The sequence below is a fragment of the Lonchura striata genome, chromosome 1 (genome assembly GCF_046129695.1).
Source record: "Lonchura striata isolate bLonStr1 chromosome 1, bLonStr1.mat, whole genome shotgun sequence".
In the NCBI taxonomy this organism is placed as follows: Eukaryota; Metazoa; Chordata; class Aves; order Passeriformes; family Estrildidae; genus Lonchura; species Lonchura striata.
Genome location: NC_134603.1, coordinates 28,551,122 through 28,623,210, shown reverse-complemented (window position 1 = coordinate 28,623,210; position 72,089 = coordinate 28,551,122). Strand labels below are relative to the sequence as shown.

The window sequence follows — 72,089 nt, the reverse complement described above, 5'->3', positions numbered from 1 at the left end:
TTCCCACTTAGAATGAGGAATGAAAAAAAATTGCATGGAACAAAACAAAAAACACTCAGAAATATCCTGTAAAGTACTCCTCCTACCCGCTGTGGTTATGAGTGGTAGAAAACAATCTCAATCCAAAATTTTTATGTCCTTTCCAAAACTTTTGATTGTTAATTTTAATATGAAAGTTATTCTAATGAGGATTGTTTTAAATATTTTTCCACATAATCATTAACATATAAACCAAGTTTGCACTAAAGCTCCATATATAATAATTTTTAATTAATGACCCAAAAGCACTTACATTTGATGAAACCACTTTCTGCAGCTGTGAGGTATCACAGATTCACTAGATAGGCATGGCTTAACCACTCTAATGTTGCCTTTTTCCCAACCTAGAAATGAAATTAGATAATTTTAGTAACGAGGTAATATAAAAGGGGATCTTTATTTGAAGGCCTTCAAGAACAGTTATGGAAAGACGCCCCACTACAGGGTAAGTACATATTTCTAGATTCTAGTAAATTAGCATAACTGATTAAAAGCACCAATTAGGAGGACAAGTGGAGATGCAATTCTCCCCCCAGGTCAAGCCCCTTCTCTGGAGTCTCCCCCTCATCACTGGCTGTACTTTGCCCATCCAAATGTATCTCAAAGAGTTGTTCTTGGCCTTGGTTCTCAGGAAGAACCAAGATAGCACTGGGGCCTTGTACCCCCCAGGGCTTGGAGCTCTGAAATTTGTTTTGGCTTTCTGCCTAGGGAAAGACCATGGAAAAGTACTGGGAAAATGAGTTAATAATACAAGAGGTGACAGACTTACAAATATATGTGTGAAGAATATAGAAAACATATAAAAAAAAAAAGGCAAAACCCAAACTGGCATCACCAGTCTAGAAAAGTATGGCATCAAGCAGCTGAGTAAAATGACAATGACTAGCTACAGATCTGCCATAACACTGGGAACAAAGGACAAAGCTATATCTATGCTGGAAAACAAGGACAGAGATGAACCTGAGCAACAGACATGTTTTGCTTGCCGCAACATTACTGGGATTCTTGCTTAAATTTTTGAAGCCCTTGGTAGGGAAATAATTCACCTCTTACATTATTATTTTATGTTTTTTTTTTTTTTTTTTTAATATTTTTATTTTACCTAGTTTTTGCCTTTAGGAAAATCATATCTACTAAGTCTAATGATTTTTCAAAGTCTCTATCTGCAGCAAATCAAGCTATAAATAGGTTTATATGCATTTCCAGTCTCAATGAAACCTTTAAGATGCAACGTTCCCCATTCTTCCCAGAAAGTGGATGTGAAATTTAAAGAATTAAAAGTTCAAAAAATTGTGTTCAGAAGGCTAAGATTAGAAAGGTTCTGCATATTTATCATGGTTGGTGAATTGTTCTCCTGAGATTTGATGTGCTATTTAAAGTGCTGAATTAATTAAAAAATGTGATTATATATCACACATTTATTTTAGTGATTGGGCTGAGAAGTAGTGAAGGCTAGTTAAAATTCTACTACACCTCACAGAGAAGAAATAACTTTGAGTATCCTCAAAGTACTCCCACCTCCTGCAATAAATGTATTAAAAGCATTGAGAAGCTGTAAATTAGTCACACTATCACTTGTTATTGCTAAATTACATTATTAATATCAGAAAAACAATTTTCAAGATAAAACACTGCAATCTCTGGTTTATCCTAATTTTGTATCAATAGTAAAAGGAAGCTAGTAGGTAATTTAGTAATAGCCACTGCTTAATTTGGAAAGAAGTTTCAACTCATGCCAAAGAGCTATCCTTCTGCAGATAAGTTAAAATAAAGAGCCATATATTTTGAACACATTCTTTAAGAAGATATGATATTCTTTTCAGTAACAAATCAGATGTTATTGTCTGAAAGCATTATAAATGTGCAATAATTTGCTGTAATTTGCTCTGTCCACTTTCAAGCTCACCTCTTGCACCATTCTGACAAACCTTAAAGTTGGCAGTCTTGTCAGTTTGGACTTAGCACAGTAAAAAAATAACTTTTTGTGATCATTATGTTCTGAAATATCAGAACTACATCCTTACAACTGGTTATAAAGTCAGTCTGTTTGATTTTCTTCCAGGTTCATGACTCTTGGTCAGTTTTTGTAAACTGGAAAATATAAAGTTACAATTCCTGTTCAGGCTGCTCTGTAGCCTTGGGGTTCTTTGTCTTACTCATAGAATGTTTAACAAAATCAATTGTGCAGAAGATGGATAATAGTAATCCTTTGATTTTGAAATGAAAATATCAGTGCCATCTTTTTGTGCTGTAAAGGAGCCTACAGCATGCTGAGAGCACAATCAACAGATAGCACTTGGCCTTTGAGCAGGGTTGAGCCTTCTCTCCTTTCTGCATACGAATCACTACAGTTTTTTATTTAGGGATTATTTAAAAATACTCAATGAATATCACTATTCTTTCAGATCTACTGAGATTTGGAGCCTCTATTATTCAGTAGCAGAAGTCAGGGAAGAAAGGCAGTGGGTGACTGAGTAGCATAAGGCCAACCATCTTGACCTAAGCAACATTTCAAATATTGAGAAGAATGTGTGGTGAGGAAAAGCTCAATGCATGTCATCTATTTCCTTCTCCTCAGGCCAAGTCCTTTCTTTATATTTCCAGAGTTAATGCAGCAGTAATTACTTGAGGGATGATGTTTGTATTGATGCAAATATCTTTAAGGCTCTTTCCTCCTCTGTTCTTTATATCAGTCCAAAAGCCTGAGAATGACTGAACTAATTCAGCTCAATCATGTTGGGATGGAAAGACTAATATTTGCTGACTACTGAATGCATGCTGTTAGCAAGAGTTCCATCCTTTAATATCTCAGTATCAAACATGTATGGCTTCAGCAAGAAGTACACTTGAGCTTGGTAGGTTTCAATGAACGAGCACTAAATGCCCTCTCTTTCCAACACTTTCACTCTCTTCATTCTTATGCATTTCTTCTCCCTTCCCTAATGTATATGTGCACATTCCTAACAACAGCCCAGCATTTTGACTGAAGCAGTTTTAAATTTATCTGGATCTGACAGCAATTTCAAATAAGAAAAATGGAGAGGAAAGTATGCATCAAGAAACACACTCCTGATCACACAAGGTTTCAAGAGATGGGAAAATGGACCAAAAAATGAAGCATGAAATTTGATGTTATTGAGTGGAAGGAAATATTTTGGTTTTATTGTCAGTTCCCCATGTACTTAGCAGAAGAGAAAGGGGTCTAAAAATAAACTGATGTATTAGAGCTGTAGAAAATGTGTAAGAAAGAATGACTTGCATCAAGCTCGTTGTAGAAAAATAAATAAATAAGGCCATTACACAAGATGGGTGCAGTCATCAGAAAACCTCTGACATTAACTTTTATGAAGCAGTTAAAATTCTCACTGCAGCTCCTGATTTGCATGTGAACTATGACCAATCATTCAGTCTGAAAACAATATGAGATAAATTTACAATTTAGTTTGGGTTCTGAACACAAATGAATCAAACAATATGCAATAAATTTCATGGACTGTTAAGTTTTAGCTCTGGTGATGTAAATCACAGGTGGGATTGTATCACAGAGAGAGTGCTGTTGGGTTGAGGGAGCAGTAAAGCAGAGAACCAGACCTTGTTTTGACTAGATAGGATCAGTACAGTGAAAAACACAGAGACATAAAGAATTGTGGAAAAAAGAAAAGCCTAAACTTAAACCTTAAAGAAACTTGCATAAATAACAGCCATGAAATCACCTGTTTAACCTAACTGGAGAGAGACTGCAGAGCTTTCTCAGTGAGCTCCATTTAAAGACCAAAAATGCTTTGAGGAAATTTCCACAGTAACAGTCCACAAACACAGCTATTACGATTTCTTTCAAGCTCAACTAGTTTTGTCAGCTGAAAACCAAACTATTTGTTTCTTTCGTCTTAAAACAGTAATGGATTTTGATTTCATGACAATATTTGTTCTGTGTTTTACTCATGATCAAAAGATCAGGCTTATTATGAAAAAAAAATAGTCTTAGATTTCCACTTTATGAAACTAACCTTTTATGATAAGGCTCCTGTTTGCTTATCTTGACACAAGATTCTGAATGCACATTCCATAGCAAATTTGGTATTTCCAATCAGCTACTGAGTCTGTGGATATCATTTGTGTGAATTCCATTATGACTTTTCTTCTTAACAATCCTTTCTATATGTGTGTGTATAAAGTATCCATCTTAATATCTTGGTTTGGATTTAGTTTTCTTTCCACTTTACATTTTTCTTCTAGAAAGTATGTAGTTTTAGAAGAGTCTACCCTTGACACATATATTTTTTTAGATACTGAAAATAAAGTAAATATCACTACCACAAGCACCATATAAAGAGGCTTTGCAAATAGCATCTTCTAAATATCCACTTCAGCCAAAGATTGTAAGGGATTTGATAATAATTTTGGGGTAGGTGAGGTGGTGGTTATGGTGGTTTGGGTTTATTTTCTGTTTTAAGGTCACCAGACCTTTATAATTCACCACTGAGCTAGAAAAATAAAGAAAACCTACCCTTGGGAGTTTTTTCAATAGGTTTGATTAGTGAAAATGTAAGCTTAAGTATTTCTGGTTTCAGTTTGGCATAACCTAGTAAAAAGGTTAGAGTGCAAAAATTTTACACTTTAAGTAAGTATAAGTGTAAAATGTTACACTTTACATGAATAATTTTGACTTGTAATGAAGAATATTTCTGTTCCAAAATCTTGGTGTGAGGGATATGTAATTTTTAATCTATTTAGGCTGCACTATAAGACTGGTTGTACAGAACTGAAAGATTAATGTTTTGTTTGATTAAGCTCTTTAGAGGGAGAGGACAAATGATTTATTTACATCTAATTAGTGACACAAGACTTGTGGAGACTGGTGGTAGGCTTCAAAAGCAAGAAGCTCACTCACCCACCAGCCCTTGTAAAGAAATGGTAGCGCTTAGAAGATGAAGATGGTTGTGAAATACCTTGACCAATAGTTTAAATTTTGGTCTTTTTCTGCTTATCTCTAAGGAAACTAACTTCCCTTCATCTGGAGGACTAATGACCCCATAAGCACATTAAAAAGCAAGCACAACAATAGAAAGAAGTGACTCAAAATAACTAAGTTTCAGAAAGATATCAAGCTCATTTCTGATTACACTGGACCATATGAAAAAAGTTCAAACATTTCAGAAAGAGTGAATAAAATTAATGTTAGGCAACCAAACTCTAGAAAAAGCATAAGAACAATGAAAGGAAAGAGGAGGGGAAAGGGCATAAAAATAAGTAAAAGGAGATAAAGACTGTATTTTAATATTTATACCCAAAGTCCTACAAAATCTCTTTCTTTTGTCACCCAGCAATAAATTCATTGACAACTATCTTTGTACAAAAACAAAACAGCAGCTGTGTCTCTCTGCCTATCATCAGAGACCTTTCTGATGTTCTCAGAAGCAACTCATTTATCCTGCCTTGAACAAATGTCTTATTAATAATCTTCTTTGTTTTTGTGGGTTGGTTCATCAAGTTCATGCATGCATAAAGTTGCTGTTGCTGCAGATAATGTGCAAAACATTTATAAATTTAGGCTTTTCAAACTCTTAAAACATTTATTAATTCAGGAAAATGTTACATGTTTCTAAAACCTTACTTCAACCGAGGCACTTAATTAGTCTTTTGTTTTTTCCTCTTTCACAACATGAGTATAGACTTTCCAAATTTTCTGTGTGAAATCAACTCTCTGCTGTGCAGACATCTTATCTAGCAAGTGTGTCTCTGTGCCCTTCCCCACTTATTTTTATTTGCACTATAATTTCTTGTGGATGGGAGCTAGGATACCAGGGTGCTGGGCATGGCTCTACAAGGCCCTTCTTCCTTTATCTGAACTGCATACATAAAATAGCTGTAAGTATATATCCAAAAATTTAAAATGCATTTTTATTTTCTGCACTGCTAAATGGAATAAAAATATTTTGTTTGATTTGAAAATGTTTAATCTGACAGAAAATAAAACACCAATTTTCCAAGCTGTGGGGACATCCGCGGAAACTTTCTTCAGTCCCTCCTACAGAGTCTGTCACAGTTCAGATAAATTGTTAGATATTTGCTAGTGCATTAGCTGGAATCCATCGACAAGGCAAATGGCCTAACTGTCAGGCTGGAATAATTTTTGCAGTCTAGGATAATGACTATTTAAGTATTTTCATACAAAGAGGAGACATATAAGCAAAGACTGTGAAAGATCTGCATCAGGATATCTAAATAGCAAGAAGCTAAGACATTCATGCAAAAAATAAAGGGTATAAGTTCAAATTATCAACCTGTGCACTTTTTTTCCATGTGAATTTCTATTCAACAAACTATCCCATTTCTAGAACTGGAATGTTTGCTATTTTTTCCATTGGCACCCTTAGAGAAAGTTGAATGAATATGTATATGCTCAGAGTGAGGCTGGAATTTTGTACAAGTCCAAGTAAATGGCCTATTGCTAAAGCACTGTATACAAGCAGTTGCCACCACTTCTTTGTTTCTTCTTTAAATGTAAGTTTTAAAATATTTCCCTTGGTAAAATTATTTATTGTACAAATTACACCTGAATTGAAAAAAAAAAAAAAATTCTGGTACAGAAAAGTAATTTTGAGCTATTTGGCAGCAGCTTTCTGGACACAGAGAACAACACACAGCTTTCCCAGGCATTATCCTGGGGAAGGCTGTGAGAAGATCAGAGAAAAGAATGGTAAACAATTCTTATCTTCACTTGCAGCACCTGTAGTTGTGAACATGTGGAATGAGTTACGGAGATTTTTTTGCCACAGGGCGATTTCTTAATTGGCCAATGGTGATGGTGTTTGGATTGAAGGACCAATTGGGTCCACCTGTATCATGTGTGTTGGTAAGGGCAATGAGTTTCTTAATAAGTATAGTATAAAAAAGATCAGCCTTTTGTAAATCATGGAGTAAATGCTAATTATTACCCTGCGGTGACAGGCCAGTCTTAGTGTCCAGGAAAAAAACAAATAAAAGTGAAATCTCAGATGTATTGGAACGAGGTGTTCAGAAAAAGGAAATAGGTATGTTGTTATGAGGCAAGACAAAAAAATGTATGAGGTAAAGAGAACATGAGGGAGACCAAATCTAGAAAGACCCTTCAAAATACACCTACAGCTATACTATATGGCACTTAGGAATTTTACCTGATTGGGTATGCATTTGAACAGAAAACAATTATTGTCAACTCAAACTCTTAGATAGATATGCTCTTTTAATATTAGCTAAACAAGAGATGGTTCATTTATTCCTGCCAAAAGAAATTTTTACTTCATTGTGTTCCTGGAAGATTATGTCTGAATTCTTCCTCAGCAACATATGAGAGGCACAGTAGCAACAATTTATCTCGCTCACACTGCCCAAAGAGCATCATAGCCCATTTTAAATCCCTATTTTGGACTGAAATAACTAAATATAACATTTGAAATATATGTAAATATACATAGCAGAGATTATCTTCAAACTCCACATTACTTTTATGTCTAAGCAATTCATCCCCTTGTCCCATTCCAAATAGGAATTTTACAGAGTTTCAAAGTTTTCCAAGTTATGCAAGGATTTAAGTTGCAGTACTACTGATTTTAGATGCAATGTCAACTCCTAAATCATGTGTGAGCTTGATAAAAAAGCAACCTTTTTCCTCATGTACTTGTGAGTTGTATTTTATTACAAAAGGAAACAGAAAATTAATGAGGCTTATAGTTTAAAATAAAAAAATAAATCCTTCAACACCTGAGAATTTGTAGGACAGCGCTGGATCTCATTATTTCAGCCATTCTTGCTATTTTTGCTTTTCAATCCTCATGTTCATTTAATGCAGTAAGAGTATGAGAAAAAAAAGAGTTGTGTTCTGATTTTCTAATTTACCAGTTCACCAGTGCAGACTTCATAGACTCACTGCCTTCAAAGTAGCAGAGTGGAATTCAATATATATTGTATCTTTTAGAAGGAATATAAATAGCATGAAAACTGTATTTTGCTGCTTTCTGATGCTTGAATTTCAAAATCCTGCACACTAGGATAGATGGCATCAGTCCACACAAGTAATGTAGTTCCTTATGTACTGTTTCAGAAGAAATATAAAGTGGAGGAAGACTCCCTCTGCATTTAAAACCAGGTAAAGTGGTTTTTGCAGAGAGTATGAAGGAATATTGATAGACAGAGCCTGTTGATAAGCAACTACAGGGAAGCCCCTTGCAACAGTCTTTGGGGTTCTACATAACTGTGTGGCCAGCCCAGCTGAGCTGGCTGTATCTTTGTGCAGGTTTGATTTTTTTGTTGTTTTTTTTTTTGGCCGGACTCATTGATCTTAAAGATCTTTCCCAACCTAAATGATTTTATGATTCTATAATAACAAAGGTATGTGCCATCTCCATTCTGTCTCAGGGGAGAAAAGAATCAGGCTTGGTTTATCTCTGCCTTGCAATATTTTTTTTTTTTTGGTTCTGTGATTCTGGAAACTAGATGAGCTGAGATAAGGTTGCAATCTGAGAAAGTTAAAGAAGTTTCTATAGAAATCTAAAGAAATCTATAGAAGTTTCTATAGAGATATTTCTGTCTTTCCCAGACTGCTTCATTATTTCCTAGGGTTCTAATACTGGGAAGTTCTTTCTTCCTGCACCTTTAGTTCATAGGAAAAAAATTGAACTTCCTAAAATAATGTTCTGTTTTTGAGATGGAATGAAAGATGATTACCAGATTGAAACATTTACTTTGAAGGAAAAGCAATCAAAATAAAAGCATGACACGATAAATTTTTCCATTCTTTTCCAGAAATTTGGTGGCAGTGCTGGATCTCATTATTTCAGCCATTTGGAACTTTGGCATCTGATTCACTAAAGATAATGGATGTTGGTAGTGGTGATCCTTTTCAAGTGATTGCTGTCTTCTGGAAAAGTTTTTAACTTTCTGAAATAATAAGGTATAGATACCTATTTAAATTTGTGATCAGAATACCTTGAAGGTACATACATTCCAGTACTGTGCTATGAAACTCTTCAAGAAGAAAATTGTTAAATGTATATTTGAAGCTTGTAATCATCTGCAGTGACCTTGGCAATAATCACAATTAATTGTAAATTTTACCTCAGTTTTACTTTTAATTAAAAGATAGTTGCAAGAACATGAATGATACAATTAGAATAAATATTTTCAGTATGACAACAGAATGCTAATAAGTGTATTCCCAAAAAGAGGAATACTATAGGAAACAAATGGATACTCATCATTACTAATGGAGACGAGTGAGGTCTAATACACTGCAACAAGTTTTACCTAATGGAACCTCCATTGCTTCAGTGGTTTCAAATCAGATTTATCAGAAGAAGCAAAGTTATACAAAATGTTAGGAAATGCCAGTTAATATTACAGAGATTATTATATCTCCACTGTCTTTTCTAATGAATAAGGAAAAAAAAAATTGCCATTATTTTCAAAATACAATTTAAAAAAATGGGGAAAGTGTGCATTTGCCTTTTTGTACCCCAGAAAAACTGAAGTGAGCAGTGCTTAGTTTATTTGCTTAGAAACTTGCTCTGACTTCAGGAAATGATACCATTCATTTTAGTACCTACTAATTGCAGCAGCTGTGCCTTGTTTTAACAGATCAGGATGATTTAGTACTGCTTATTGAAAACTTCCCTAAGACCTCAACACCCATTTTCTTAAGCCTCAAAAATAATTGTTTTAAAACTCTTTAGGCACAGTGGTGTTTTTGTTTTTTTTTTTTTTTGTCAATAGCATCAGTGTCCATGATGGTTGCTGTAGCAGAGGGTTAATAATAATATTGTGTTACTCTGCAGTTCACTACTTTGGCCTTCCTTCTACTAGTTTATCTACCCTAAGACCAAATTATTACCCTGTAATAAAATGAAAAGCCACTATTATTGCTTTATGTAAGTACACTTAAAATTATTATTAGTAGTGTACTTGGTAAGGTTAAATGATGAGGTCTTTGATGCTAACTTCAAAGATTACATCTCCAATTTAACTAGAATAAATGAGATGGTTGCTTCTCTCTAATTAAAGGCAAAAGTGTATCTATGGCACTCAGCAATTATCTGTCACTTAACACTGTATTCTAGCAACATTTATTGCATTCATTTTATTATAATTACAATTACCTTACATTTACTGAGGGCCCCATCTTCAGAAAACCAAGCTGCCTGAGGAAATGAATCATGATTTTTTGAAACCTAAGGGTGCCTATGTACCAAGCTGAAGGTGAAGTTCAGTTTACAGAGAATTAGGATGATACTGCCAGCAGCTAGAACCATTCTCTAGGGCCCTCTTTGCAGGGATGGATTTACAGCTTTCCAAAAAGTGAAGTGAACATTCTCTTTGGTTGATTCCTGAATTTTGGGCTGTTAGTGTAGTGAAAAGACCACGTTTCCACTTCTTATCTCTTTTTTAGGCAGTGGCAAACAGTAACTGATATCTGGTGAAGAGAAAGGGAACTCCAGCTGGTTTTACTCCTGCAGGGAGCGAAAGCAGCACAGCAAGAACAGGGCACCAGTTGAGCTGAAAGTTTAAGAGAAAGGAAAAGGGGTACCCTGAAATGAACAATGAGTGCTAGTCTGACTAAACAGAACAATTTCTAAAATAATCACATTTTTAAAAATTTTTGTGAGACATGTGATGTTTCTTCTTCCTCTTTCCTGACTTGTCAGTATTCATGTTCTTTTTATTTTGTCTTTAACCATTAGCACAATCATACTTTGCTTGCCTGAATACTCCCTGGAAAAGAGAGCTAAAACTTAAAAGTCTGACTAATTATAATATTTTAATTTTTTTTTTTAAACGGGGTCTTTGATTACACAATGTAGAACTCATGCTGTGTTAGTTTCTTTAATCAGTGGAGAGAAAAAAATGCAATCTAACTATGACTGTGCAAATTGTGAATATTCACAAGATACAAAACAAGATCTTTAGTTTTTCAGTTCTTCAAAACATCTGTGAAAATTTCTAAGTCCTTATTCCCCAAGACATTCAGGATAAAAGATAATTAGTATTAATTATTATGTTCTTATTTGCAGTAGGAAGGCAATGTTTATGAAAGGTGAAGTGACTGCTTCTGTTTGTAGATTTAATACAGACAAGCAGTGGATACAAACTACTGAATGACTGATCAATATATTTAGAGCTAGTCAAAAAGCATTTTTCTGCTGTTCAAACAGAACAGTGGGTCAATTTGTCTGTGTAAGGTCATAATATTTTGTGAGCAGCATACCTTCAAAACATTCAGAATACAGCTTAGCAGACATTTGTACTCTGATAAATGTGTCCCTACGTGTTATTGTTGTAATTTACCTGGCAGATCCTGCTGTTTCATTAAGATCTCTGCCTGTGCCATTGAAAGCAAAGGAAACTTTGATTTTACTGGGGACAGGATTGAGGTTTGGCCACTCAACATGTCCTTGAGCCAAAAAAAAACTTAGAAGGAAGTTAATGTGGAGAGTGTTGTTTTGATTGCATAATGATGACAACCAGTGAGACAGGAAAAGTCTTTGGGCTGCACTGAAATGGAAAGTGTACTTGTCTATTTTAAACTGCTAATACCTCATCTAACCTACTGTGCTGAACAGTCACAAAATGAACCTACGCAGTGACTGAATTGCTGTCCATAAAGCAAAAGCAAGCAATAGACTGTTATTCCATTTCTATAATATAGTAATTTCTATAATGTAGTTATTTCTATAATATAGTTATTTCTATGTTATTGCAGCAGTAATGAAAACCAGTATCTTAACACTGAGATGCTGCATTTTGGGAATCATTTACAGTTATATTGTTCTAAGCCATTTTCTGTGAAACAGGGAAATGCAGTCTTTATAAAAGGAAATTATTCAGCAATGTGATCAAAAATTTACTCCCTGAGTATACTTGTTCACCAGTACAGGAGAAAATGTAAAGACATAGTCTTCCAAAATATTAAAGTGGTAGGAGTTAATAATTAAATTAAAACCCTGTAGATGCACACTTACTGCATCCTCAGTACTTGCCTGTGCCTTGAGATGTCATAGCATTTTTTAGGATCTGTTTTTAATATGTGAATTTTCCTGGAGGAGTGCAATACTATTTGAAAATCTACAGAGCATATACCCATAAATTCCAGGAAAAATACTAATATGCTAAAGCATTTTTATAATATGAGGATCTCCTTAACAATTTGAAGATGTTCACAAAATAAGTTTTCTATTTTAAGTGTATTTTCTTAATTCTATTATTGAGAAAACATGCTTCTCATTTTTAAACATTTCCAGCACAATGTACTAATTTTAGTACTGCCTTTGGAATATGATGCTTTTTTCTTCCTCCTACCTCATGCAGTTACTGAGGATGTGGAGAGACTACTCTCACAGAATGATGAATGTGATTCTTGTCACTGACACATTCAAGGAATTTAAGAAAAAACCTGAATCTAGCTTTGGATTCAGGACTGAATTATTAAATTCATTTTATTAATACTGTGAAAAAAACACTCCATTACAGTGAGTCAATCTATACATTTACTGGTCAGCTGCAAGTTATACTAAATGTCTTTATAAGGACAGTTGCAAGGGTATGCAAAGCTCACAGTTTTAACTGTACTTGTAAAATTTGTTTATATATGTTATATGGCATCTTCTCTGGAATTATTTTCTGATAGTTTGTTAACTATTTTAATTTATATATTTTACTTTTATTCTACTGTTTCAAGTTGCTTCCATAATCTTGCTGAAATAATTCACCCATTATTTTTTTATTGAGAAAGATAATGAAAATAGATAGGAAGATACAAAATTTTAATAGTCTTTTCAAGACTTAATGATGCAAATCAGCCAGTGCATCTGTGCATATTAATTCCAAACAATCCTACAGTTATGAAAACAAAAACCTGTTTTTCTAAAACAATGGAAAATGCAATTAACTGAGCATTTTAAGGGAAATTGCACTCTTACTATTTATTAAACACATCATAACAATACTAAGGTATTCAATGGTATAAACATCTGGTGTTTATGCTTATTCTGTGGTACCACAGGTGACTAATTATTTTCCAGGTGTCATGGAGAAAAGAATTGGTTATTCAGCCAGTCAATTTAGCTTTATGTTCAAAAACTGAGAGCTGCTGCTTCAAGTTTTCTGTATGTAGACATATGCACATGAATGTGAGTCTGCACATGTGCATGTAAGCACATTCTGGACCTTATTCTACTTCTTTTTAAAAGACAGAAAGGTCCAGGCTTTTGCCTGGAAGTTGCGCTGATACAAATTCAGATCAAAGACTTTGTGGCACAGAGAAGAACTTAGAATCACAGAAACAGGTTAGAAAAAAACCTATAAGACTCCAAGCATTAACCTGGTAGCACCAAGTCCATCATTTCCCTAAGCATCACATGTATGTGTCCTCTAAATTCCTCCATGGCTGGTGACTCAACCACTTCTCTGGCTAGCCTGTTCCAATGCTTGATAACCACTTTGGTGAAGAGTTTTTTCCTCACAACCAGTCTAGACCTCCCCTCACACATCTTGGGGCCATTTTCTCCTGTCCTAACTTGAAGATATAGAGGATGAAGGAGCAGATTAAAGAAAAGTTAAGTTCTTTACTGACACAGATCAGAGAAATAAAAAAAGATTGAAATATGTTGAATCTCTTCTGTAATTCAGAATTGCCTAAAATATACTGAAATGAAGACTTAGGATAAGAATAAGGTTTTGGTGAAATGGGTGATCTGGCCTAACAATATTTATCTCAACTAAGACCATTGTTGCAACTTTCCTTTATAATTAATGTGCCATCACTGCTGTGTTGTATACCAAAAACCATAGACAACACTTCTCTTTTTCTCAGTATTTAATTTTTTACATAGTTCAGTTATGCATTTGGATCTCCAAAGATACCTCCCATTCTGCTGTTTAAGAGAGCAGGTAGATTCACGGGAGGCTTAGAAAGCTGAATTTTCTCAGGCTGATCTCTAAAAGAGAGTTATTCTTCTGAAGTGAAATCTTCTTTTCCTTATCTGATGCCATGACCGAGAATTCATCCCTCTCCCTATCATTTACACAGGTGTATTTACACGGGCAAATATGAGAATTCTTATTTTGCGAATAATTTTAAATTTTTTTTCTGACACTCCCAGCCTCCTAAAAAACCTCCTACTATAACATAACTTTTAAAATCCTGTATAGAAAAACTTAAATTTTATAGAGTTACAGGTTAATGAAAGATGTGAAAAAGAATTCTTTAAAAGGAATTGAAAAAGTGGTCATAAGCCAGAGAACAGAAGAGGGTGAAGCAGGGTCATGTGGAGTACAAAGACAGCTGCATTGTCTCGATTGGCTTGACACTGATCTTCATCCCCAAGAAATGAAAATTGTCCTTCCTCCTCAGCTAATCCCCATTCTTTCTGTGTCTTATGTCCCCTCATTTTTGCAACCCCACCTGAGCCCCTCTTATGCAGATGATGTGCATCCCCAGGGCGTTCATTTAATGGCTCTTCTCTAACTTCAACACAGGTCTACTATGTAATCATGTGTGTGAACACAGCCACTTCAGGCACGCAAACTGGGTCAAATTTTTCTATGAAGGATGAAAAGTGCTGAATTTCTCCTATTCAATCCTTTTATATTAATAACTGGAATCTGTGGCTTCTTTTATTTTTTTTTTCATTCTGAAGTAGGAAAACTTTCAGTAATGAAGTTCAATATGACAAGTGCAGTTATTCAGCTGCCCACCAATCTTGCCTTTCATTGCCTTTCCTTGCCTTTCCTTGCTTTTGCCTTTGCTTTTGCCTTTGCCTTTCCCTTTCCTTCTCTCACCACCACATTACATGGACAACATCTGTCCTGCTGTCTGTAAGGTCAAGCCAGAGGGAAGAGTGTTGCCTTCAGGGGAAGGCAAGGCGACCTGGTTTCAAGGAACAGCACGGCAGCCCAGTCTCCCCTGGGCCACTCGGGCCAACGACACACGCAGGCACCAGTGTGGTGGACGGTCGAAAGCCTTTATTATCTTATCTCATGGGTTTAAATAGTCTTGGGGGACTCTGCTACGTCAGGGGGGGTTGGTAGGGTCTCTAGGGTTAGTCAGGAGTGGAAAACTACTGGGTTAGGTGTGGTTACATTCTTTGGGGGTAATGGATAACATGTTGCAGGGTGAGAGGGGGAAGGGGTCTTTCTTTCCGTCACATCCCGAAATCTTCCGTTCGCCTGTCCCTATCTACTACATCTCCCCCCTCCTTTTCATAAGTAACATGAGGTAGTCGTAGATATAGGCACTGGAGTGAGGTACAAACTTGTAACTTGGTAAGGAAAAAAGGGTTTTTGGTAAACCTGAGTAAATCTCGCAAGGTGAGTTTTGAAGGCTTTTGCAGCTGATTGTATTCGCAGTTTTTGGTTCACAGCATTTGTTGCTGGCCCACGAACAGAATGTTCGCCCGTTCTAGACGGGCCTGAACAAATGAGACTAACTTGTTCAGCAGGCATGGTCTTATGGTAACAGCTAAAAGCAGTATTGCCAGTGGACCTACTAGGGCAGAAATTAAAGTGGTGAACTAAGGTGATTGATTGAACCAGGATTCGAACCAGCTCTGCTGGGTTTCCCTGTCTCTCTTTCTCTGAGCCAGTCTATCTCGGAGTTCTGCCATGGAGTCTTTAACGACTCCTGTATGATCTGCATAAAAGCAGCATTCCTCTTTCAAAGCTGCACACAGTCCTCCTTGTTGCATGAACAAGAGGTCCAGTCCTCGCCTATTCTGTAAAACTACTTCTGAAAGCGAAGAGACTGATTTCTCTAGATAGGAGATGGATTTCTCGATTTTCTGCAGGTCTTCATCGATGGTCATTTGCAGCTGAGAGAGTCCGTGCTGTTGGGTTGCGATGGCTGAGACACCTGTGGCTGTACCAGCTGCTCCCAGGCCGAGTAGCATTGCGATAGTTATACCTGTGATTATTTCTCTTTTGTGCAGTCTGTCAGGTTCTTTGAAAAGGTGGTACACTTCTTCATCTGAGTGGTATAGGACCCTAGGAACAATCAGAACTTGGACACAGAAGTCAATAGAGTCATTAAATTTGGCAAGGAATACACAAGGACTCACTCTGGATCGCTGGCAAACCCACATCCCAGATGCGGATGGGACCACCCACTTACCGATTTTTCTGTTGGGCTTGACAACTTTAGTGCAGAAGTTGCCTTTCTGCTTTGCTAAAGTTGCATTACTAAAACATTTGCCTTGTCCTGTGATTTGACTCAGGGTGATTCCTCTGCGGGGAGTGTCCCATCTGCACTGGTGGGGGGCACTGGCTGTGGAGTAACTGAAGGGGGTGTCTAAAGCAATGCCTTCGTAGAAAGGGGGTTTAACATTATAACAAAGCCAACAGGAGTTAGTCAGGTTCGGTTTGGTTTCGTTTAGGGTTAGAAAGGTAGCTTCTAGCATACGAAAAATTGGGTTTGGATTGGACTCGGCTGTGCGGCTTATTTGGAATACATCTGCATGGCCAGCCGGGGTGTCGGTGACTTTTGGGGGCAAGGTTTTGGGGTGGGTTGTGTTTTTCCCTTTTATTTCTCCCCAGTCGGTAAACTGGGTTGGTTCGTATTGTGGCTGCTTTTCGGTGCGGCTTAAAGCTTTACTTGGTTTTGTTTTAAATTGCATTGGCTCTATTCTCTTCGTCTCAGAGCCCCAGCCGGCTCCCGACAGCTCTTCCGAGCTGCCGGAGCTGCTGCTGGACTCCGAGTCGGAAGTCGAATGCCAGCGCACTTCCGGGGCTCGGTGCCGTTTTGTGCGGCTCCGACCCCGCTCCTCCCCCCGGGGGTGGCGCCGCTGCCGCCCCCCGGGCTCGCCCTGCCTCCTGCAGGGGTGGGTTTCTCCCTTATATGGTGGCGGCGTCAGGCGCGGCTGCCGATCGGCTCCGAGCCCTCTGCCGCTCTCCTCCTCTTTCTCCCGCACACGCGCATTAGCGAAACTCCACGCCTCTGGGCTCTTTGCGCCGAGACTGCCCGCGCCCCGCCCCTCCCCTTGGCTGCCGGCGCCATTTTCAAAGGAGTATGGAGGCGGCGTGGGCAGCATCCCCTCCCGAGCCGCGGCTCCCGCGGCTCTGGCTTCCCCCGCCAGTCCCCGCCAAAAGAACTCTGCGCGCTGCTGCACCTCCGGTACCGGGTCACCGACTGGCGGTGGCGGGGCGGATGGGGAAGCCGCGGATTTTTGGGAGGTTTCCGTGGGGGGCCCCGGGCCCCGGCCCGGGGAGGGGGGGGACGCGCCGGGCCCCCCCGGATCCCCGCTCCCGGGCGGATCGCCCTCAGGGGCGGTTTGCGTTGCCGCTCCTACCCCTAGCTTGGGTGTAACCAATAAACACGTACGCGCTGCGCTCCATGTCTCCTGCTCTTCTATTGCTCTGCGCAGGGCTTTCTCTACTTTTCCCCACGCCTTAAGGCATTTGCCGCTGCCTGAGGATTTCGTGTCCTCGGCCAGCGCGGCTGTGCATTTTTCCCATATCTCCGGATGCAAAACATCCACAGGGCGTTCAATTGCCCCAAGCTCAAGCAGCCTTGCTATAGCAAGATAAAAGTCTTTGAGCTTACACTCAATTCCCCATTGCTTATGAACCTCACTTACGACCCTGGCAGTGGCATCCATGACGACTGCGGGTCCTGGGACGTCTCCCTCGCCGAGAACACGGTCTCACCGGTCTGGCCGCTGCTCTTGTCCAGGCGACACCCGCTGCCCGAGCGAATTATTCCCGGGTTTCGGCACCAGTTATGTTGCCTTCAGGGGAAGGCAAGGCGACCTGGTTTCAAGGAACAGCACGGCAGCCCAGTCTCCCCTGGGCCACTCGGGCCAACGACACACGCAGGCACCAGTGTGGTGGACGGTCGAAAGCCTTTATTATCTTATCTCATGGGTTTAAATAGTCTTGGGGGACTCTGCTACGTCAGGGGGGGTTGGTAGGGTCTCTAGGGTTAGTCAGGAGTGGAAAACTACTGGGTTAGGTGTGGTTACATTCTTTGGGGGTAATGGATAACATGTTGCAGGGTGAGAGGGGGAAGGGGTCTTTCTTTCCGTCACATCCCGAAATCTTCCGTTCGCCTGTCCCTATCTACTACAGAAGAGTCAGCTTGATCCTATCTCATCTTTCTTGCATTGCCCAATGCAGAGACCAGTCACCAGGCTGTTTCCACAACTGTAACATGGGCAGGTTGGATCACTCTGGAAAGTAGCTGGTCTGTACACCTGATTTTGGTCTTGGGACAGCACTATGAGACTATATAGGCTATTCAGGCATCCAGCTATTCATGATCAGCAGCCTACAGTGTAAGGAAGGCAGATCTTGGTGTCCTGGACAGTCAGAGGCAAGTAATCACAGTCCTTAAACTGCTAGGTCATCTAGAGGTAAGCATTTAATTTAGACTTCACTGCAACATCCCTTCAGTAATAAAATGATCATGTGACATCTGTCTGCCCAGGGTAGTCAAAATTCTGAGTACAGACCATTGTTTAAACAGGACAAAGCCAAATTAAGTTTGCAATACCTTTAAATGAAAATACTCTTTAAAAACCTGGATCTAGCCATTATTTTTCATCATCTGACATTGTCTTATCGTGTTGAAATTCAAGTAGTATTATGATATTACCCTTTTCCTTTTGCTGCCTCAAAAGTGCTTTAATGGCCTTTAAAACCAGCAAAATCAAGCCATGATTCTATTGTCAACATACATTCTAGAATAAAACTTGCTCTTTGGAATTTTGCTATTAGGTAACATAGTCACGTTTCTTTCAACTGTTCTATGAACACAGAATAAATGGGTTGTGATGTTTAGCACTCTTGGTTAAAATCCCATTTTTATGGTTCAAGAAAAGTGCTATGACCCATGCACTGCAACTACTGATTTGTCTGCACGGCAGCTTGGGTACCAAACCAGTTTTAAAATACTTCTGAAAACATTAAATGTGTTATGACCTAAACAACAAACAACAATAACAAAATAACATTGTTGAGTCTCTGTCAAGGGTAGAAATTTAGAGAATTTCTTGGAAAAACTGAATGCAAGCAAAACAATGTCTATAGTCTTAATGGCACCTTGCTTGAGAGAGATTTTGTCACCAATAGGAAAGAATTATCATACCCTAATGTAAGAGGGCAAGTTTAGACACCCAGATATGTGAAAATGTCAAAGACAATTAAATATTTAATATTTTTTTCCCCTAATACATCCTGAAAAATCTTCCTTAGTGAGTTCACACAATGGAAAAAGCTAGGAACATATTTATACTCTTGGCAACCTCACTACAACCCATCCAACCAACATCAGGCTGACTGGAAATGCTGGCATGCTGTCATACAACATGGACTGGTTCCCAGTTCCAGCCTGGTTATGGATGCCTGTACAACTCTTGTTTTGAAATTTGTTCAAAATTACACAGTATACAAAGTTAAGCTGTCATATGTGGAGGAGCTACTGCTCTTTGATGTATGTGTTCCTCAACAGAATTTTACTCCTCATCCTGGACTTCTAACATTTTCTGCTGTATAAACTTTATTCAGGTAGGTTTGAACATTTTTTCAGGAATAAATATAAAATTAAGGCAGATGTGAGCTCTCTGCCACCAATCTCAGCACATGATTATGCCCTTCTGTGGTAAAATTAATGGACTTTCTTTTGCTCCATCACAGTCTGTGTCTTTCTTCATGCAGCAGGAAATACACTGCTAAAGAAATATATTTCTTTATTGAAAGATAATTTGGGAAGGGAAAACTTCCAACTGTTAGATTTGTGGAAAAAATAATTTAGAGCTGTCTTTGATATCTTTAACAGGAGAGAATTAAAAAAAAAAAAACCTGCAGCAAATTTGCCTAAATTATATAATCTATATTTCTGCAACCTAATCCAAGTGAAGAACTTTTCTTTAAAGCTGTGCTTTGAAACAGAGACTGAACAAAACTTTTGTAATTTTAGGGTAGTTCCTCTCTCTTTTCGATACTTCCCTTGATGAGCCAGAGGATTCACCTTCCTCGACAGTGATTTGCTCTTCAAAAAGAATGGTGTGGTCAGCTGTGCTTAAGCCCATGGCAAGTCCCTGGCTGCATTATGAGAATACAGAGGAGCTTCTCTGTCTCTGCTCCTGCCCCCAGGAGGCTTCAAAGGAGACAGTGCTTTGACCTTGCCCATATGCTGGCCAGCAGATCTGGCTGGTTAAGCTGGCATTCCTCCAGGAACAAAGAGATTCTGCACTGACTGGTTCAAGGTCATGTCCCGGAAGCTACAACAATCCTCCGGTGTTATAGACATGTGACAAAAGCTCATTCCCAGTGAATATTGTAAACTGTTCTTTAAAACAACACAGAGTTGATGAATCAAAAGTATCTATCCTACTGTGTTGTTTTGAGCAGGAATTTTGGTATCCAAAATGCTGCTGAACCAAGGTGAGAAACCTGAATGATAATATTAGAAGGCTATATTTTACAGGTAGAAGTTACTTGTTTAACGACTAGCTTTGTTAAAATATTAACAATAGTCTATTACAATAATTTCTGCAGTATATTTCATATATTCAAGTATTTTGGAAGGGACTTCCAGAGGTCATCTACTTCAATCTCCTGATCAGAGAAATTCTAGGTAGGGCAAACCACTCAGGGCCCTGTACAGTGAAATAGATTGCATCTCCAAGGATGGATATTTCACAGCTTTCTGAGCAACTAGTCCAGTGTCTTATTATACTTATAATGAATGCTTTGTTTCCTATAAAGTCAGTTTCCCATATTCCAAGCTGTGTCCACTGTCTCACATACTTCTACAGTACATTTCTCCCCTCTGTTTTTTGTTTCAGACCTATGTTTTGCATAATTTAAAATTAATATATTCCCTGAATCTCTTATTTTTAAGCCTGGATTGATCATTCCTTGTGGTCTTTTAGTTATATGCCACAAGTTCCAGCCCTCTAACCATCTTAATGCCCCTCTTCTAGACTTTCTCCAATCTGTCTGTGCTCCCTTGTACTGTGGAGCCAAAGAATGGACACAGTGCTTGATGAGGTTTCACAAGAGATAAGTAGAGAGAAATAAACAATTTCCTTGGTCTGATATTCACAGTCTTGCCCAAGCACAGTTAGGGTTCTTTGCTGCAGGAGCACATTGCTGACTTAAGTTGAAAATGTGAATTGAATTATGCTTCTAAATTGATCTCTCTCAATAATTTCAGGCAGACATTTAAAATATTTCCAATGAATTTTCAGGTGAGTTTTTATTTCTGCTTCAGAAAGAAAGAAATGTTTTTTGAAATTGCTTGGGAATGAAAATGGGATTTCCCTAAAAATTTATTAAATTGAATTGTCAAAGTTTCCAGTCTGTGTAAGTACTGTAAATAGGAAAAAAGGGCAGATAGGTATAATTGCAGAGAAAGTTTAAGTTTTCCTGTCCCCCTATGTATGTTTCTTATTAACCAAAATTTTTAAGGAGATACAGTTTTTTCTAAACAAAGTTATATCTTTACAGATCTTCTACTTGTAGTCTAATATAAAGATAAGTAAATAAGTAAAAGGATTTTTTATACAACAGAAATATATATATTGTGCAATGACACATTAAAGGAAATATTTTTTTGATACTATACTTGTGCATTTCTGTTAGCTCAATCAACCCTTCTAATCTGTCAGAATGATGTGAAGCATATTTCATTAAACCAGCTACTGGGGCTGCACTGTACAGGAAAAAGGAGTGTATAAACACAACACGCAGCAGACAAATATGTTTACCAGTATACAACTACATATACAACCCACACCACTAGATAATATATAGATACTGAGTCAAAAACTCATATAAGGATAGGGCACAGATATTTCCTTCTTTCTTATGTAAAAGGTATTTTCAAAGCACTGTACACTTCCCATGACTCTAAACAAGTAGTTCTGGGGGATTACACAAGATTGTCCTATTCTTCTGTACATGTGTTGCTACTTGAAGGATGGAGCTGAAAGCAAGCTTTGTCCATCACATGCAATGGCTGATGTTTATTTGTTTGCTTTACATCACTACTGTTACCACAGTTTGAAAATAAAGACAGGAATATATTTCTGAGTCTCAGTTTCATAGAAATATAAAATAATTATGCAAATAGTTGATGCACTGATGATGTATTTAGATTATACACTTCTGTTGATATTGCAGCTCTTATTGAAACTGACATTTGGTAGACAATTCTATAGTGTTTACTGTCTCCATTCATTTTTTCATGATAGAGTCTGTCCATAAGAGTTAATATTAATGGTGTAGGACTGTTTGTATATATTAGAAAAGTATTTTTCAGTGTATGACACTGTGGGAGTTGTGTCCACAGAGGAAAAACTTGTAGAAGCAGGAAACAAAGTAGGCATCTGGTGAAAACAAAGATTTATTTATCTACACAACAGTAATATGAAAGGATTTTTTTTGTAATCAGTTATTGTCACATACAGGTATAACTTTACAAAAGAAAGGCCTTGTGAAATCAAAGTTCAGCCCTTGTTACTTCATCTATATTCCTGTGAGAAATGAATGGTAACAGTGAGAATCAGCTTGCATATCAATCTACTCTTGAGGAGAAAAGATTCTGCCCTTTTGGAGCATCTTCTTCCCAGGGGACAAAAATGTAACTATATGTAAAGAGGAAAGCCGTTAGCACATACATACATGAACAGCTACTAACATGTGAACTGAGTGGAGAAAGGTTACTGACCAGTTGGAATTAAACATGGTTCTTTCTGATAACCATATAAATATGGGGCACAAATATTAAAATTTGGCTTTTGCTGCTTGAACTTTGAAGTGTTTTGTTCGTCTTTGTCCATCCCTGGTCAGCAGCCCTGATGAGGCAATTCACTTATGGAACCTATGATCTGAAATTAATCAGCTATAAAGGAACAAAGAGATACATATCTAATCCCCTTCAGCATCTTTTCTTCAAAGAACCTGGCAAACCATTCCCTAGTTCTTTATCACTAGAAAGGTTGAACATCCAAAGGGAAATGGATTCATCGTCAGGTGATTTTTGGGTCCTTTAGTGTGACTTCTGAGCAGTCTCTTTCACAAAGAGTTGGAATGGAACTTATGAAGTGGTGAACTTGTGACTGAGATTCCACCCTGATGAGGACTTTTAGTGAACCTTCTCTCTCTTTCAGGAGCCCAGTCATTCTCAAAGTACTAAAAGACATTTCTCCTAGGCACAGCAGAGTCTTACCTTGAATCAGCACCAGCCTTCTTCAGTTCATTCATTTTCTATTCCATTCCTAATTACTTCATCTACACTTGGTGTATTTGGTAGGTATCTCAGGAGGAAGTCTACATGGGTCAGACCAGTAAGCTCTTTTAAACTGAGGAAGGGTTGAGGCACCTCCTTATATTACTCATACTTGTTTCCTTTCAGATTGTTGAAAGGTCACCTGTACTTTAGGTTCTCAATGAAATCAGGTAGGAAAAATCCCTAGAGCACATTACCTATGTTTCTTTCTCAGTATTGACGATAAGAAAAAAAAAAAAGGAGTCTTACATTTTCATTGGATTTGTTTAGCTCATGGATATAATTTTTTTTAAAAAAGAACTGATGGAGTAATTGCAAATAAGTCTATAAAGGTAGATTTATCTCCACTGAGATTTGAAGAAATACTTTGATAATCACATATTTTCCTTCACTATCACAACTCATTGAAAAGAAGATCCTTTTATAAGAAGAAAATCTTAGAGCCTCTCAGATCACCTCAGATGTCATGACATTCTGTCTTTCATTAATTTGAATTTTTCAGACCAGCTATCTTGATAAATTAATGTGCTGCCTGTACAACACCCCCTTTTTGACTTGACAAAAGGATGTTTGACAAAAGGACCTCAATGATACTCAAATGATTTTCAGATATCAACTTCTTTCAAGAAAAGCAAAAATCTTGCCAGGTAGGTTATTTATTTTTTTGGCCTGAACATCACAAATATCAAACAACAAACCCTGAGAGAAAATGCTATTGGAAACTTTATCCAGATGCATCTTTATTCAGGTAATTAACACTCACTGTGGATGTTGAATGTCACCATGTATATAATCCTTTGTGAATCTTGTCACAGATTGTCCTCTTGTCCCAGGTCTTGACTTCTGGTGAAGATTCTCAAACTATCAAGGCAATATTTATCTAGTTTTAACAGGAATTCAACTTCCTTTATCTCCACTGATTTGAATCTCAGTCTTCCATCTGTTAAGCATTGTGAAGACATTGATTTCTCACACAGAGGATTTTATAAAGTCACTGACACTGTAATTTTAGGATGTTTTCAGATTATTGTGGTAAAGGGATCTATATATGTAAATAAGATAATGAATTGCCTATACTGAAAAATAACCCAAACATCTCCTACCAGGAAGACTACAATAGACTTTTAAAAATCAATAAAGTGCTTGTTTTGGAGCTTGCATGCATTATTAGCATATGCTTCAAATTGACCTAGAGCTCTCTTACACTAGGAAAAAGTAGATGCATCATGTTATAGAAAATCAAGTGTACATTGAAAATGTCATTAAGAAGTCTTACTGAATCATACATGTGAAACTGTGCCTTTAGGGCACCACAAAAGTCAAACACATCTTCCAAGTTTCCAAGAACAGTTTCCAAGAACACACCTATCCATCACTAGTTTTACTAAATAACAGTAAAATTTTAAGACACATGAGCCACTCTAAGTAATTACATGACAAAAAACTGTAACTGGCAGATTAGTAAAGGGAATTTGGGCTTAACTTTTGCCTCTTCCTCTCTTGTCCAAATTGTGAGAACTGTCTTTTCTTCCTCCATGTCTGACAATAACTCAGACTAACCTAGTAATGTGCTAGGTGCATTTTTACTTGGTGTTTTCCTTTTCTTAACCTTTTTTTTCATCCTAGCACATAAAACAGTGACTTCCTCTTCCCTACCCCCAACACTTTTCCCTCTTCCCTACCCAGAACACTTTTCAGTGCTGTTTAGGCTTTTTTCCTACTTCAGGTCTTTTGGATATCCCCCAAGTAGGACATAAAGGTCAGTCGTCCAGCAAGATACAGCCCAGATGAGTCTCCTCATTAAGTGCTGTTTACAAGTTGCTTTAAGGATATTTCCTCTAATGCCAAAGGGAATATGATGGCTAAAAATCTCTCTTAGGTCCTTCTGACAATGAAATCAAGGCAAGAAACAAATTTGACCTAGTTCCATCAGTTGCAAAGGGGCCTGGTGTAGCATACCACTGGTTTTGCCTCCAGTTTTGGAAGTAAATTTTTTAGGCCTTTTCTTGTCAAAGATCAGATTACTTTAATGTAATGGTTTACATATTCTTCTCCAGAATGAGACCTGAAATGCAAGCTGTTGCCTGAGCCCACTGACCATACTGCCACAATTACCTTGTCTAATATCAATTCCATACCAAAATATTTTGGAATAATCTACCTCAGAAGAGTTTCACACCATTCATGTAGAAGCTGCCAGACTGAGTTCATCAGAAACCACATGGTACCCATTAGTTTTGATACCCAAAGAATTGACAGGTCTTTGTTATTTTGCTGTTTGCTCTGCAAGGGAACTTACCATGTGGTGAAACAGGCATTTATCTTCAAGGAAGGTAGAATTTCGTTACATATCTTTTCCTGCAGCCTAACTTCAAAACAGCTCTCACAGCCTTTGTGTGCCTAGCCAGTGCTATAGGATAGTGTATGCATTTGTTTTACAAGTTATATTTTATGACTCACACGGATAATAGTGAAATACTGAATCTGTGACAATTGCTTTCAAAAATTCACAGGGCAAAAAGGTCATAAGGAAAAGTAGGTATTATTCTAGAGCAGGGTCATTTACACAGTTTGTGACCGAGTTTCAGAAAACAAAAGGTATTGTGTTATATTATAAATGGGGTATGAGAGAAAATTACCTAAGAGCAATGTGGTATTTACAGTCTTCTTACATTTTATATTGGGAATTTGTTTTTTTTTTTCTTTGCATTTAAACTTCTACATCAGCTTTGATTTTCTTGAAAGAGTGAGTAAACTTTTCGGTGGAAATTCACACCTGCTTTTCTGTGGAGAACAGACAGAGCAATATTTCAGTCTGATCACTGATTTGGACTTCATTGTATTCATCATCATGTGAACTTCTGATCCATGTGGCTAATTATAGCAGCAAATCTTTATTCCCTTTTGCTCAGGAAAGTTGTTAATAAAAAAAAACCCTTCTTTCTTATCAGAAAGGTAGTATCTAAAAAAAGTCCTGCGGGTTTTTTGTTCACTTTGTATTAATTTCCTTTGTCTTTCAGAAGCAAGAATGAAATTAGCATTGGTTCTTTAAATGAAAATTGACTTGTGTTGTGTTTTTTGTTCTTGTTGCTTAGCAGCAGCAATGCAGGCACATGGGTGGGTCTACTTCCAGAGCACTTTTACTGGGATTTGAGCTTTTCAGGGCATTTTCTACATTAACAAGACAATATTGAATCAGATGTTATTTTAAAAAAACCCGAAAAACAAACCTAGATCCTGAAGCTAAGTCTCTGTTACTTATTTTAACTGTAAAGTGGTTAAAGGGAAAGACAAATAAATATATTTGAGGTGATGCCTGCTGAGCAAGAAAAATTCATGTGTCATGGTGTCAATGTGTTTTTTAATTCAATAGTAGCATATAATTTTCTTTTTGCGCCTTGTTTTATGCAAAAAAATACATTCTATAAACTTAAATGATTGGAGACTCTGACAAGATTAGGAAATAAAGATGTAAATTTTTTTAGGAGTCTCTACCATTAGGTGGTTGAAGTTGTAAGTGATTAACAGTTCTATTGGCTATGAAAGTCTAAACCCCTGAAAGAGTGGGGAATTCAGACCTGCTATCTCATCTTTGCCTGTCTGCTATAAGGGTATGCCTCCAAAGACAGCATGAAATAAAAATCCTTTCTCTATGATTTCTGGACTTAGAGACATATTTATATGCAGCATCTGGCTGCTGGAGGTCACAGCGAGATTTGTTTACAACTCTTTTGCTACAGCTCAGTTGCTTTAGAGGATTTTGTAGAGGAAGAAGCTTCAGATTCTCTATATATCTGCATTACATATACAATTGCATGTTCATTGAAAAAGAGGAATATACAGGAAAAGATACTTAGGTAACTAAGCAACTGAGTTTGTTGCAGTAGGAATGGTTGTATGCAGACCCATGACCAGAAGTATATTAATGTAGGATATAACGTAAAACTATTTTGGCCCCTATAGGGACATAAATATTTAAACTATTTTAATGGACCATTAGTTAAATAGACCATTTCTGTCCATTTAAAAATTAATTTAAAATATTATAATTTTTTTTACATTTTTCCAAACTTTAAAAAACCCACTTATTTTAAAGATTTTTAAAAAGTTGTTGTCATATGTTGAGATGCTTTTCCAATCATATCAATTGTGATCATTCAGGAGGACATGTTGGCTAGGTGTCGTGGTTTGACACGAAAAAAGAATTTTCTCGGAAGGAAAAGGTCAATTTGGATAGTGACCAATTGAAGGTGGACACGCCTCTGAGAACACAGAGGGGTTAAAAGCAGAATTCCCAGGAGAACTCGCTCTCTTTGGTTCCGGTCAGCCGCAGTGCAGCCTCTCCCCTGCCCGGCCATGGCTGGGTGGGGAGGGGAAGGCCCATGGCCTGACTGAGGTGGGCCCAAGGGTGAGGGATTGGAACCGGGCTGGCCCCTGCAGATGGAAGGGTGGAGAAATCTAGGATATCTCCGTTCCACCCCCCAAAGAGTTTCTCTCTCTCTCGAAAGAGGCAGCGACAGCTTGTCAGCAATTCAATGAGGGGAAGGAGAAGAGCTGGGGGGCCGCAAGGTGCCTGGCTGCCTGTAGGAGCCGGAGAATCCGGGCAGAGAGACAGCCAGGGAGTCAGGACTTTTAACCCTTCCTGAGAAATGAAAGCTTTGTGAGATTTCTCTCCTCCTCAGTTTGAAAGAGAGGAAGAGAAACAGCTTGGACTCTGGGATGTTAGAAGGAGAAATTCTAGGTGGGAGGAGATGATGGAGTGGTTTTTGGCTGGACTTTTCCTTGTTGGCCACAGACTGAACCAATTTTTCTCCTCCAAGAGAGACTGTATTTTAGGAGGATGCCAGTGACCCAAGAGACCTGCTTCAGCTGGGAAAAGACAGAAGTGTAGCAAACAGAGAAAAAGTTAGGAGGTTTGTGGTGGTGTCCCCTGTCCTCAAAGATGGAGAAGGGAAGAAGATCTTTGTTTTTGGACCCTCGGCCTCAGGGGAAAATGGGGGGGACTGTGGTCCCAAAAATGAAAAACTGAACTGTTGTTTTTTCCCCTCTTGGCAGGGCATCCTTGAAAGGAAAAAAATCCTAAAAGCAGTCTGTCCATCCATGCATTTGTGGTGAGAGCACTGTGCATGGAAAAGGAGAGGGGTCGCCATGGCAAACTTTTTCTCCGGGCGGTGCCATGTGTGACATGGAAGCACAGGATGTGGAGCTGTGTTTCTTGGGGGTCTGTGGCACAGGAGAGACTCTGTTCCCTCGATGGACTGAGTATCGATTGTCTGGAGGGTGGAAACCTGATTGGGGTCCAGATTGTGTCTCACTGTGGTTTGTTGGAGTTGGGTGGTGGGAGGAGGAATGCTTTGCAAGGTTTTAATTTTGATCTTTGTGTGTGTTTTTTTTTCTTTTTTTCTTTTTTTTCCTTTTATAGTAGTAGCTTAATAAAGTTTTTTTCCTATTATCAAGCTGGGGCCTGCTTTGCTCTGTTCTCGATTGCGTTTCACAGCATTCAATTGAGAGATTGCATTCTCATGGGGGCACTGGCATTGTGCCAGTGTCGAACCATGACATGAGGTTTAAAAGATAGAGAGTAGATACAGAATGGGCTACGCAGTTCTGCAATTTTTAACAAGTTTCTCTTTCTCAGACATTTGAAACCACTTCTTTTTTACCAAATATTAAAGCATGAGTTTAAATTCCACTGATTGAACCAGTTTGAGTATTTTTATGGACAAAAACTCCCTTATTGCCACCCCTGCACTTCCAAAAGTATGTGTTACTAAGAAGCTGTCAAAATGAACTAATTTTGTTTGTGTTAATATTTAAATCACTAGGGAAAATATTTCAGACTTGTAAATGAAAAAAGGTAGTACATTGGAGAGTGATATTATGCTGTGGTTATTACATCGTCTGGAAAAAAATCAATACAAATGTCATGAACCTGTAGCAAGTAGAATAAGAAATACATTTAAGGTTGAATGATGTTTATTTACCTGTCATTCCTCTATATTCATATGGATTATTTGGTATGCTAAGGATTTTATGGGGTAAGTCATTCAAGTCCACACTAATGGATGGTTTGGGGCAGGGGGAGCAAGCAAATGTACTTTATTTGCCATTAGTGCCATTATAAATACTTTAGACAGCTGAATACTTTTTTCTAGTAAATTTCCTATCTATATTTCAGCCTTATATTAACCCTTGCAAAACTACTTCCTTACCTAACTCTGGTAAGCCAGTATTACTTCTGTGATCAAAACATTTGTTATTTGGAATCTTTCTACATAAAAGTCAAACATGTTATCCATACCTGACTTTTGTAAAGATGCTCTGTAAGTAAAAGTCAATTACATCAACAAGCAATGTCAAATTTTTCTGCTTATCAATTACTTTTTTCCTTGATGGTTAGATCAATACATTATATATTGTTTCCATGTTACTGTTTCTAAAACAAATTAGAACCACAGTTGCTGTTAGCTGTTTTCCAAAATTATGAACTTTCCCAACTGGTAACTTTCTTAGCTGAGCTTGCTTAGAATAATGTATAGGCATTCAATTCTAACTGGCCTTCTGCACAAATATACCTTTCTTTCTGTATCAAAAGATGGAGTGATGATCACCGCAGCATTTGGTTAGATCAAAGAAAAGGCCTTTTGTAGCCGTTTATAATTAGAATGCATAATAAAGTCTTCCTTTAGCTCCATTTCAAATACAAAGTGAATGCTTCCCAGGGTCAAGGCTCCTGCATTGCACAAGTCAGTCCTGGATCAGAGTTGAGGATTCTGAGAAATTCACAAGTCTGGCCAATTAGTCTAAGAGTAATCACTGACATCAGTCAAACAAAGGCTCTGTTTTCATGACTCATTCTTTTAACCTCCAATATATTAGGTGCCATGCTGAGTCCTGCAATCACATTATTATTTTGTTTGTAAAGAGGAAATCAGGGAACAAAGTGTGGTAAGGAGTTTGTTTCAGAAAAAAAAAACAACAACTATTTTGAGCTAAAAATTAAATGCTCTCTTCCTAGCTGACTTTCCTATTAAACATTAATTGACTAAAAACTCATTTTAAGTAAATCACTGTTCTGGATACTCAAAAGCATATTTTATAAGGTTAAACTCTTTGTTAGATGGCCATATAAAGACTGCAGAAAGGGTAATTGCTTTTAAAGCATTAAATTTTTTATGTTATTGAGTCTCAATCTGTGCCATGAACATCTTGTTTCTCACCAGTCTCTTGAGAGAAACACCCTCTCCATACATGCCCACCAAAATAAGGTGCATATGCAGAATTCACATATGGTTATTGCACTTTACCACAAATGTGACTTATTTTCTAGAAATTTGATTTTGTTTTATTTATTCTTCCCTAATTCATGGCATGGGAAATTATTCACAGCCATATTCAAGACATAGTCTTTTAAATGGAATGTTTTTTTAAAACAAGCAAGAGAATTCTTATTCCATTTAATTCAAATGGATAAAGATATTATCTGGGATGTCTTTAGGTATGGAATGTACACTGAAGTATGGAAATGTATGGTTTCTAGGACAAGCTTATTTGTTTGGGACATTTGTAAGAAGTCATAGCAGAACATTCATGTTGGCCAAAGTAATACCAGTGTAATTCATAAAAAGTGAGTAATAGCAACTAATTTTTGGTGACCACACATGACATCTCTTGTGGTTCAACAATGACAGTGATCTTGAAAATTGCTGTCTTACAGACAGACCCAAGCAGAGTATTTTTTTTAACAGAAATATTTAATATTGTCCTACTGTTGGGAAATTACAACATGTAAGTAATGATTTCAATTTCAGGGACCTTTGTCTGCTTCATTTTTTCAAATATTATGTCTCTGCAAATTTTATAACATGTGTTATAGTCTGTAAAAAGATTTCTGTTCAAGGGTTGCTGAATAATTCAATATTTTCAATTACACAATGTCTACTTATCTCCTTTGACAACTCTTCATTGAGATAAAATGTATGAGAATAAACATATACAGTAAATGCCTATCCTAATTTGTCAGCCTTAAATGAATCCTGTTCACTATTAGATTTATTTTAATTAAATTGGGCACATTGTTATTAGAAGTAATGGCATAGTTGGTAATTTTTATTGATTAACAACATATATTACAAAGAGATAAATGATCAATCTAATTGTTTGTGGATTATTGTTTCCTGTGCAGTCATTACACTGGGTCACACTGAAATAAGGGATACATTTCTCAAAGACAGCAAACATTGCTTTTTATTAGCTGAGCCAAATGTTTGTGAATGCTGATAGAAAAACATATAGATGCAGGTCTTCCTGGGTAGACAAATAAAGACTCAAGGGCAGGAACTGAGTTGTAGACCCAAGAATACTGAGACATATCAAGAGGACATATCCTTCAGTAAAAGGATGATTGACAGAACCAAAGAATCATTTGGTTGGAAGAGATGCCTTATATCAGCTGGTCCAACCCTCGACTCAAAGCAGGGGAACTTCATTGTTTGTCAGGTTGCTCAGGTTTCTGTCTTTCCAACATCTCCATCAATTAAGGTTCTGACATCTCTTTGGGTAATATGCTATAGTATTTGGCTGCCCTCATGGTGACTTTTATTTCTTAATATTTATTAGGAATTTATTTTATGATACTTTTTCAAATGGAGTTTGAGTTCTCCATAAGTTCCAATATGTAGTTGAAGATATCAGTAATTTTTTTTACCTTTTTTTACAACTAAACAAACCCACCTACCTTAGTGTTTTCTCTTACATCCTGTGCTCCAGCATACTTGAGCAACCTGGTGGTGCTCCACAGGGCAATCTCCTGTTTGTCTGCTTTGTATTGCAATGGCTCCAAACTGGACAGAGTGCTCCAAACGCAAACTGATAAAAGCAGACAGAATTGAATAACCATTTTGTTTTATTTCTGTTTATATTGTTATTAATGCTTGCTCTCTTTTTCACTTTACGTGTGCTTTTGCATGTAATGGCATAATCTGGCTTCTTTTCAATAATGATAATGGTGAACCCAGGCCCTCCATCTGTGCTGGTTTTGGCTGAGATAGAGTTAATTTTCTTCACAGTAGCTTTGATGTTTTGTATTTGTGCTGGAAACTGTTGATAACACTGAGACATTTTAGTTATTGCTGAGCAGCACTTAGAACCCTTTCTGCTCCTCACACCACCCCACCAGTGTGAGGATATCCCTTTGGAAATTTGGGGTCAGATGTCTTGGCCAAGTCTCTTCCCAACTCCTTGTGCATACCCAGCCATCTTCAGTGAGGCTGAGACAGCTGGCCCCAACATTCAAAGGCATATCCCACATCATGTGGCGTTATGTTTGGCATATAAAGCTGATGGAAGAAAAAAGGGGAGATGGGAGATGTTTGGAGTGATGGAATGTGTCTTCCCTAGTCACAGCGATGTGTGGTAAAGCCCTGCTTTCCTAGGAATGGCTGAAAACCTGCTTGCCCATGGGAGGCAGTGAGCAAATTCCTTTTTTTGCTGGACTTGCATTCACAGCCTACACTTTACTTATTAGATTGTCTTTGCCTCAACCCATGAGTTTCCTCATTTTTTCTTCACTCCCCCATTCCACTGTGATGGGAGTGTGAGAGGCTGGGTGGTGCTTAGTTGTCAGGTGGGATTAAATTATGACACTAGCCAAAGTAATTCAGCTTCTAACCTTATTTCCAAAATAAAATTAGTCCTGGTGAGATTGTTGTCTAATTCTTTTATTGTAAGCACACTCCTAGATACCAACAGTATATTAGAGAATGGGTCACTCAGTTACTACAATGGAATTAATTTTGCAAAGTTTAGAAGTAGTTCTCAAAAGTCTTTATTTTCTTTGCTTCTGTAAAAGGGATATATTTAGATTTCAGGTGTTCTATGAGACATGATGAGAACTTTAGGATGCTGGAATCAAAATTAAAAATTTTCTGGTCACATTCCAACTGAGAAGGAACTTAAACAATCTAAGTGGTCGCTATCTTTTTGAAGAAACTTCATTTCAGATACTGTCTAATAGGATCTTTAGGACAGACAGTTTATGTGAAAGCAGATATTTGTTACTTTGAAGAAACTGAGTTATGCCCAGTTGCTATGCACATGCTAGAAACAATGAACTGTGAATCCACCAATGATCAGCTGAACAGGAAAAAGAAGCAATGCAAACAATGGAGAAATCAGACATATTTCATCTAGTGGTTTTGATTCACCAATTTGAGATCACTTCCATGGTGCAAAACCAGCACATTTCCTCCTCTCCTTGCTGTGTTTCAGAGAAACACACAGTTTCTGAAAATTCATGGAAAAGAAGGGATGAGAATGCCACTAGATAAAACAAAAAAAACCAAAAAAGAAGTAGAAAAAAGAAGGCTTGAAATACTCCTCCATGATATAGATAAGGGAAGGTTAAGTAAAAAAAGGTAAATGTCTCTGCTTATTTGAGGGTTCACAAGGTTCTAGTCAGTAGGTTTGACATGGACTGGTTTCTCTTTTTCTAATGTGGGACCTACCTAAATTTTGCACAAATAATTAAAAATTTATTGTAGTCAGAGGAGAGACAGAAGCACCCTGATCTTACAGTGTACTGGCTGGGATAGTTAAGAGATACAACATAAGGTCATAGGTTCAATTTGAAGTCTCAGTCTTTGGACTATGCTAGGATGACTCTTCATTTTTTGCTTTGAAATGTTCTACTGCAAATCTAAGATATATTATTGTTCATAAAAAATTCTTCAAACTAATTTGTTCTTGCTGATAATTTTAGTAATGACAAGTCACTGTTTTCTAACTGAAAAATATTTCTAGAAAAACCACCATCCTTGATTTTAACTACAAAATTTATTTCTGAAATGATCCTAACTTTGATATCTATTTTGTAATCATTTCAGGGGAGTAGAGTTACTCATACCATGGAATTTCATAATCACAGATGAAAAATCTGAGTGAGAGGCATAATGAATAGGTACACCAGTATTTTATAGCTCAGAAAAGCTGTATGCCAGAGGTGTGGAGATATTCATAATCCTGAACTCTGCAATTGAATAGAGCTGGAGTTATGGATTGTGGCAATGGCAACACACTTTAGCATTTTTTTCCCTGAGGGTTTCTGGGTTCAAGAATATAAATTTCTGAGGGAACCAATCATGCTGCAGATTTTGCTGTATCAGAATGTAGGTCCCTTGACCTGCTGGACACATTTCCTTCACTGAATCCCAGTATGCTGTCGGGTTTTTGGGCTATGAGACCAGAAAACAGGCCATTGCTACAGACTCCTGATGTTGATTTACAAAATTAGGAAGACACTCTACATGAAGATTTCTGGTCAAGGTTTGCTGAATAATTCAATGTTTTGCTGTATTAGCTTAATGCATCTATCAAAGAGAAGAAATATCTGTAAAAGAAGTAAATTTATGCCTTGGATGTAGGATAGGTGTAAGTGCAGCAAATAAAGTAAAATGAAGAATTTATGGTGACAATACTTTAATAGATCCAATTTCTAGAAAAGTGCTACTGTAATCAGTAGAAGCTCCTACCTAGAAATCCTTACATGCTACCCCAAACATGCTAGTCTTTTAACATTTAGTTATTTAACATAGTGGTTTTATAAAATCTATATTTATAATGTAAAATCATATCTGTTACTTATTTGAGCATGTTTCCTCAGGCATGTGGTAACAAACCAGTTCTTCTGGTGTTTTCTCTAAGGCCAGATTGTTCTCTTTAAAACAAGGTAGGAGGGAATGCCAACTATGCACTTTAGTACAGCAGCATATGCTGATCAGTGGAGCTCAGGATGTAATTACATATGTTGTTTTATCCTATATTATGTCCTTCTATTTTCTTACATTTTGTATTTCAGTTGGAACTCAAAATCAAACATATAGATCAATTATTGGTATTCCCTGTTGACATTCTCTTCCTAGGATCCCAAATCAGCTCTGTTATGTAATTATTATATTTCTCTGCATTAACCTTAAATGATTGTAGTCAAATACTCTTTTTATTAAGAAGCATTTCCTGCAATCTTTTTTTTTTTTTTTTACGTAAACCTATAGCTTAATTCAAAACATGAAAAGAATTTGCAGCAAATTTAATCTAAGATGAAGGGTGATAAACTATTCAGGAATCCTCTGATTAATAATTTAGTTATGTGCTCAATTAGGTAAGGCATGTCTAGTCTAGGAATGAAAGTCAGTAGTACCTGTTCTCAGTGCAGGGTGTAAATGTTTGACACACTGTGGAGTCACAGAGCAACTGAAGCAGAACAGCACCTCTGGGGATCATCTTGTCCAACCTCTGTTCAGAGCAGGGTCAGTTAGAGCAGGTTGGCTAGCTAGGGTTTGAGTATTTCCAAGGATGGATGTCTACTATTAAACTGAGAAGCTTTTTGCAGTGTTTGACCAACCTCACAGTGAAAGCCCCCTTAAGTAGAATTTCCCATTATTCTGTTTATGTCTGTTGCCACTGGCCCTGTTACTGGGTACTGCTGAAAAGAGGCTCTCTTTGTCTTCTTGACTTCTTGCCATCTAGGATTTTTTTTTTTTTTAATAGATATTAATGATATCTCCCCTGTGTCTTCTATATTTTTGTATACTGTGAAAATCGAGGGGGTATGCTATCAGATGGACAGAGGCACAAGAGAAAGAGTTTTCCATGCCGCAAATACAATATTAAATTTACAAGTATCTTGCATACAATGCACATTCACTTACACAAACAACACCTTGGAAGTTCTGATAGCCAAAGTAGAGGATATTTCTGGTTTAAAACTGAGATTTACAGAGTTGTAGAAGTGCATCTTGTGGCTCTGTCTTTTCCACAATGTCCTCCCTCATTTACCTTCTACCTCTATGACTGACTTCACCATCATGGGCACTCATGCCTTTCCTGCACCTACACAGGCACTGCTTGTTTCAGAAAATGGTACAAGAGCTGGAGTAACCCTGACTCTCCTTTGTTCAACTTCTTAGTACCACACCACTAAGCATTGCTCTAGTCTTTCTTCACCCTACATTTGTTTAATGAATATCAGCCCTGAAGACCCAGAACAATAGCTGAGCAGTCCCTGTGTGTTTTAGTCAATACCATCCCATAAAAGACACCTTAGCTTGTATATGTGGTGCTATTATAATGTTAATAATAACACAGTTTGGAAGTTTCAGTATCTGAAAAGATAAGGCTGTGTGAGTGAAAGTTGCTCCCAAGCTAATTGCCTTCTCTTTTCAGTAGCAGTTAATTAGCTTTGACAGAGCACTGTGTTTAGGCAACTCCAATAATTCTAGCTCTGGAGCTAGCTGAGGAATCTGTGAATGATATAGACATACTCTATATACGTATATTCTTTACATAAATTTCCAACACTCCCTTAAAACCCCAACTTTCACTTGCAGAATAGGCTTAGACGCTGTGCCTGGTGTGGAAGAATGCTGGAATTGGTCCTGAGGTGAGGATGATGAAAGTACATATTCTGTGCAGGTTGTTTTGTGTCTCTAGACAGGTTCTTTTGTTATGTGCTCTGTAACATCTCTAGGATGTCTTTGCTTTCCTTCCTCTGTTCTTACAACCAGTGATGCCCATTTGCTGGTGTTACACACAAGTCCTATATTACACATAAGATATTAAGAGGATACTTGTACATATTATTGTGAACAATTCTCAGAGATGGTTTCTGTACATACAGAAACACCTCTTGCCCATTTACTCGAGATAAATTGAAGAAATACATCAGCTTCAGGAGCTCTTTTTTTCTAGAAACATTTTTAGCCTCAGAAATGCATTGAAGACTTTTGGTAATTACAGTGTGATTGAAAACAAAACAACAAAAGAAATGTGGGGCATCAATGCAGTAGTCATTGCTCAAATTTATTGGGAAATGAGAGTCCTTGTCCCACAGGATTATTCTCTCTGATGCTGATCTGGCAGAAACAGCCATGTCTCTCAGCCCTCAATGGGAAATGTTGATACTTCAGCTTTCTGTCACAGTCAATTCAAGTGGATCCCAATACAGATACACACATCTGTGTAAACTGTTCTTTGTTTTGCTTCCTAGGATAATTAAGTAAAAGCCTACTAAATGAGCACAATTACTCAAAATTAATCACTTTAAAGCTAGTTAAATCATGACAGATTAATTGCTCGTATCTATTCCTGCATTAGGATTTGTTTTATCAGCAGAAATACCCAAGTAGCTCTCCTGTTCTGGTAAATCATTGCTCTTTTTATGAGAAAATGGTAAATATTTGTTGATTATAATAAATTATTATTTTAATTAACCTTTAAAAAAAAGTGGTTTTTATTACATTTCAAATGGATGATATTTTGTTACACTTATCCCAAGCAAGTTTTTAAATCTTGAAAGTGTTCAAGGCCAGGTTGGATGGGTGTTTGAGCACCCTGGTCTAGTGAGAGGTGTCCCTGCCCAGGATCTCTAAGATGCCTTCCAACCAAAACCATTCTATAATTCTGTGACTATTTTGATGCCACTTATTTCTCAAAATTTGGGGTATGGGAAAAAACAGTCTGACATTAACATTGTATGTACTTTATGACAGAGGATAGGCCTCAATTTGTAAAGGCAGCTCAGGAATATAAATGCATTATAATGTTCTATGATATAGGGAAGATATTTTTTTGCACTGAAGGTGGTGACAACCTGCAACAGCTTTCCTAGAGAAATTGTGGATACCCCACCTCTGGAAACACTTGAGGTCTGGTTGTTACTAATTTAATAATTTTATTTAGTTAAAAATGCTTCTGCTTAATGCAGGGGAGTTTGAACTAAATTGCCTTTATAGGTCTCCTCCCACACAAATGTGTTTATGATTCTACAATTCTGTGATTCTGTTTCAAAAAGTTTGGTTTTTTATCATGTCTGATGACGAGATTTCGTGTTAAATAATTGGACAGTCAAGAAAGTAGCTTCCGTGTATTACTAACATGTGAAAGAGCTGTTACTTATTTGCTTTAAGCCATGCAAAAATTTTTCTCTGAGCATTTACAGTTCATCAAGGTTTGAAGTCACCTTAAGTTTAGCCATCCAAATGTTAAGCTCATGAATTATTCTGGTTATCTCATTCTGTAATCACTGGAAAGGAAATGAGAGAGGCACTGTCAAAGGATGATTGATTCCACTAGAAAACCATACTGTGATCACATTAATTAATTTTTCTTAATGGTTAAAGTTCTGTGAGATGAATTAAAGCACTTGTTGCTAGTACCAAAGACTGCAAAACAGAAAGACTAGTGTCTGCTGAGCAGATCTTGGAAGGCTGGATAAGAAATCAGTATTATATGGCAGTTTATCTTCTTTTCAACTTAGTAAGGTAAGCCCTGTCCTCTGTAGGCAGATCTCTCCCTGCTGACTCTAAACAGCCCAAGGACCTCTTAGTTTTGATGTCTTGCTTTAAAATAGAAAATGTTAAATGAATGCCATTCATAAAGTCTAGAAAGTCAGGTGGCTATTTAGATATTGTTGTGGTTTTGGGTTCAGGGCAATTACTTATTACTAGAAAACATTTAGAAAGCTAGAATAAATGTCTGAACCTGTATTTTTCAAAACATGGCTTTAAAGTTTATTACTTTATTTTATGATTTTACAGATTTTAATGTTAAAAATCCCCACAGCTCTCTAATACTTGCAATGAAAATAAATATTAGAAAAGCTAATTTAAATGGATGCCAGACCTTTTGCATTTTACTGTTATAATTTTAAGAATGTAGTACTGAAGTGCTGAAAACAGATTTTCTGAAAGAAAGGAACCAAAACCTTGACAATCTTGAATTTTATTTTTTGGATTCAAATAGAAGTCACTTGAAAAAAAAAAAAAGCTTATCTCCTGTGTCAGGAGATAAGTGGAAAAAGTACAATGCTAAATAAGAAAAGGATACCTTAAATACATATTAAAAATTCTCAGTTGAAAGTAAAAGGGTGCTGACCTAGAACAGATTGAGATTAATGACAAGTGGGTCTGCTATTGTATTGATCAATGTCTGTGGCTATTTAGTAGCACAACATTGATTAGGGCTACTGGCAAAATGTTTTAGATGTCACTTTTCTTAAAGCTCAAAATAAAGATTTTAATTACACGTATATGAGGGAATATATGCATAAACACATACATAGAAATTAATAAATAGTTATGTCTATATAACAAAATGTTTAAGAGCTACTGGCAAAGGCATTTGTTTAGTAGTACAAAGCCATTTAGGTTTAATACATGTCCTTTATCACTATATCAGCAAGCTGTCATGTAACTAGTAGATCATACAGTGGATAAAATTAGAAAAATATTATATACATGGAAAACCAAACATTTTAGCTCTTATTGTGTAAAGACTTATCAAAAGAAAGGATATTGAATTGTTTGTTACCTGAAAAAAACTGTTTCACACCTAGAATATTCCTGTGGGGAAAATATAGATCTGAACTCATTAGTGATACAGTAGAAATTGCTGAAACATTGAAAAGATTTAAGAGAAAATGAATGAAATAGGAAGAAGACATAAAAAAATAAACATCTTCATCATCATGTAAAGAACTAATTATAGTAGCATTGGTTACTTTGGCAAATTGTCATTGGGATTGTAAGACATAATTGAACTTCCAGAAAGTACAGCAATTACCTCAGAAATGAATGTCAGCTTTGTAGAATCTATGAGGAAGAAAAAAAATAGTGCTGGCACAAACATAGAAACATGTTGTGAATTTCCTAGGCTTTATTTTTATCTGGCTTATGGAGTTGCAGAATTGTCTCTTCTATTTCTTCCTGGAGCAAATAGACTCAATGTGGTCTTGGCCAGAGCAATAACTGCCAGACACTGAGTTCATTCAGAGGCTGTATCAAATCATGCAAGTTTATGAAAACCTCAGTGGGAGGGGTATATTTCACATGCAGAAGCTGTTTTCCAGTGTAAAATGAGGAACTGCAACCTCCTCAAATGGCTCACTTATGTTCAGGCATCTTTTACCATTCACAGAGATCATGCAAACAGGATATACAGCTTAAATGTTCAAAGCAATTATTTATTGCCTCATATACACAGCTGATAGAAATTCATGCTACTACACTTAGCATTAATTTGCTCACTGGCCCTGATGAGACGCCAGATAAATCTTTGTTGGCCAGGTAATCATTAATCAGCTGTAAAAGTGCTGCCTCCACTCCTTACAGAGGGCTGATCTACTGATCCTCTGTGTTTTTTCCTTAGGACTCTATTGGTTAAGAAAACTTGTCAGTTGTTTTTTCTGGTTTTGTAGGGATTTTTTTGGCTGATTATATTTTTTGTTTTTTATTTTCTCTTCCTTTAATTTTGAGTTGGTAACTATTATTATCTCAACAGTTTTGCTTCTGTGTATGTTTTTGTTTTTCTTATCTTGCTTGGCTTCAATCTGTGTACTTTGTCACAAATCACCAGCAATTTTCTCTGACAGAAAGCCACCCAGCTGTGCTATACAAAATTGGGGGTTTGATCACAGAGAGATAAACCCTTTGGTCATGGGTTACGGGGTCTTATATATTTGTGCTTCCCTATCTGGTAACTTGATCAAGGTCATGTACAAAGCTCCAGCCATCTGGGTTGAGGATACATATAAATCCCTGAAATTATCTCAGTGCTTTTCAGCTTCCTGATCCCTAACCCCTTTGTCTTACAGTCAGCCTGGCAAAATTCCAGAAGAACATCTACAACACTATTTTGTAAAAAGTGTAGTCTAAATCATAGATGGATGAATACAAATTTGATAAAAGTTGTAGTGTTTATTTGTGTGGTTTGTTTTTATTCATGCAGGGCATAGAAATGATAGATGTCAAGATGTCATAATCTACTCTTTTTATACCATTTTTCTTCTATGTTTACCCATTGAATAAATCTTTCTTCAAAGGCATTACAAATTTTTTACCTTAATCAGCTCTGTGCACTGGAGTCAATAAAAATCAAGATGTTCTTTTTTCTTCTGTGAAGTGGTCACCAGGTGGTTTGACCCATTCCCAATGTAAGGATGCCAAAAGGAGGGAAGGAATAATGAAAAAATAATACTTCTTGATCATAAAAGATAGCAGTGAGGATCAGGGAAAATAAAGAACTAACCAAGGTATTTATGTTATAATATTTATACTTGAACTATTGCCCCATAGCCCCTATATACTCTGTGTGAGAAATTGTTTCATATAGGAGAGATTATTTCTCTCCTGCAGCAGCCATCTAATGATCTAATAATCAAATGGATTATGCAGGTGAAGTCCCCAGTGAATGGAAAAATGAAAACACCACACCCATTTATAAAGGGGTGAAAATGAGAGCCCTGAAAACTACCAAACAATCAATCTCACCTCTATGATTTGGTATGATCGTGGAAGCTCTTTCAAGGTGCATGGAAGATGGAGGTGATTAGACAGCGATCATGTCTTGACCAAGGGCAAGTCATGCCTGACTAATGGAGTGACTCTGTTGGTGGATAAGGGCAGAGCAAATTATGTCATCTACTTAGATTTCTCTAAGGCCTTTGATGTGGTCCCATACAACATTATTACTTGTAAATTTCAGTTGATGGATATGGGGTTGATGGATAAGAAATTGACTGGATGACCACATCCAAGGAATTATGGTCAATAACTCGATGTCCACGTGACAACCATCAATAAGGAGTATCCCTCAGAGGTCCATACTGAGAGCAAGGCTGTTCAATATCTTTGCTAATGGCACAGGTGGTGGTACTGAGTGCACCTGCAGCAAGAGTGTGGGTGACACCAAACTGAGTGGTGCAGTTGATGCACTTGAGAGAAGTGATGCCATCCAGAGGGCCTGCACAGGCTTCAGTGGAATAATTTTTTGAAGTTCAACAAGTCCTGTACTTGAGACAATCCCTGATACCAGTATAGACTGTGGGATAAATGGATAGAGAGTAGTCCTGAAGAGAAGGGCTTGGGGATACAGGTGAGTGAAAAAGTGGACTTGAGTCAGCGATGTGAGCTTGCAACCCAGAAGGACAGACACACCCTGGGTTTCATGCAAAGCAGCATGGCCACCATGTAAAAGGAGGTAATTCTTCCCTTCTACTGCACTCATGTGAGACCCCACCTGGAGATGTGCATTCAGCCTTTGGGCTGGTAGTAAAAGAAATGCATGAAACCATCAGAGTGAGTCCATGGGAGGGCCATGAAAATGGTCAGAGACCTTTCTGTGTGGAAAGGATGACGGAGTTGTTCAACCTGGAGAAGAGAAGGCTCCAGGAAGACCTTATTGTGGCCTTTTAATACTTTAAGTGGGCTTGTAAGAATGAAGAAGAGAGCCTTTTTGCCAGGACCTGTAGTAACAGGACAAGGAACAATGATTTTAAACTGAAAGAAGATAGGTTTAGATTGGATATATGGAAGCCATATTTTCATGGTGAGAGGTGTAAGATAATGGGACAGGTTGCCCAGAGAGGTTGGGCAACAGAAACTTCCCCATCTTTTGAAGTGTTCAAGGCAATTTGGATGGGAATTTGAGCAATCTCATCTAGATCTATTGAGAAATGTTTCTGTGCATTACAATGAGGTCTGAACTACGTGACCTTTAGAGGCAATTTCCAATCCAAACAATTCTATGATTTTAAATATGCTGCTTTCTATTTGCTTAATGTAATTGAAATAAGTGCTTCACATGGAGACCTTCAATACTGATGTCTAAAGTCAGGTGAATTGAATCCTATCCATGGTGTCTTTAATGACAAAATGAATACATTTGATGATGAAAAAAGAGATTAAAAAAGGGAATTATTAAAAAAGCATTATCTGTGGAATTCCTTTCAATACTTGAAAGTGTTGTTTAGGAAAGTGGTGACTTGGCATTTGTAATTATTTTCTTATTTCAATTTTCTTTCAAAGAAAATTTTGAGAAAAATATTCTTTTTAAGTGTAAAAATGTTGCTGAAACAATATGACAGGACCATAATTATTTTATTGTAAAAAAATGGAAATATGGGAGACCGAGTAGCACTTTGTTAGCATTTAAAAAATATTGCAATAAATATTAAACAGACTTTTAGTGTTTTTGTTTCCTCTGCATGATAAAATACTACATAGTAGTATAAAATGGATAAGTATAAATAGTGCTTGCTTCTATTTGAAGGACGTAGAATGTGTTTTCACAGAATGGAGAAACTTTCACAACAAAAAATTAGTAACACCAAATTGATTGAAAACTCCAGAAATTGTAATATTGTAATATTTGAATATTTAAATATTTGAAGCCTGAAGTTGTAGGAATATTTACAGAAGAAGGTATATTTGAGAGGCTATATGGCATGCGGATGAGATTAGCAGGTATTGTCAAATCCTATTTTTGTAAATCTTAGACTCATATTCAACTAAAAAAATTGTTTTCAAGATAGTGACAATAAAAAATACAGGAAAATGTACCCTTCAATGATTTATTTTAAATTATCAAACTCCTAACAATGGAAAGTGAAATCACATAAATATTGGTCCTTATTCATGTCAGGATGTAGTTATAAGCACTTTGCTAACAATAAATAACATTGAAATAGGGATATCCTCTAAGGCAATTCACAGGATTTCCTATATTTACTAAAATATAATTAAATTTTTCACTTGTTGCATGTCATATATTCTGTGCATATGTCTAAATAAAAAATCTCAAACTTTAGCTTTATTAGGAAGAGTTTTGGGTAATAAAAGACCCATTTGTCAGAACCTAGAGTTCAGCATCTTAAACTACTTGAAGATCTCAGGTTTTTTTAAGAAAAATGTAATGGGTTCTTCTACATTTCAGTGTATCATTTAAGAAACCTTTCAGGCTTTATCTAATTGAGGTAGCCAGACATTACTGATGCTGCTGCTGATTAACAGTTTCCATAAAATCTGACTTTGGTGACTGATCTAATTTATTTTCCAACTGTTATGTTGAGTCTGCCAAGCAGCTCTATAATTTCCTCCAGTAAAGGTATGTCATGTCTGTGCTATATCACAGAATCACAGAATGAAAGAATGGTTTGGGTTGGACGGGATCTTAAAGATCATCTAGTTCAAAACCCCCTGCCATGCACATGGACACCCTCCAGGAGACCAGGTTGTGAAAAGCCCCATCCCAATCTGGTGTCTGAACTTCCAGGTTTGGGACATCCACAACTTTTCTGGATAGCCAGTTCCATTGCCTCACCATGTTCACAGGACAGAATTTCTTCCTAATAACTAATATAAACCTACTCTCTTTCAATTTACAGCCATTAACCTTTGTGCTGGTACAACACGCCAACATGTGTGGCCTAGGGCATAAAGTCAATTGCAGGGCCTATGCTTGTCTGGGACATCAACAATTAGGGAATCCTGAAGCCAGGAGTCAGTTTAGAGCTGCCACACTCTCCATACCAGGGCAACTGTGTGATAAAGTTCATGTTTTTCCTCTTCTGTAGGTCAGTCTCTTCATGTCTCCTCCCCAGTTGAGAAACAGTGAGTAAAATGTCAATTTCAACCTTAAACTCATATTATTTATCTATATTAATATATAATCTATTATTTATATATTAAGCAAAAATAAAATACACAAAAAAAGATAGCTGTCTTAGAATTTCAATATTTTCTAAATTCATTAGCAGTTCTGGTCTTTGGAAAAGTGAATGTGGTATCATACAAAATAGATCCATAATTTGGTTCAGTTATCCTGATGGATACACAAGCTACTAATATTTTTTCTGTTTCACCAATACTTTACTGTTTAACTAAAATTTTCAAGAAAATCCTAAAAAAAATTATTTTTAGATTTTTTTTCCTTGAAGTGTTATTCTATATACTCCTGAAGTTTGTTAAGTACATAATGAGAATTTTCATATCTTGAGCTTATAACATAGGTACTGCTCTCTTGTGTTCAGTTTGTATTTCAATAGAATTGTTCTAAACATAGTTCCAGTGAGTTCTCTTAATATTTTTTCAATGGGAATCTATTTAGAGAAAAAAACACAAAAAAGCATAAACTATAGCCATATGAAGCAAGAAAAAAAATCATTTAAACATGCAAGTTACTAGTAACTTTGATTGCTGAGCTAGAACTGAAAAAAGGCCTGTTAGAATATGACATTAAACATTGTGAAGAAGCAAACAGTATTCCTGAGCATAAGAGAACCTTTCAGTTATTGTAAGGAAAAATTCTCAGACATTTCAAAAGCTTACTGTAGGTTTAGTTGTATTTGTCAAAGTATTCTATATTGTTTAAGATAGCATAAAAGATTTTGTGCAGATAAACATCAAGTTGATGAAAATGTATTGTTCCTGGTTTTGTCCAGCTTTACATATCCTGGTCTGAAAAGTGAAGCAGAAAAATCAAATACTATAAAACTCCTCCCTGACAAAACGCTTTCTTGTGTTTGTCTTGTGTGGCCCTTAATGCATCTGGAAATGTACCAACTGTCCTATTCTTTCTGGACTTGAGTCCTCAGGCGGTGAGTGAAACTATATTCTCTCCTGCTCATATTAGCATGCCTTATCTTTATTTTCTCTCTTGATTAGTTTAGTGTGCATAGACATTATGGGTATTATGTGTGCTGTCAAGTCATCTCAAAACTCAGGCTTGGCATTTAAGCTCAGACTTCCTGACTTTCCACATTTCATACTTTGTAGTTCAACCCCTGTCTCTGGAATGGGGTTATCTGGAGTTCACTGACCTGAGCCAATGCCTGAGAGTTCACAGTAGGCAGCCAGAGTATGGATATGGGCAGCAGGAGCTATGGGGTCTCTCTGGAACAGGCAGAGCAGCAAAACAAGGTGAAAGTAGGCATGACGTTGGGACTGGGCTGAGAGTGAGAATTGCACACAAAAATGGAAAGAAGTGCTCCATTTCCATAGCTGTAGAAGAGCAAGGGATTCAGTACATCCCAAAGAGAAAGATTTTGCAAACAGACAGTTTTTCTAATTAGGGGCAATATCTTTTTCCAGAATTTGTATTCCTTGTCTCCTCATAAAGTTCTCTAGTTAGATTCAGGACAGTAATCTGACATCATATTTAGAGTTTGCCTTTTGAACAGATACAGTAAAGAGGAGAATTCAGACAGGAGATACTTCAGTTGTCTGCCAGAGAAAAGTTCCTGAATATGGAAACCATACTGAACTACACTTAACCATCTATAGTTTATTTTAAAAAAACCAATGTTATGATTTCTTCTATTTTTTATGGTTTCAAATGAGTAGTTTTTTCTTCTGTTTCACTTTTTAATTCTTGTAGCACATTTTGTCAACGGCAATCACAGTTATCTAATGTGATATTCAAAGTTCTATACAGTAGAAAAATGAGAGTCAAATTTTCAGGTTTTGAATGGCTCTAAATATAGTTTATAATACATTTCTATAATCCAGTTATCTATGAACATCCTTTGTTAAGCAGTTGGGTACTTACATATATATTTGCTTTGAAGACTCATAAGAGAAAACTTACATAAGAAAAAACACTGGGGCTGCCAGTGTATGAACATGTAAAGATCTTCACAGGATCTGTGAGGATCATACAAAGATCCTCACAGCTGCGACAGTTTTTATCAAGAACTTTTTTTATTATAGAAATACAGGAGCATATAAGTTTGAAAAGAATTTAAGATCATTGAATCCAAGTGTTAAACCAACACTACAAAGCCCAACTCTTAATTGCGTCTGTAAATGACACATCTCCATGTCTTTTAAATATTTCCAGGCATGGTGACTCAGATATTTTAAAAATATCCTGACTAGCTGACATCATGTTGAAGCAACATACTGACATGTTGCTTCATTGCTTTATTAACCTCCAGATGACAACATAAGTTACTAAAGTATTTCAGGATTCATTTGAAATGTAGGCATAGGAATGAGAATACCGGAAACCAGATCTATGATGAAGTGCTGGATTTAAAAAGGGAGACCATATAAGCTGGCACAACAATTTTGTATGTTCAAATCACTGCTGGCTGTTTGATTTACTGTTTACATTCTTACACCTTATTTATATTCTTAAATCCTTGTTTGCTCCTTGAGCATCCTTTCTTTCCTGCATGGGAGAAGTGTACTAAAATTAAACAAATATATAGCCCAAGAGTCATTATGTATAAGCAGTTTTTCTTCATTTCAGTGCTGGTTGTTTATGAAATATGCATGAGGCACAAAATTTGCATCTGCAGATGCACACACATTGCAGATCCTTCATCTGTTGGTTAAAATCAGAACAGAACAACAGTAACAAGAATTATCAAAAACAGCAAATGGAAAACTTCCCCTTCAGAATCTCTTCAGTTAAATCTTGGGGGAATATTCAAAGCAATGTGATCTTTGTATTGTGGTTGGGTTTTGGTTTTTTTTTTCCTTTCCCTGGTCTTTCTGAACTAGCAACTAGAAATAAAGCTTTTGTAGCAACCTGTGACAAACAGTTGTGTTAATTGTGTGTTGAAACATTACCTAGTTGTCTCATCACCATGATTTTAACTTATTCAGTGGCTTTGAGATTTCAGTGGCTTTGGTTCTTGACACAAGCAGTTGTTCAATCTGTGATATACGTTATGATGCTTTGCTTTCTAATTTGATCAAGTTTGTAAAAAAAAAACAAACCCCAAGGATATTTATAATCAAAGCATGCAGATGCAGCCTGCCAGGTTTGTCACAATCTGTGGCATTCTTTTTTTTTTTTGCTGGCATAATTCCATGATTATGTAGTTCTGAATGTAAAGTTACACAAGGAAGATGTTTCTCACTGCAGTATGTAGTTTACTCTGAATTAGGAGGCTGACAGGTAAGAAGAAATGAAGGATCTGATGCTCTAGGACAAGATGCATTGTAACATTTTATTGATAATTAAAGTATGGATAGAGCTTAATGAGAATATAAAAATTGTATGGTTATTTTTCAGAGCTGAGTTTTTAAACCTATTTTAGCAATATGAGGTTGAAAATGTATTTTGTACATTTAACTACATAATTTGTTTAAATGATTTTCAGGGTGCCTAGAGGTTTTCATAAGGCTGTTTCCTTCTTCTGCACAAACTCAATTTCCTTTCTGTTATTAAAGAAATTCTAATAAGATTAAGATTAGGCTAAGCAGAACCTGAAGATTTCAGATGTTATTTCTCTGGCAAGGTCAAAATGAGTCCTTTTTAAAGACGTTAGAGAGAACAGAAGGCAGCAGCTTTTTTCAACTTTTACTGTATCCCACAACTGTTTTTTTACTCCTTTTGTCCACTGAAGTATGTTTTTCACCCAAGGGGTCTCATTCTGAACACATTCAAAACAGATGCCACTAGAGCCACAGACTACAAAGATTGTAGCTTTGGTGTGATGGTATTTATCTAAGAGGATTTTAATATTTCTAAAATAATTAGAAGCAAATTGTTTCTGTCTTTAATATAGAATGTCAATAATTGTCAGTAATTGTGCCTTGGTCCTTTTTCATTTGATCGACTTTGGGTAATATAAGTTAACTATGGGGAGATCTTGGAGGATGCAGGCAGTCCTCTGTATATTGGTAAAGTGAAATTATTTAAAGTGTCTAATGCTGCTGTGGAAGCCTAAGTGTGATATAGCCAGGTTTTTTGCACTATGATCAAAAATATGGAAAAAATATTATGACTAGTTGTACTAATTTTATATGTGAAAGAACATGAGAAGTCAGACAATCGAGTTGTAACAGCTGGTTTTTCTGTTCCTAAAACTCAGGGTCATATGGATTAAGAGAGGTAATAGCCTGAGCTTTCAAAAAAAAAAAAAAAAAAAATCCTGTAGGAAACATATACCCACTACCCACTGAAGCACAAGATCACTTAGCAGCAGTTAAAGCCCCTGTGGAGGACTGAGAAGCAAAATAAAAAGCCAAAAGTATTTTATTTCTCTTTTGCAATAACTGTCTTGATATAAGAATGTTTCACATTAAAATTAAAAGGCCAGAAAGCTTATACCTTTATTTAGTTTTAAAATAATAAAAGCAAATCAACAAGGTGTAGGAGGTCTACTAATAAGTTGAATAAGATTATAATGGAACTTGGTTCCATCCAAATTCTTGTCCTTACATCCTTAATAAACAAAATCATAAATCTTGATGGAGTTACAGTTGTATCAGATTGTCTTTACAATTTGTCAAGTATTTTCTGTCTTTAATATGCTGAAATAGTTGCACACAAGTAGAAGAGACTATTTAAACAACTGTTGTGGAAGCCCAGATGGGGGGCTAACATGTCAGGCAGCAGCAATAACCAGGTAGCCATGGAACGAACCCAGGGCTGTTGGTAAGAACAGGCTGTGCAAACAGGCAAGAAGGAACAGGATATGACTGGAGTTGGGGGCTATATGGAGGTAGGGCAGCACTTTCCTGGACAAAAAATTCTGTCTCTTGGAGATAAGTACAACACAGTGCAGCACAATTACTGGAGGTCAAGAAACTGGCATGGACTGATGGCCAAAGGTTGGTCCAGTAGGGAGTGACCAAGACCACCAAAAACCCCCAGAGCCCTTTCAGCCCACTTCCAGAATGGTCTTGAAGAGTGAACTGCACATGAAATCTAATTAGCATAGAGAGTGAAAAGCATAGCCCCAGGGTGGGGAAAACAGCTATAAAAAATTACTCTCACAGAGTCCAGGTGGTGTACCCCCAGGACCCTGGGCTCTGCATCAACTGGGTCAGGTCTGGAGCCAAGACTGATTGTCATTCTTTCTTCCTTTGTTGCTTTCTGTCAAAGTTTGAAAAATAACCCTTACATTTTAGTGAGAACATTTGTTGAAACTTGTCCTCTTTTTTGATCATCTTTCTTCTGTAGGTTAAGGTCCCAGCTGCCTGGACTAACCAGTTTCCACTCCCTTGGCTAGATGTCAACCATTTCTGATCTTTCACTTCTGAAAAATTTATCTCAAGTATGTTAATATTTCTCAGAAACATGTTGATGAACTTGTTTAGTTGGTTTTCTGTTACATCTTCCTTTTTACCAGCAGATAAAAGTAATTATTAAATAAATTAATTTTCTGGTCAAATCCTTGTGTTAAATTATTTCCTTAAAAATATAAGTGTGGTCTATAAACTGCTCTAGAAAGAACAAAGCATACTTTTAATGCTGATGGTATGTTAGAGGTTTTTAATGTTACTGGAAGCGGGCTTTGATATTTATTGGCTTAACTTAAAAATCTATTAAAAACCTTTATCATTTTTAAATATGAAAACATGCTAACTGAAGGAATGGCATGCAGAATTTAAATAAATTAAAATATTTAAAGTCTTCCCTTTTTGTGGTTTATTCTATTTTTACTTAGTATTTTTTTTTTCAGTATTAGTACATATGAAATGGTAGCATCCTATCATATTAAATTCTGTCACAATCATACATTGTATTATCATACTGAAGTTCCAGAATTTCTTCCACCAGAATGGGAAGGATTCCTTGGACAATCAATGGAAATGACTTATCTGCACTACAAGGTTCCATTTATAAATACATAAAGGACATTTTCCCAGAACAAATCACACACTGCTCCCTTTGCAATGACACAGTTGGAAGCCTGGTGTCTTGAACATGGGAATGAGGATTAATTTGAAGAACTTTCATTTTCATAATTCTAATTTTAGTATTAATTTATTTTACTAAAATATAATAATCTAGTGCCTATGCCATATATTTTTCCTCATGACAGGATTTTGTAAGTAATAAAAGACCTAAAGTAGAAATTTCTTTGCAAGATGTTCTAGAGAAGGACATAGCAAAAATATCAAAGATCAGAAAGAAATTAAAAGCAAGCAATATTTATTGTTTGGCTCAGGAACAATGAAATTAAGAAAAAAAATCATCATAGCTTGTTGTCCTTGGGCATGATCTTTGGCAGTATAGATTTGGCAACAATGCTTAAACAACCTGAAGACAAGATCAGAACAAGGCCTTGAGGAGAGCAACTGAAATGTCTTCTCAATGTCTTACATTACTTCTCTGAAACTTATCCATCAATTTAGGAAAGATGCAATCTCTCCCACTTCCTAAATTTGCAAAAATTTGCACAAACCACTGAAGTCCTTAGAAGATTAGCATATAGGTCAGACAAGTAAATTCTTCCTGTGATGTATTAATTAACCTCTTATGGCATGTTGTTTCTTATGCTTCTCATGTTTGATTTTAAAAAGGAGTCTAAATAAATTAGTATTTTCCCAAAATGCTAAATTTCAAAGTTATCATCTGTTACCATGGATAACATCTTCTTAATTTCATTTAACAACATGGATCTAATTGTCACAAGAATATGCCATAGACAACAAACACCAAGAAACAAAGTCCTTTAGTGTTGAATGACAAGTAGAAAACAGGATTTAGTAAAGATTCTGTAAGAAAATATCTCCTCCCTAATGGGAACTCAATCTCCTTAGAAGCAAACATCAAAATATTTCTACAGCCACGGAAAAGAGGACTGACAGGACACTTCAGTGCTGCATTTATGACAATTTAAAACATTTCAAAGGACTTCCTTTCTGCATGCAGCCAAATGCCCAGTCCAACCCACACCTTCCTTAGTGCAATGGCAAGGCTGCAGAGTGCAAAGGGATGAGAGGTGAGGAAATGAGAAAGTAGAGTTTGCATCACAGCATTGCTGAGCATTCTGTGAATGGTACAGAAGGCTTGCACATATGTTAGATAATGTCACCAGAATGGCAGGGAGACATTTTTAGGTCTCTGCAGAATTTTTAACCCTCCTATTTTCCTCAGGCACCTTCCAACTCTTGTTAATGCCTCCTACTTGCCAGATGTGTGCAACTGTTCTCCCAGGAATGCAAGAATAGCTATCAGCTTGGATCAGGCATAACTGCTTTAAGTTGGTGTCACTTTCTTACCCTGCCTTTGCTACAGGTCACAGAAGATAAGGACTCACAACAGGACACAATCTCTCCACTTGTCCTAAGCCAGTTCAATGCCCCAGGCATTTAACTTGATGTAAGATTCTATTGTAGTATCCATTGGCATTTGCATAATTCTGCAGTTCAAGTCTGACTATCTACAGCACTATTTAATTAGCATGAGCTAAGGTTTCAGCAGGAAGACACCATCTACATTCCAAAGAATGAATACATTCTATTAATGGAATTAACTGGGCAAGGTTTATGGGGAAATGTAGCCTATTTCACTTCATTTAAATAAAGGCTATTCTTTCTGCTTACATATGCCCTTACATTTGCCCTGTTTTTAACACAAGACCAAGTAGAATTCAGAGTCTATTTTTCAAGTCAGATAGGAATCACAAGCTCGAATCAGGTCCTTGGCCTCCATTTAGAAAATTAGTGGTTTTATAACAGGGAATAAATTATTTTCCTTTCTTGGTGGCACATGAATATTTCTGAAATGAGGAAGAGTGTTTCTGGAATTTGTTGTGTCTTGGTTCAGCCTACAGCTCATTCTTCATGCCTTTGTCATTTGATTATCTCGATCAAGGTGATTAAGGGCTTTAAATTTTGCCTTTCCAATTTTATGTCCTTGTGAATGCTGACACAGAAGAATAAAGAACAGAGAACTTCAAAGCAATTCCCAAAACCCAAATTCAAACTCCTAGCTACATGAGAGACATAAAAAGAGTGTCAGTGAGACTGAGCATTTCTTTTGGGGCTTTCTTTCACTGCTTCTCAGAAATTTGGATATTTTCAGACTACAAGTGGAGGAAATTAGATTGCTCTGGCTTTGCTCACTCAATATCCACTACTTTATGATGAAAGAGATTATTAAACAAAGCTGTGATGTGCCAATGCATAGCAAAATTGCACTGAACCCAGGGATAAATGTGCGCAAAACATGCGTCTCCTTTTTCCATTCGAGTGTTTATATATTATTTATGTCTACACTGAGAAAATGAGAAAGATATTAATAAAGTCTTTTTTAAATGTCACTTAGCAGTATTTCAGCATCTACTTTCCTGCTACAGGCCACTAACAGCAAGTTTTTATCTATTCTCATCCAGGAAAGAACAATAACTAGATGACCTTCTGATCTTATCATAACATATTATTTTTATGCTGTGTTGTGATCAAACATAAAGATAAAAAATTGCATGTAAAGTAGCCTTGAACCTTTTTAGGGAGAAATAACAACAGAAGCTATACTTATGTGTCTATACTCAGATTTTTGTCTTTTGGTCAGAGTGAAAACCTGAGAAAGAAAGCATGTCTCCTTTTAAATTTATTTCACTACAAAAATCACTTTCCATTTTGTTGAGTGCTGACTATGACCTCTATAAGGAAATTCTAGCTATTTTGTTTAGAAAACAATAATGTACCAGGCTAAATATGAAGCTGTGCTGAAATATTTCCCTCTTTTTCCCGATATTATTTTGATCAAGTGACCAGGCTGCCTAAGCTTGCTCTACTACAATGCCCAACAACATGAATGATTATAAATTTAACCTTTGAGCAAAGCATGAAGTGTAGAAAACATAAATGTAAACGTTGCAATTGGAAAATGGCACCTAAGGAATTTCTAGCCCCTTCAACAGCACCTATTGCTTCTGTTAGGACAGTGGCAGTAATTTTACAATGTCTTGTGAAACCCCAAATCCTGCATCAGTTAGTGGATATTACAGAATTAAAGGTTCATTACCCCTACATGTTCTTAACAGAGTTAAGAAGACCTAAATCTTTATTTGCTTCTTGCAGGACAAATGAAGTAGCAAGGTAGTTTGAATAAGAATTTCTTATACAGCAAAGTTAATCATTTATTCCTTGATTTCTTACTAAACAAGAAAAAATGTTGAAGTATCATGCCAATTTTTTTTCTCTGCTTGGAAAAACAATTAAACATACCTGGGGGGCTTGTTCTAGATAGTTTATTCCACTGAGACCAACTTTTTTTTTTTTTTTCCTATTTAAAAGTTTCTGAGAGCCTTTGTTAGTAATATGAAACACAGAAATAAATTTTAAATTAGTGTTGTGGTTTAATCCCAGCCTAAGTACTACATAGCTGCTCACTAACGACTGCCATTCTTACCTGGTGGCATGGGGAGGAGAATTGGAATGGACTAGTTTGGATAAAGTGCTCTGGCTGTGCTCCCTCCCATTTTTGTGGAGCTTCTCACTGGCAGACCAGGAGACACTGGAAAGTCTTTGACTTATATTGAGCACTGCTTATCAACAAACAGAACACAGGTGAACATCTCATTATTCTCATACTAAATCCAAAACACATCACTGTACCAGCGACTAAGAAGAAAATTAATTCTGTCCCATCTGAAACCAGGACAATCAGATGTTTTAGACTAAAAGAATGAAATATCTTCTCTTTCAAAGCAACTTAAACTGTTTAAACTGTCACTATTTTCAGGATGTCTCTGGACATGCATTCAAATCATCTTTAAAGGAAGCTTTCAAAATCCTCAGTTTAGTTTTTTACTCACCATTGCTCATAACCTTTATGCAACACTGAGGTCTGTAAAACTTTCAACAAATAAGTTTAGGTATGAATGACCTAAATGCATGATGGAGTATTAGCTATCCAGAACAGAGTGCATGAGAATCTGAAGTGAGCATCTTACACTGAGAAAAAGGCAGTATTGAAAGGTTTCTCATTAAGCAACATTTTCTTCAGACGAAGAGAGCAAGATGAAAGCTAGCAAGGCATTTTAGCAGATAATTAGAGTTCAGAATTTAACTTCCTTAGAAATGTGGTTAGATTTCAGTTTTGGTTCCTTCTTTGAAGACCTTCCATATAAATGTCTGGTAATCATACCAGTATCTCTAGTGGAAACCTTTCAGTAGACCTTCCACCTTTCCCTTGGCCAATAATCTGTTTACCATCCTCTCCAGACCAGTTTTACCAGAACAGCTAACAAGTAAATTTCACCAGGAATTTCTTTGTCTGTCCTACTACTTTATTAGGCAATTTTCTCACAGCCCCAGTTTATTCTCACCCTCTAACTTTGTTGTCCTAGTATTCACCCAACTCCCTAATGTATTTCTCAGCTGGTCTATTGCCCTTAGAGAGACCCTGCAGATGTTGAAATGATACATCTGATACTACAGTGCATTTTTCAGACTAATACGTAGACAATTTGGACTTGTCCTATCAGACATTAGCCATCTTACTTTGATTAAAAGAACCAGATACAGGAAACTGTATAATGTCACAAAAGTGCTTTAAAGAGTATGAAAAAGTGGATTTAAGCATAAAAAGACCTGGATTTTAAAAAAAAGATGAAAGTGTTAAAGACAATGATGTATTAAGTAGTTTTATTAAGTGGGATTGCATTTAGCAGTCTAAAAATACAGAATCATAGAATGATTTGGTTTAAAAGGACCTTCAAGATCATCTAGTCCTAACCCCATACAGCAACTACATTTATTTTGGTTATTTTAACTGTAGAGTTTTCTGAATGTATCAGGAAATATAACAGTGCAGGTCAGCCATCTGTGGCCAGATCTCTTTATTTTCTCTTTCCATTTGATAGTTAGATAATTTCTTTCATGCTATTTTATTTTTTTAACTCCTTTAAAACTTTTTTCTTTTTATTGAAAATATGAGCGTAGTGCCTTCACCACGGCTGAAAATCTCCCTCTGGTATGCATTGTCACATATGACATAGTCTGTTATACTTCATAAAGCTGACACAAATCTCCCCAGTGTCTGTTTAGATAATGTAATTGAATTAATCACTTATAGCAAGCTGCTCATGAGAGGGATATAAAGTAGCAAATGTCAGACCTTTGCCAGAGCAGAATAAGACATTATTGATAGAGTTTTCAATATACCCAGCAGCAAATTTTGGAGTAGTCTTCATGTTTGCATAAAGATATATTGTGGTGGCTGAACTGAGAAAAAAATTTAAAATTTACTAATGATATGATAAACTGTAAAGACATGTGAGTGACTAGGTAATTTCCAAAGATTCATATGTGCTTCTCATTTTTTTTATTATTCTCTTTTCCCTTTTGGTATTTGCTATCCACAGGGTGGATAGCAATTGAAAGTCCACCAGGATAATTCCACTAAATGTCTTAAATTACATTGCATATGCAAAACTATTCTAATAGCACAAAAATAACAGGAAAATCTCTCAAAATGGCCAAGTATCTCAGCTGAACCCCTATCGCACAAAGTGAGGCCTCCAAAATAAGTAGAAGGAGAATAACTTAATTCAGTTTACTTTTCAGTACTGTCTTATGTAAATTGTCAGAGAACTGTGCATTCAAATAATTGAAATGTGTAGCAGCTACTTTCAGGGATATTTTAATTATTTTACTAAGAAAACTTCATAGTCCTTGGTACATGACCACAGAACAAAGAATTGGTTAAATAATTTTTCTGGATGATTTGCATTAGGTCTCTGGATCTTAGACTTTTTATGAATGTAGCCAATTTTATGGAAGAATCCCCCTAGGAAGAGCCCCTGATGGCCCTTGATTTTTCGTTCTTCAATGCCAAATATTTTATGAACAAGCTTCTTCATAGAGGAGGATGAGAAATACTTAATGTGCTGTAAAACATTTGATATGTGCACAAGACCATGAATTTTGCTATCTCTAAGAGGTAAATTCTACTCTCAGTGTTCTTTCTTAACTTTTAATTCCTCTGTAATTGTAGAGAGAATTTCTGAGCAACAACAGTAGTTTTTACTCTCCTACTCAATGCTTAATATGTAAGCACAGCAGATAAAACAAACAGACTGCATACTATATAAATATTAAAGTATTTTCTTAGAAGTTGCACAGTCTGGCCTTTATTTCTTGTCATAAATTATTCTATACAAAAGAAACTGTGTGTGCAATAATGCTAATCCCCTCCAAAAAATTCTATTAAAGATACGTCAAGGTTTTGAAATTTCCTACATGTTGCTAAAATACTGAAATTTAAGTATACTGGACTTCCTTCTTATCAGATCCTATCCTTCCTAAATCCACCATCATAATAATATGTATGCCACCTTCTTTCTCCCTGACCAGTGTATCTATCTCGTTTTTCCCTCAATAAAATAAGTTCAAGGAAAGCTTTCCCCTTTATCCCTATTTTTTCTATTATTCTACGGGTCCCAGTGATTCTGTTATGGTATCTTTAAAGTCTATTTATCCTAAAGGAACCTGTTTGTTTTGAGTGACTGAGCTATTAAAAACTTTCTTACTGGTTCTACAGACATAACATCTTTCACCTAAATCATTCTAAGTGGATTTGTGGCTGGTCATGATGCCATGGTATAAATTTGATTTTTCACAGCATAACTTGGGCCTATGCAATGCACATATTAGGATATATTACTAAAAGTCACAGGAACTGACTACGGAGGACAAAGAGCAAAGTAAAATATCCTCCATCCATCTCCATTTCATCTCTTCTCTGCAAGTTCTTCTTAAACATGACTATTTTCCTCATCTTTAACTTTCTCAAGAAGGATGAATTACACTCCTGCCCAAATATCATGTGAATCATTTTTTGTTCTTATGAAACTCTCTGTGACAGCAGAATGCTCTTTTTGGATCAGAATGGTGGATTCTCTTTGCAAGTAACATGACCAATCCTATGATAGTCCAACACTTTGACAACTTCTACCAAGGTCATCGGTTCATCATCTTCTCAAATATCAGGAAGAGATGCTTCTGCTGCATCTACTCTGCTGCTTTTTCACAAGTAACCCTGGAGTATTGTGTTCCTCCATTTTTGAAAAGCAAGAGCATATGGAAACTCTAAATGTCTAGTTTTCAGAGAGCAGATACTCTGTGTTTCACTCTAAACTGTTTCAGTTCAAATACCTCAAACCACCATCTACTTTTGAATATTGTATATGGAAATCTCTAAAAAATCACATCAGAAAGTGTGAAGATACCTAATGATTACCTCCCAAGAAAGAGCCTACTGCAACAAAAATGTTCTCTACAGCTCTGTGATAATGAGCATACAAAGTTGGAATTTCTGCTGTGACAGCCACATGCTGCTAGGGATTCTCTATCAAGATTTTATAGTTTAATTCTTGTGTTTTTCCTGATACTTTGAGGAGTTCTACTTTACTTGCAGTTGCTGAACAGCCATAGCCAAATCCCCAAAAGATGTTAATAATCCTACAAGAGTTTTTTGCTGAGTTTAACTGCACTAATTATGACCATTTTCAGGTATCAGTACTTATATAGTGGAGAACAATGAACATATAAAACAGCAGGGAAACTCACAAAATAACATTGTTGATGACTTTGATAAGCCTAATTTTCTCTACTCTCCTGATTCAGAGTCATTAAAAGAACAAATTCCTGCAATGGTGCAACATATGAGAAATGGTGTTTCTTATGAGAAAGAGCTGTACAATTTGAAGTTCAAAGAAGATAGATAGATAGATAGATAGATAGATAGATAGATAGATAGATAGATGATATATAGATGATAGATAGATAGATAGATAGATAGATAGATAGATAGATAGATAGATAGATAGAAAAATAAATAAAAGAACAGGAAGTTAAAAAATATTCCAATCTAGGTACTTGGAATTCTCTCTCCTCCTCAAATGCATCTTCATTAATATTCTGAAAGATGAGAGATAATAGCCAAATGGACAAAGATGCATATAAATATATACATATGTGTATATTTAGGCCTATAACTATATTAACAACTAAGGACTTCAGAAATAAATGATTCCACAAAGCATCAGGAACTTTAAAATTTAAACTATAAAGAAACATATTCCCATCAGTCTTCTGATGAAATAGAGAAGGAATACATGTTTATCAATGCTGCCAGTAATTATCTAGAGAAAGAAAGTGATAACCTTTATCATGTCAGGCTGCTTAACTTAAAATACACAGTTTTTGAGGTGCTGTCAAGTACAGTTAACTAATAAGGGCTCTGCTGGAATGCAGTGACAGTGTGCTGACAATCTCCAAGTCTGTGCAAGATCAAGGCGACTTACAACATTGTACCAATTATCTGTTGGATACATAACAATCCCCTACAACTGTCATGCTTGCAGAAAGAGAAGTGAGAATGAGGAGAGACATGTGGTACCATGGTCTTTTGTGCTCTGATGCATCACGGAAAATGCTGAGGATGCAGAATCACTGCTACCTCCATCCTGCATGAGGTGCTGTGTATTTGACTGGCTGAATAAGTTGGCTCTAGGTGTGCTAGCTCAGACCAGTTAGAGAGCTGACAGGAAGCAGAGTGATGCTGCTTGCTACAGAAGAACCTATCACCAAGGGGAATATGGATGCAGGCTGGCATGACATGAATCATTCTTTACACAGCAAATAAATAGCAAGAGCAAAAAATGCACCCAGCATGTTTCCTAGCAGTCATCTGGCAGCATCAGAGGAAACTGTTGTAAATATTTACAGTTATAGTCCTTGGCAGTGAAATCATAGTAGGCATTGCTAGCAATGCTCAGTTTAACAGGTCAGCCAGTTGCAGTTATTAATCTGGAAATACTGACAAAAATAATAAAAGAAAATAAAAGTTGTCTTGATGAAAAATTGAAAGTTCAGTATTATCTAAGACTCTAAACATTTTAGTCTTGGTTTGACTTTATTAATAATTTCATTTTTTCACAGAAAAAATATTATTTTGGGGGGTTTTCTATTGATTGAAATATAGTCATTAGAAATGCTGGGGGTAAATGCATTTTCTCTTTTGCAGCCCACAGAAAAAAAATTGTTGTAATTTGGTCATATCTGTATAAACATGAATTTAATATTTCATTGTCTTGAACAACCTGAACTATAAACTGCCCAGGCACAAATAATTTTTCATTATTCTATTCCTAGAATTATCTTAAATGATTCTAAAAATTTTTTGCAAAATGCTGCAAATACCATAAGAAATTCTCTTTTATTTGCCATGTATACTTACTTGGGAAGATTAAGAGCTGTGAATGTGCTCACTGAGAGAGAATATTGTATTAATTGTGGTCAATATTATGGAAACCAGTCCCTCTTGAAAAGTCAGTGAAAAATTCTCAAATCATTGAGAATTGATCAAATCCATTCTTGAAAGTTCCCTGAAGCAGATGTCTCTTTTAAGACTGGGTATTGATCAGAAGTATATTGACTGAGGAAGAAGACAGGGAGGAAGTTGAACACACTGCAACATTATGTTACAAGTGCCAGCTTTAAAAAAACAATGTATTTCTTCTTGGCAATAGCATAGCAAAGATAAAACAGAGTGCTTGTGAAAACCTGTCTATGCACCTTCTCACATCTGGGACTACAAAAGAGCAAGCATCTGAGGGACTAACACGAAATTTCTGTATTAACTCAGTGGGAGAATTAGATGCAGACACAGAGACTGAAAAGTGAGCATAAAACGAGTATAAGAGTTTGAGTCATGTGGTTTTTTTATATTTTTTATGATATTTGAAAAATAATGGGTCACAGATACCAAGAAGACAAAAATCAAGTGAAGTCTAGTAACTAAATTTAATTGATAAATCAGGCTATGTCTAGATGATATATTTTCAGCTTTGATGCTTTTTCCTCTTCAGTATAAGTTGTAATATTCTGTGGCATTCTTTTATCACTCACAATTAATGTTAGTACTGGATCTCAGACTGGGTCTGGTCACTGTAATAACTTTCTCCAGAAAAAAACCCCTCACAACCATACCCAAAAGAAACCCCAACAGAGAGGAAGAAAATAAAAATGGGTGTTACTCTGATGTGCAGAATTTAGAGGCCACAGTGTTGCACACTTGCCTTTAGAAGTAGCATTCCCAGTTTAAGCTGACTGCACAGGTCCCTTTTGGCTGACAGTACCTGTGCTGGGGTCCATGAGACTGCATTTAGAGCACCACTGAAATGGCAAAGGCAATCCACAAATTTCACTAGGGATGTGGCTCTTTCAGCATCTTCTCTGGACTGATGGTAATCAAAGTTTCTGCATAACACCTTGTCCAGCTGGGCAGCTCAATGTGAAACCTTCCAGAAAGGCAGGCCATGTGCTGTCTTAGGAGATAAATCTTCCTTATGATCTTTTACTTTATTTTAGATAGTCCAGTTTTTAATGCTTCTTATTTTATAGCTCTGGTTACATTTCATGCCATAGGTTGCTTTTATTAATAAAGTGAGAGACCTGAGATTTGGATATGACTCATCTCAGATATAAAGCACTCCGGGCACCCTAATTTTAGATGAATAAATTTAAAAATATTATTTCAAATGACTGCATGTCTATCCCACCTTGATACTCTTCTGTGATACGCAGGTGTTGCTTCCCTCAAGCTCCATTTTTTCATTTTCTCCATTTTATGTGGTAAAACTGGAATTATGCCCAAGAAAACTAATAAAATCACTCAGGAGTGAAAAATCAATGTGAATTTTGTGACATGGGTTGTAATTTTTAACAGGGAATAAAGTTCATTATCTTGACATGACTGACAATAGTATTTGACAGTAAGGAGTGGATCTCTGAAGAGGAGTTAAACATCATGATACCTAACTTAGGGATGCTGTTTCAGAAAGTGGAATATAAACTCCAGTCCTTGAGTAGAGACAAGTCAAAGATCAGAATTCAAGTAAGTGCTGACCTTGTCAGTGACCATTGACCATGTCAATGAGTGTCTGATAACCACTGGGAAATACTGAAGTGAGGAGACAGACATACATATCTTGGCTTAAGGGATGTTTGGTGCCTAACCTTGTCACAGAAGACTGAAGGAGGGAGAAGTGCTTGTGGTGATCTTACACTTTTGTGTGATGCTGGCACTTATCTCTTCACCTTGTGTAAGGGAATGGAGAACAACAATCTGGGTATCTCTACACTGCATAGTCCATTTCAAAACAGAAATCTAAACTGAAGTCTTCTATATCCCAAGCTGTAGTAGGATATACGAAACAGACACTCTCACAGACTTTTCTTCTTGTCTATCTCTGTATGGAAGCAGGTATGCTCAGTGTACGTGTTAGTTTAGATATTTAAAGTGAGTTTGACAGAAAAGATTGATGTAAGATAATCAATTGTGTTGGGTGCTGAGTTTGTCAGACTTTCTAAGAGGCATCACATAATTGAGAAGAGAGATCTGGATTGGGTTGGAAGGTACCACCAAAAATCATCTAGTCCAACCCCACTGCAATGGACAGGGACATCCTCAGTTAGATCAGGTTGCCTCAGAGGCCCATCCAACCTGACTTTAAGTGTGTTCAGGGATGGGGCATCCATTACCTCTCTGGTCAAAAAGCTGTAGTTTTACCACTCTTATTCTAAAATAACTTCTTCCCTAAATCTAATCTGAAATGATCCTCCTTCCGTTTAAAACCACTAACTTTTGTCTTATATCAACAGACCCTGCTAAAACATTTGTCCCTGTCTTTCTTATAAACCTCTTTAGGTACCAAGCTGAGCAATCCCAACTCTTCTCGCCTTTCCTCACAGGAGAGATGCTCCAGCCCTCTGGACCCACTCCAAAATGCCCTTCCTATGCTGAAGGCTGGATGCAGTACCCAAGATGGGGTCTCATGAGAGTGTAGTAGAGGGGAAGAATCACGTCCCTCAAACTACTGGTCATACTAATTTGATGCAGCCCAGGAATTTCACTAGAATTTATATTAACTCTTAACCTATAACAAAAAAACCCAAACAAACAAACAAACAAACAAACAAAAAACAAAACCAAAAACCAAAAACAAAACCAAACAAACAAACAAAAAAAGCCCTAGAAAAAATCCTGGATCTTAATAGTCATTTACAGAGAAGACAGAGAAGACATTTCAGCCATAAAAGCATTGCAGAACGAGCCTCCAATAAAACTTTTTTTTCTGGTAACTTTGTTGTAGTCATTATTGACATTTGTTAAATATAGCAATGTCTTTTACATGGGCATCAACCTTCTGTGGAATGATTCAGTAACAAGATAAGCAAAACTACAGCTCCACTGTTGAGAAAAATTTGCAAAGATATCTTCTATGCATCAAAAGAAGATGGCAAAAATTATAACAATCACTTTAAAAGAAAAAAAGCCACATATATGCAAATGAAAACTTAATGTATTTTGAGGACATTCATGTATATAGAAGTAAAACTAGAACTAACCCCAAAATGGGCTCTTGTTCGCACTAAAGCTTTATTTAGCTCGGTATCATGACTCTCTGATGATAGTCCACAGTGGAAGTCTAGGAAAAAATACAAGCACAAGTATGCAATAATAGGTCCCCAGACTGTCTGTCTAGTCTCAAAGAAATTGCAGGTCTGGGACTTTCTAACTCAATGGGTATCTTTTCATACTTAATAACCCACTACATATTTTCCCATAATTTAAGCTAGGCACTACTCTTGTCTCTCTGGATTTTTAACATGCACAGTTGGGCAAGGAGCTCCACAGATTAATTACATGAAAAACAGCTTTCTTCTCTTTCTTTTGAACCAGCACCTTAAGCAGTTTTTACCACACCTCACTTCTTGTATTTAATCAACTATTTGCCTTTTTCATATCACTTAGGATTTTATAGGTAAAGTCCAACAAGTGTAAATATAAAACTTCACATGAATAGAGCCATTTGTGTTCCAGCCTATAGATGGGTCTTGATGTCATACACTTCATGATAATGCGGATATTATCATTATCATATAGAAAGAAATTATGTGCAACAGAAATAAATCTACTGGAAAGACTGTTAATAAATCTACTGGAAAGTTCTATCTGGTCTAAATAAATTAACAGTCTTAAATAATACTTTTATAAATAACTAGTAATCTGATTTTTACAATGACAGCACAAGTCAATCATTGTTAAAAGCAAAGAATGTCTGATATTAGTTTCAGAGTATTTTTTTATTTTGAATTTTCCAATTTGTTTTGTAATGATAGAAACATGCTACTGCTATGGTGACGTGCCAAACTAGCATTGCAAGTACCTTTTCTGGCACCTTGTGCAGAAAAAAAAAAACAACAGTATTTTGATTTGTCTGTCTAAATGGCTCTATGTGTTCATTGTGGCCACAGACTCTTAATTTGTGTTGCTCTACTTTTCATGAACTCTTTTTGAAATTCTTGATTAGAGTGATCGTGACAGATATTACAGTATCATGCTGAGTATACCTCAAGGGATGTTTTGACAGGTTTAAAAATTATATTAAGCATTTTTATATTGCTTCACTCCTCACAAAAGTAGGAGCTAAGATTCTATTGAATCCTTGAAGACTATTGGAAAGAGATCTGGTCCTAAGACCTAACCCAATAATTTTACAAGGAAATGGAATGTATTAATGCTATTGTTACTCTGGTAAACACTTCTGACATTGACCACATTATGCCTAGCAGATCAATATTTTTCAGCCACTTAATTATCTGGGTGATTGCATTTGCGAATTTGAACATAAATAAATGTCTTACCTGATCAAATACTTTATAGAGCTTTAGAGAATTGCTTCAAAATTGAAGTGTTCTAGTCTTGAGAATTTGCTACATTTCCTACAGAGCTGATGACTTGAAATTTTTTATGCAAACTGATTTAGTTTTTTTAAAATTTCTCTTTCAGAAGTGACATTAAGGAGCAGTTAGCTGTACCATGAGATAGTCACTCAAAATGGTGTTGTTTTTGGTCCAGGCTTATTTATAAATTCTCTTGAATTTAAACAAACAGAAAAAATATAAAAGCTGGATAAATATAGAAGCAGAATTGTCTCTACAGGTGATATCACTCTAAAGAAAATGGAATATGATAAATTAAAGCAATCAAAAGCAAAAAAAAGTGAAAAAAAATAAAAGAGCACCAGATCTGTATTTTTTCAGGAATGTAAAGAAACTTTTAGCAAAACACTTGCTAATATTTCCAGCTAATTAAGCCAAACTACATACCACCAGAAATAAAGGAAAAAAAAAAATTTAGGGATATTTAAAATCTTGTTACAGGTCTAGATCTTTATTTTATAACTGATCCTATGAGAAAATAAACCCAGACTCAAGGCTTTCCTAAATCTTTGGTGTTTAAACAGAGAAGGAAACCACTGAGACTGCCTGTAACTACTGCCACTGTAATGCTATAAAAAGTAAGAATCTCCTGGCTTTCAGAAGTAACTGGTTTCCATCCTAGCCTATTTAGGTTTATTACAGGAATATGTTTCACATTCAAATCTTACAGCAATGCCTACCAAAGCACTACATTGTCAACAGAAGTGCAGAATGCAATAGGGAAATTTACAAGCTCCTTTCAGAGAATGAAAACCAACCAACAAAACCTCACCAGAAGTTGTTGTCTTTATGGAAAATTTGAAATAGTTGAGAAATTCCTCTGATGCTGCCATATTTGCAAAATTGAATGATACTTTCTACTTCAAGTATTCTTTTCTTCTAGTTGTGTGCTGAACTTGGTGTAAGTACCAGGCACAAGGTGAACCTAGGAAAGAATGACATTTCAAGACTTGTGAATCTCCACACTTGCAGAAGAACTGCCATACCACAGACATACCACTGCTGATATATAACCATGTTCCTGACATGTAGGAATTTATGGGGTTTTTGCTTGTTTGGTTGGTTTTTTATTGTTTACTGCATTTGAAATTGCAATCAGACTGCTTTGACAACATTTTAAAAAGGGAAAGATTGGAAATTGTTCAGAGAAGAGTTACTGGAATGGTCTGTAGATTGCTCTGGGAAAAATGTTAACAATTAAGAACAGTCAGCTATTTGATTTATAAAAAATAGTTACATATTCAATTATAATAAGAACAAATACCTAGATGAACTGCTGTACATTGAGGGCACAAAGCACTGAATATTTTTCTAAAGGCATTCTGTCTTGTCTACAAAAAGACAAGATAAAATGCCTTTTGTATGATATTTAAAGCCAAGGTGAAAAACTGCAGCTTAAAATATTTCTTTGACTTACATCCTATAACAGAGCAAACTTTAGGCTGGTATGAAGAAAAGGTATCTTAATATGTATAGAAAGACTTTAGTAATCTTCTCAACATGCAGAAAAAATAGACCTGGGAGGAAAGCAGAATAATTTTAATAGATCCGTTCCCCTTTCAAAATCAGAAACCCCCAAATTTTATCTAATGACTGAAGGGTTTGATTGGGGTGCTTTATACTAAACTGCACTTCTGACATCTCCCATTCTCCCCTTCCCTATCCTCCCACCTTCAGAAAAGACTGATCAATGAGACATCGGAATTGCTTAGTTAGGCTGATTATAAAATAGTTTTGTTTTTTTTTTTTTCTGCTGGGAATTTCCAGTGAAAAAATTCTTTTGCCATTCTGCAATAAAATAAAGCACACAGAATTTTAAAATATCACATGATTTGAACACAAAACAATGTTTATTTCACTCAAGCAAGACAAAATTAGAACATATTTTGCAATATTTATTTTTAAATATTAAAATATTAAATATTAAAATTCATTTCAATTCAAAGAAAGTATTTAGGAGAAGATAAAATGCAAACTACAGTTAAAAATGCTTCATCTAGATATTTCTCTGATGGGAACTGACATATCAATTCAAGATTAAATAATTTTTTGAAGGATATGGAAAAACTTGTTCCAGAAATACCTATATAGGGTTCTTCTGACTTGCTTAACAGCTTCTACACTGACTGAAGATTTATTGGCAGGGAAATATGACAGTTGAGAATCAGTGATACTTTTCAAAACACATGTGGTTTTAGATTTGTTTCACAGAATCCCACTGGGCATTAGCATAACATAATTTCTGACATTTTCTGTTAGTCATTTCCCTGCCTGGCTAGGATAGAATTGTGAATTGAATAAGAACAGGAAAAAAATACTGTGTTTCTCTTTGTGAAGATCTAATTGTTGCAGCAGACCTTATATCTTACTTTTTTTTTAAAGAATTTGTACTTCTATTTTGGAATAACATACAGATCTCTTTGCTACCAGTGGAATGTAGATCTGTGAGTACTATTTGCAGTTAGAATTATAAAAAGGCACTTTTTAATTTTTTTGTGGTGTAGGGGTGGTATTCAAAAGAACCCTTAAAGAGTAATAGCTAGAGATATTTTCCACTTTACCTTGTTTCATTTGAACAAATGCACTCTGGCCTCAATAGCCATAGCACTAAGGAAAAGGAAAACAGAACCAGCTTTAAGTAAATTTTAAAAAAAAAAAATTAAACAGTATTCTACTGCTTTAAAATGCAATGAATTCTTCTGTTTCACTTTTTCACTATCAGCTGTCTCATTGATTTATGATCTGTTTCACTGCAAACTGTGATTCTTAACACTTGCCTGAGATGTTGATCTCTCTTTCTGTTCAAGTACCTCATGGTGCTGGATATTGCTAAGGATTATCTGTTTTCTATGAGAGTAACCTTCAAAGGCAAATGGATTGTTTGCTAGTGTCATCATTAGTATTTAGAGAGCTTGAAAATACTCTGCTTATGAAAATATAGCAGTAGCTACTGCTTCAGTTAAGTGGAGATATTAATAAGTTTTCAACACTGAGAACTGAGAGAATATTGAATGTTCAAACATGCTATTGGGGCAGCAATGCTCTCATATTTTTTCATAGTAAGCCTTAGGCTTGCAGCACTGAAATAGAGTGCAGGTGAAAATATATTTATGATTGATATGGAAGGTGTTAGTTTAGGTCATTGTGCCTCAGACAACTGAAAGGGCAGTCATGTTCCTCATGCAGAACAATCCACCTTTTTATTACAGGAAGGAAAAGAGATGTAACGAGCTGTCACATTCCTCAGTAAAAGTTACCCAGACACAACTGCTTTGTTCCTTTCTGAATGGAGTCATGGAGTCACTGCATAATTTCATGTTTGTGCCTTCTTTGGGAGTGTTGAATATTGAATAGCTTCTCTGCTATAATTGGTTTGCGTATGAGTGTTAAAAAGCTTCACCTAAACTGTATTTATTGTAAGTGAAATGAAAACAGGAGAGCAGGCACTTGGGCTGACTTTATTGTTAGGTTCAATCCAGATTTATGGGTAAATAGACTGGAAGGAAACCCATTAAGGTGCTATGGCTCTTATGTCTTTCTCAAAAGGTATATTAGCTGTCTGAACAGCTCATATTCCCTCTGCAAAATAACATATCCACAATGTGAGTGTTGTGCACCCAGATCAACCCATTTAATTTAAAATACTTGGTGAGTCAGGGTGGATGAAATTTATTAGAATGGGCTCTGAAAACTTTCTAATGTCTTATACAAAGACTTTGAACATTCCAATGTTAGAAAATTCATACCAAATTTTTCCCAGATCCCATGGATGTGCCTGTATAATAAAGCATCTTGTTCTTGGGCAAAATGAGGGTAGTGTGTGCATTTTCCAAGATTTAGTTCTGTGCTTTTTAGGTTTTTTTTTTTAACTTCAGCTTCCCAGAAGTGAGTGTATGTTCCTTGACAGAAAGTCAGAAAGCTGTCAGACAGAGTACACTTTATGAGAGCAATATGGTTTCATTTTGCTGAAACATTCCTGAGAATTTTAAGGAGTTGTCAAAATGAATTCACTTTATTACTGGTTAACATTAAAATCAGAACTGAAGCCACAAAAAATAGGTCCAGGAAATAATAAAAAAACCCAGCAGTATGCCTGTCGTTCATTTTGACAGCATTGTGGGAACACACTCTATTGCTTCTGTTTTGCTGTTGGAGTTTAGACTCTTATGGGAAATTTGCTAATTTTTTGTCAGACTGAGTTTAGTTCTTGAAATTTAGCATATTCAAAGTGGGAAAAAAGCTAACACGAGTTAGTGATATGAAGAAATGCATGACCATATAAGCCAATGCTGTGTGATATTTCAAGTACATGGAATAAGCTTATGTGATTAATCACCTACATTTATATATAATATAAATACACATATATATGATTGCAAATTTAAAAATATTGAAATATGCATAGAAGCTTAGTCACAATAATTTATTTAATGACAGGTATAAAATAAATAAATAAATATTTGCCTTTTTTTATGTGAACATCTGATATTGTTAAAAGGATCTATGGAGAATATGAATCAACTAATGGGATGAAGTGAACTCCATTTAAATGCTATGAAGTCAGTATCAGACCTATGGGAAGTGTATTAAATTACATTGATAATACTTAATATATTTGTCCTAATATGCACAAGTCCTAGGACAAATTTTAACAAAGCAAGTGCATAAGAGGGTTAATCAACTTTTAATCTAAGGCTCAGTTTCAGCTCTGATGTTAATTTGTTTGCAATTTTCTATTTTCACAGGTAACATGGTATTTTCACAGGTACAAAGTGGTTTTGTTTTTGTTTTTATTAATACTACTGTGCATTTATAGACATTTAAGTTAAATAGGTTCTGTCATTTCTAATAATAAGCTTAAGAATAATCAATATCTATTTTCAAGGATTTTTTTTCCGTATTTATGGAGACAAGGAACTGCTTTTTGAAATTAAGCAGAAAATGCTAACACAACTCTATTTTTACAAAATTTGAAGAGAACTTGGAGAGCCTGAAGCAGCAGAACATAACTATACAAAATGAAGATGGAACCATATTAGAAGTTTTTCTTGGTATGATAGTAGATTAGTTATATGTTCATGCCTGTAAAATTTGATACTAAAGTGAAGCAGTAATTCAGCATCTGTCCATTCAGCTACCATTTGTATATCATTATCTCTGAATCAAAGTGTTTATGTGTTTTCCACCATGGAGATTGAAATTTTAAAATTTTTTTTTAGTGTATAGTTGGTATTAAAAGCCAAATGTTATGCTGTACTGTTTTGGCCTCAAAGAAGGTAGGAAGATTAATTGACTGAAGCAGGTGATCCATAACTTCTTAGTAATATAGAGATTTCAATGAAAGCTGGAGCTCTGAACAATCTACAGAATTCAGTTATTTTATCTTCTATTTAATATCTTTGCATGAGATAATAATAAAAATAAGGAAATAATCCTATACAAAATATGCTGAAGCATTGTATCAAGAAAGACATTTTAATATATTAAAATTTAGTTGTGCAAATGTGTGTGTGTATGTATATATATGTACATATATGTATGTATATATATATGTATGTATTTATATATGTGTGTGTGTGTGTGTGTGTATGTATGTATGGACATGTATGTATGTATAAATGGATGTATATATGTATATATAAATATATAAATATATATAAATAAAAATTTCATCTAAGTGTAAAAGGAAGCTGTTGGAATTCATAATGTCCCTTAGACATTTTTGGAGGTTCTGGGCCCAGATCAGAAGCATTTGAGACCCTGTCAGGCAGCTGGAAACAGCTGTGATTTTGGGTTTGAACCATGGAATGATTTAGCAATTTTTCAGGAAGAAGTCACAAATGTTTAGATATTATAGTAGAAGTAGTCACAAAGTAGAGGGAAGAATTTTTTAGTGCTGTACAGGGGGGTTTTAATGCTTGCACAGGAGGGTTTCAGTTTTGTACATGGGGGTCAGAGGTTTTAAGATGGAGGGATTTGGGCCTGTCCTGTCCTTCCTCTTTCTTCTTCCTTACCTCCATGTTCTTGGCGATGTTGGCACTCACAGATTGGTTTAGAGTAGAAAAGCACCATTTAATATAGGTAGTAGGTATTGGGGGAAAACTGTAAACATGTATCACGTAATGTACCATATAAAAGATAGCAGCAGCCCTGGGCAGGGGAGAGAAGAAGAAAACACCAGACAGGGAGGGTGCCAGGGGAGTGTGTGCCTCTGCATGAGCTGCTGAGCAAACCTCAGTAGCCAGAGAAGACAATCTTTTAGATAACTTGCAATAAAATGCCTTGAGACCGAACGACAAGAGACTATTGAGGCTTTCTTTGGAAGCATGGGTTGGAGAAGTTTTTTCATCACACGAAGCCACCCCGCAACCCAGGGTGGTCTTCGACAGGAAGCAAATGGCTGACAGCAAGTCTTCATTTCAGCCTTGGCAAAGACAACTATATTTTTAGAAATGCAGGAGCAGTTCCGTGTGTTACTGCCGCGTGTCTTACAGACGTTCCCGTGGACACGGCCCCGGCGCTGTTTCAGACACGGGGCAGCTCTCAGCACCGTCCCGGTCCCAGCCAGGCGCGCCCGGGCGGGTGTTCAGCACCGCGGACAGCAGCCTTGCCTCCAGGGCAGCGGCCAGCTCCCCTCGGAGAAACCCTGACCCCGCGGGACTCACGCATCGGAGCCTCAACTGGAGACGCCTTTTCTTCTTGCTGGCATATCTAGCTCTCTATTTCCAGCAGGTGGAGAGGCTTCAAATATCGAAGAACATGCCTGGCTATTTTCCCACGCTTGCATAGGAAATGCATTTTTTTTTATCTCTAGGCAAAATGTAAAAACAACAAATAACTTCCCAGCAATTAATTTTGTTTGAGTAAATAAGGATTTCTGCCTTGGCTAGTTTATGGTGTATAATGATCATGTGGGTTAAGACCTTGAGGCATCTCCTGAGTCTTTTCATTCAGCCTTGACTGATTGTTAAAAAATGAAAAATGTGGCTAGATTCAAACCTTCAAGGTAGCAGAACACTGTCCTCAGGCTAAAAACCAATGCAAAACTGGTAATTTATTTTAATCCACTCACATGGTAGTCTTATTAACAGGAAGACAGATTTTGTGCATTGTTTTGTTTCTCAGAGAATTGATCACTAGTAGATGTTTTTCTAAACTGGTGCCTTATTAGATGTCTTAAAAAGTACTAATTTTTCTAGAAATTTTACTAATGTTATTTAACATTGTGTTTCATTATTGTCAAAGTTATCAAAATACATTATGCTAAAGAACAGTGATCCATAAGTACACTATATGAAAGTAATTACATATATATTAGATATATATCCTTGAATTTACATAGGAATTACAATGCTTTCTATAATTACAAAAGATGGAAATAAACCAAAAAGTGTATGGGGGAAAAGGGTGAAAAAAAAATCATACTGCCTCAAATGTTATAGAGTAAAATAATCAAATAAATTTCTATTTAC

General features: G+C 36.4%; 2 long non-coding RNA genes across 2 annotated transcripts; both read right to left on the bottom strand.

Moving 5' to 3' along the window:
• Positions 1–32,059: 32,059 nt before the first annotated feature.
• On the bottom strand, positions 32,060–66,044 carry LOC144247068 (uncharacterized). Its single transcript, XR_013340767.1, has 3 exons — positions 66,035–66,044; positions 65,390–65,542; positions 32,060–32,164 (listed from the first exon to the last, which is right to left on the bottom strand). It is a non-coding gene; the product is annotated as an uncharacterized LOC144247068 (long non-coding RNA).
• Positions 66,045–66,066: 22 nt separating this feature from the next.
• On the bottom strand, positions 66,067–71,347 carry LOC110481808 (uncharacterized). The gene is made up of 3 exons (XR_002467315.1): positions 71,283–71,347; positions 67,179–67,224; positions 66,067–66,134 (listed from the first exon to the last, which is right to left on the bottom strand). It is a non-coding gene; the product is annotated as an uncharacterized LOC110481808 (long non-coding RNA).
• Positions 71,348–72,089: the final 742 nt, after the last annotated feature.